General features: G+C 45.8%; 1 long non-coding RNA gene across 13 annotated transcripts; it reads left to right on the top strand.

Annotated features, from left to right (window-relative positions):
• The first annotated feature begins 23,245 nt into the window (after nt 1-23,245).
• LOC128854018 (uncharacterized) lies at nt 23,246-57,928 on the top strand. Of its 13 annotated transcripts, none has more exons than XR_008452921.1 (11): nt 23,246-23,292; nt 28,684-28,813; nt 34,631-34,738; nt 36,424-37,280; nt 38,386-38,683; nt 48,048-48,134; nt 50,423-51,718; nt 53,002-53,501; nt 53,947-54,016; nt 55,021-55,091; nt 56,761-57,927. It is a non-coding gene; the product is annotated as an uncharacterized LOC128854018 (long non-coding RNA). The 13 variants fall into 13 exon arrangements; XR_008452913.1 differs by having other exon boundaries at nt 55,758-57,925; XR_008452915.1 differs by having other exon boundaries at nt 38,386-38,527; nt 38,623-38,683; nt 53,002-55,091; nt 55,758-57,926.
• The last annotated feature ends 13,493 nt before the right edge of the window (nt 57,929-71,421 follow it).

The following is a 71,421-nucleotide window of genomic DNA, read 5'->3' as shown; positions in this document are numbered from 1 at the left end:
TGCTGGAAGTGAGGAAAGCGAAGGGTGTGCTTGGGGCCACCCTCTTGCCTCGCTTCTAAGTGTCTGCTTTCGGGTGAGTCCCTTCCGACACCTGATGGGGGATGCTGAAACTGCTGCCGTCTGAGTTTATGCTGCTTAAATTTGGGCACTTTTTTATTCACTTGGTCTCTCTGTTGTGGGATGCGGTTGTGTTTCTCCATCAGTTCAGAGAACGATTCAACCGGGAGGGAGCATTGAGCATTTTCCTAGTCCCAAAGATGCTGCTCGGTGTGGGATGTTGCTTTCCCCATTCCCTATGGATGCTGAGGGTGCTCTGGCTGGGAAGCAAGGGACATGGCAGTGAGGAGCTTCCAGGCTCCTTTTCCTGTGGGAAAAGCTTCACAAAGCATTTTTAAGGTGTTTGGTTTTGATGGCCATGGCTGGAGGACGCTGCTGGGGCCTCAGGGCTGGTGGGATGCTCCTAGCAGACCAGCATCCCTAGGATGTTCATGGTGGCTTCACCCATTTCCTCCTTTTTATTGCCCCGTGCTGATATTTAAGAGGATTTCTCAGGGCAGTTAACCAAAAGGTGCTGAAATTAAAGCCTGGTTTGAAATACCTACCCTGGGGCTGGACTGAGGTCCAGGTCTCTGTACAGACCTGTCCTGACCTGGAACATCCAACAGGCAGGACAGCCCGGCAGCTGCTCCAGCGCTGAGCAGCCGCGGGAGAAATACTGTTTTAATTTCTCTCTAAATCACTATTTACTCCATCAACAAACCTGCTCTTTCTTTCTTTCTTTCTTTCTTTCTTTCTTTCTTTCTTTCTTTCTTTCTTTCTTTCTTTCTTTCTTTCTTTCTTTCTTTCCTTCCTTCCTTCCTTCCTTCCTTCCTTCCTTCCTTTCTTTCTTTCTTTCTTTCTTTCTTTCTTTCTTTCTTTCCTTCCTTCCTTCCTTCCTTCCTTCCTTCCTTCCTTCCTTCCTTCCTTCCTTCCTTCCTTCCTTTCTTTCTTCCTTTCTTTCTTCCTTTCTTTCTTTCTTTCTTTCTTTCTTTCTTTCTTTCTTTCTTTCTTTCTTTCTTTCTTTCTTTCCTTCCTTCCTTCCTTCCTTTCTTTCTTTCTTTCTTTCTTTCTTTCTCTTTCTTTCTTTCTTTCTTTCTTTCTTTCTTTCTTTCTTTCTTTCTTTCTTTCTTTCTTTCTTTCTCTCTTTCTTCTTTCCAATGAAACTCTGCAGAGGCGTATAATCTATTCTATTTTCCTTCTGGGTTTTTTTTTTTGGTGTGTGCTTTATTTCTGTACCAAACAAGAAGGAATGGCTGTCGCAGGAACAGCGTGCTTAGGGTCGAAAGAAAAAAATAGCATAACATTTATCGCCTTAAAATTAATACAGCAAAGCAGAGTGTGACAGAAGAACAGAAATCAGGAGGGCAGAGAGTACGGGTTTTTCTGTGTCTGTCTCTTTACCTGCTTCTTCTATCTGTGACAGATTAGAGATGTGCACTGGCCATTTAGCTTGGCAAAAATCATACTTTTTTTGTACAAAGATGAGAAATCCTCCCGCTGTTAAGTGGGAAAAGCTTATTCTGAGAATAACACCATCTAGCTCCCAGTTTTTTTTACCTAGAAATGTTTGCTATGTCTTAATAATAACACAAAGTCTCAGACTTCATGGCAGAATATAGTTATATTTTCTGGTTTTAGGAAAAAAATCTATTATAAATATGTCTCTGAATGGTGTGTATATACCTTGGCTTGCAGTTTAATTTGCTGTCAGTCTGAAACCACTCTTTATCATAATCCTGGGTTCCTACTCATAACACACAAAGTGATTTTTGACTTTGAAGAAAAGGATCAAAACAGGTGCTGCCTTCAGAACAGACAGACAAACCACCGCTTTCTCATAGCCCAAGTGAAGGAGCGATAGCCCGCAGCTTTGTGGGAAACCCCAGTGAAGAAAGACATCCTTTATTATTTTATTTTATTTTATTTTATTTTATTTTATTTTATTTTAATTTTTTCACGTTTCATTCTGAAACCTGCACTTGAGAATTTAGGGCTACAAATTCGACTTGCCACACTTATCCAAAATAAACTCTGGCTGAAGAATAATATTTTAGTGCAGTAAGTGAAACGGCCGCAAAAGAAGCATCATGAAAACGTACCTTCGTGTGGAGCATGCTTGTCGACTTAGTCCCGACTGGCTAAGCTCTGTCTTATACGGACGCTTACTCTGGAGAGACTTTACTGGGAATTCAGGGGGATCCGGGGAGGGAGAAGACTTTTAATGTGGTGTTTTTAAACATAGCCCAGGTGCTCCCAACCGACTGTTGTGATCCCCCACCCAGTCTGTCCTCAGGTAGTTAACATTCACCAAAATATTGATGGCAGTTACCTTTCCTGCCAGCTCTTATCTGAGTGGGCTTGAGTAGGACTTTGGCAGAGCCTGAAAGGAAGTATTGTTACCTTACTGAAAAAAAAAAAAAAAGAAGGAAAAAAGAAAAGAAAAAGGAGGGGAATAAAAAAAAAGGCAAAGAAAACTCAAAGAGCCAAGTTGAGAAACAAAGGAGGATTTTAGATCAGCTCTGCCTGGGACGGCGCTGCTCTGCCAGTCCTGGGATGGGACCATCGTTGCGCCGCTGGCCCAACGTTTGACCATTGGGAATGTTTGTCCTTTATAAAACAGTTGAGTTATTACTTTTCGCCGCCCCATTCTCCTACTGTTGAGGCTTCTCAGCATCCCTGTTGTGTGCCTGAACTGACAGCGCAGTACATGTATATATGTGTGTCTCGCTCTGCCTTGTCGGTGCCCTGTGTCCTTTTGAAGTCTTGCTCTAATTTCAGCCAAATCCAACAAAGATTACGTTGAAGAGATCAATGGTTTTGGTAATTTGTGACGATACAGTAAAATTGTGCTGAGGAAAAGACCAGCCACGTGAGCTTCCCCTATACGAGACCTCAGAGAATCCAGTGATCCTGAAGACAGTCCTTAGGAAGGCAGCATCCTGCCTTCTGCTGTCCAAACAACTCCTCATGGCTTTCTATTCAGTTATTTGCTTGTTCATCACCCTATAGTTTGTCCTAAGTTGGCTCTAGTGGGACATGTCCCTGCCCGTGGCACGGGGGTTGGAACTGGATGACCTTTAAGGTCCCTTCCAACCCAAACTATTCTATGATTCAAAGATTAAATTTCAGATCTGGAATCAGATCCCAAATCTTTTGGGACCATTGTCCAGATTTGGTGTCCAAACTGAATAATTTCCAAGAGATCTCTGAGACAGTCCATAGGTGGTGACAAATCTGAGGTTTCCAAAATTACCCGAAAATACACAGAAAACACACACAATTTTTTTTTTTTGTGTTACGGGGGTAGGAGGGATATATTTTGGGACAGGAAAAGAAAAAAATGCTCTGAAGAAAATCAAATCCAGTCTTACTGGTCTAGCAGCGTTTGTGAAAGAAAAAGCCAGGAGTGCACCTGAGCGATGGTAGAGCATGTCCATGTGTGAGTGGAGATCTGCCTGGGTAAGGCTCTTAAGGCAAATATCAGAAATTATTGGGTGTTTTAGGGGAATCTGGTGGACTGGGCTAATGAAACCAGTGCTCTGATCCATTAACTCCCTGTGTGGTGCTGCCACCCTCAAACGGAGCCCTCCCAGGGGAATCGGTTTTTCCGTCTCGTGCAGGCTGAGTCCTGGTAAATCAGCAGGATTAACCTGCCACAGCAATCAGCACTTGGAGTTTGACCTTGCAGGATTTGTGAGTGCTTTCAGCGGACTCTGGTGAGATTGTGACTGCTTGGTGCTTTGTAGGAGCTTTCTTCTGTAGTGGCTCATGATGGCCCCAAGGAAGGCTTTTAGGGGGTCTTCGCTTCAGCTGAGAAAATCAAGCTGTTTGCTCCCAAATGCTGATTAATTTTCAACGTCTTCTGCCTGACTTGCCTGATCTAAGACGGTTGACTCAGAGAACAGGAAAGGTCAGTTTGACTAACATCTAACCCAAGGCACTAGGCACACGCATCCAAAACAAACAGTCGTCGTGTGGGATTCAGGCTTTCTGAAGATGATTCCCAGGTCTGTGTGTTTTCTCACCATTCTGACACCGCAGGGCTGTCCTCCCCTCTGACAACGGGAGGGGGAAGGTGTGGAAATCCAGAAACATTTTTGCAGAGGGTTTGTTTCAATGAATTGAAAAGAAGAGGGAGAACAATGATCTGCTGAAACCTGGGAGAAGGAAAGCATCGTTGTTTGTAGTGTGAGATCCTAGTTTCTAATCTCCTTTGCACAAGGTGGGACGACACCCTATGGCCACAGCTTGGCCAGTGTTTTCTGCCTGGTGATGGGCTCACAGGTCTGCAGGAGAGAGAAGGTCAGATTCTCAGCACAGGATCAGCTTTCCACCGTATTTTTCCTGGCATTCAAACAAAAGAGTTTGGCCAAGGAGGTTTACACTACTTTGCTAAGTGACTGTGCCCTTGCAGTGCCACATGGGGTGGCTTGTTTGGTGAAAGATCTTAGGGATAAGGAAGACTGGAGTGACAGAGGGGTGTGGTGGTAGGTTTCGGTGGTGGAGTAAGTAATTCTTGAGAGCTACCTGCTCTGCCAAGGTCTCAGCTGGGGTGACCTCAAGGGTCTGAGTTTTAATAAGCCATTGATAATTCTCTGAGGCCAAATCAGCCAGATGGTTCTTTGCAATCTCCAGCTCATCAAAACAGGACCCCAAATGTTAATGCACAAGATAGTGCGCTTAGAAAATACCCTGTGCATGAAGCATGGTGTTTGCATAGAATTTTACAGAAACTGTTTTGTTGTGGGACCTCTGGACATAAAGTAGCCACAGTAATCCATCACTTTAATGGCTTTACAAAATCCACAGAGCCAATAGTTTATGGTGAAGGAATCTCCAAACCATCTTCTTCTCTTTACTTGAGCTTAGAGCTGTGTCAGTTGAATAGCCTCAGCCTGTCTGTGTTCACGCAGGCAGGACGGGTCTGGGTCATAGCAGTGAAGGAACAGGAAATGATATGCGTGTTTTATGATTTAAGGGTGGCAGATACCAAGATTTTTTTCCCTATCCAACTGCTAATCCAGTACACTGGAGAAGATTGCACTAATGCAGAGCCATGTTTAACCCTCATGCAATAAAGGGCCGGAGGAAAACCCGTATCTGTGTTTGTTAGCTTGGGAACTTGGCCTTGGCCTGATGAATAAGGAGGTAACTCAGTCACTGCTGTAATTGTGCAGTGTTTAAATGTGGAAAGGGGTATTGCGTTTCCACAGTAATTCCAGTTAGTGCTCCCTTGTCCCTCCCACCACCTCCAGATTATATTTCTAAATGATCTAGGATATTAGAGTAAAATCAGTAGCTGATTAGCCAGCTTCCTTGGCTACAATACCTTTCAATATCAATTACCCACTCCTTGAATCTGATGATGTTGAGCATCTGCAGCGAGGGCTGCTTGGTGTTTTATATCCTTGGCCAAAGACAAGAATTTAAAGGGACAAAGTGCCTGTGCTTGCCCAGCCAGAGGGAAATGAGTGTTCATTTGCAAACATGATTGAGGAACATGATCAGCAATTCCAGTCTTAGCCTGAAGGCAGCCAGTCGGATAACACCGACCTGGCTGTGCTTGTCAAAAAGCATGGGGAAGGAGAAGACAAAGACAAAGAAAGACAAAGGAGAAGTGAAACTGTCCACTGAAGAGCTGGGCCGGGTTCTGAGTTGGTGGGAGCTGGTGGAGCAGTTGGCATCTGCAAAAATGCTGCTTGTCTTGGTGTTTTTCTAGGGCACACAGAAGGTTTTGCTGGCTTGGTTTGGCTCAGTGTCAAGATGTTCAGCAGCTCAGGCTGAGCTCTTGGAAATTGTTGGAATTCTGGTTGGAAAGGGATGCACCCATGAGTCCTCTCCAGGCTCCAGACCTCCCTTCTTTTTAATAGGCTGAAGCAATATCTTTATTTTACAATTTCAGATCTTCTTGTACTAAACAAACTCCAAAAAAAAGGCAGTACAAGAAGAAGAAGAAGAATTAGATGACCATATTCAGATTTTGTTTTCCCCAAAGCCCAATGAGATTGTCCTATGGAGAAGTATAGTATGGGTTGCATCAAACTGGTTTGGTGTCTGTCCTTGCCCTGCTTCTGGCTGGTGAAATTTCTTCCCTGGAGAAGACTTAGCTAGCCCTGAGCTTGTGGCCACCACAGCCAGACAAGCTTGGCTGGTGGTGCTCATGATGAAGATGCAGGAGGCTGAGCTACTGCTTTTGTGCATCTGGGAGGGGGGGATTCGAAGTGAATGCCTGCAGCCTCAGGCCAGGGGGCTGGCATGGAGCTCAGGTGGTGCCAAGACCCGCACGTGGTGTGTTCCCGTCATGAAGTTCAGGCAGAGTTCGACCCTAGCGCTGGGAACCGCTGGAGACAATGCAAATCCCACCTGCTCCTGCCAGCTGCGCATTTCGCCCCTGGTCTAACCACTTGTCTGCATATCACAATGAACCTCAAAGCTCCTGCATAAAATAACACTTTATTATTATTAATAATAATAAGTCGAGGTAATTTGTGATTCTTGAAACTGGCCCAAGCCACCAAATTCAGATTGAGATCTGACTTCAACCTTCTGAACGTGGGGGTTTGGGCTAGTCCCTATGCATGCATGGGACCAGTTGTGAAATTTGGATCCCAAGTCCCTTCCTCTTGCCCGGAGCTTTCGGAGCTGCGGTCTGGCTCCAGGCCAATGTTTAACCATTATGAAAAACTTTCTATTTAAGGGTGTGCCATGTGTCTTTCTTTCTTTTTTTTTTTTTTTAATTATGATCTTCAGGAAGGTGAATTGCATGTATGGGATCTGCAGGTAACTGCGATGTGATCAGTAGGGTTTACTTGCAGCGACGGGGTTTGCGATGGTGGAGAAAACCGGAGGGGCTGATGAGTCTGTGTGAACAGCACGGTGTGACCTCACAGGTCTTTATGGCCATTTTTGCATTCTTTGCCTGCTGCAGAGTCTCAGACTGCAGTGACATCAGCACAAACTGCAGGAACGTGGTAAACGGCAAGCGTAAGAGGTTATCGCTGAGCTTTTTGGAGAGCTGAGTGCCGGATGCGGCACAAGACCATGCTTTGGTGCTGGTGTGCAGCTATTGCACGCCTGGCTCAAAGGTGTTAAAACTAAATCGCTGCCACCCTATAAATCTTGCTGCAAAGGTGGAGTGGAGGTAGGACAAACTCCTACTCTGTTAGCAGGGCAAATGAGTGAAGGCTTTTCCTATTACTGGGGCATTCACAAAAGCTTTCTCTGAGAAAATTCTTTTCTATCCAATACATCTATGTGGTGTTTGTCCGCAGGGCAGTCCTTTCTCAGTCACGACATCCATAAGTTTCTCTTTCTCTCCTTGACCATCTTCTACCACGGAGCTCCATCCTTTAGAAGCTCTGTCCTTTCCTGAAGAGGCTTGAAACTGGCCAAGGGGGTGGTTTATCTAAATAACTTTTGAAGTTATCAGACTGATAGATCCACAGACACAGAGAGGGAAACTACATAACTGTCCTTTAGAAAAAGAAGTAAAAAATAAGAGAGGCTGAGGTTGCATTTTTTTTTGTGTGTGTGTGTGGCAGCTTTCAGGTTGAGTGTCCAGCACGCTTTTTGGCTCATGTTTGTTTTTTAAGATCTAGCAAACAGGGTGAAGGTGTTACGTGTTTAAGAGTTGCTGGAGAGTGGCTGCGTTCGAGCAAGGAATGCGGCACAAAATCTGCCCTGGCCCATTTGCTGTGCTTTGTACCCCATGTGTGGATGGAGGTGTCACTTCCAGCAGTGCCCAGGAACCAGTTTAGTGGTCATAGTGAGCCATTGAGTGTGAATCTTCCCTGCCTTCGACGGCAGAAACAAGCCACGCTGGGAGAGCGCCGAAATGAGCTCTTGAGTTCATGCAGCAGGTCTGTCCCGGAGAGAACCCAGCGGGTTCTTTGACCTCCATCCTCACCCAAAACCCAAGCAGACCACAGAGCGGTCCTTTGTGGAAAGCAAACTCTACCATTTGCAAAACTGACCCATGGTAGATGATTTTTTTTGCAGAACAGGAGGGTTTGTGTCACTCAAAACCAAATTTCTTTTTTTTTTTTTTTTTTTAAAAAAAAACCAGATCTGACCAACCAATTGGCATTTTTATTAATAATTTTTCAAAGCTGCAAGCGTACAGCGTCTCCCTTGTTCCAACAAGCGTGGGTGGGAGAGGGTTTGTAGCCCAGCCTCCACGCCTGGGCGCAGAGGTGGGGAAGCTATTGCAGGCTGGCTCTGGCCAAATGTTGGCTGCGGTGCAGCTCTGCTTCCAGGGCTAAGGAGAAGCCAAGCCAGTGGGAACATTCTCCAGCATCGTTTTCTACCGTTCACAGTAATTTTTATTTATGTGTTTGCTTTTTGACATGCAGATGGCCAGCATCGATGGCTCAGAGCTGTGGTTTGCTTCTCAGTGCCAAGCAAGTCGTCTTGTCCTGGCTCAGCCTTCAAGCAAGCTGGCTTGCCCATGTCTACCTGGGCTGTTGCTGTCTCTGCAAAGTGGGTAGTTCGTTCCACAAGCTTCCAGCAGTAGGTTGCTGGCTGTTTGCATCATAAACTAGTGTTTAAAGTGTGGTTATGGTCAGAAAACAGCCAGAGAGCAACTGTAATATTGACATCCTTGGGTTTTTGGTTTTTTTTTTTCCCCAATATTTATCCCTTGTCAATGGTTGTGCCTATTGAATTTGCTCCATTTAAGAGTGTCAGTGAGATTTCTTCTTCCCAAATTCAGCATGGCAGCTGGAAGCTGCTTTCACTCTTTGTTTTGCATGGCAAAAAGAAAACACTGGAAAGCACTGTGGAAGCAAAGGGACTTGCAGCCACCGTGGCTTTGGATCGTGCAGGCTTCCAGGGCACGTGTCGGACTCAGTTTAGACCTATACATGCTCAACCGTGCCTGGTATCAATTTATGTGGACTAAGTGACTGGGAGGACACTGTGTGTGGACTCCCTCTTCCAAAGATCGTGGGTTTGGGCAGCCCTTGAGAGGGCTACAAGCTAGGGGGTAGATGCCCCAAAAGAAGACTTAAACTTACATTGAGCTGGCAGCATAGATCTACCCATCATGTTTCCAGAGAGAAGTGTCTTTTCCCCAGGAGGAATCCAGCCTGGAGGCTGGTGAGCATCCCACAGCAGAAATGGCTCAGACCAAGAGAGCTCTGCTGTGGGAGCTCTGGCTCGGAGCAACGGAGACTTGGACTCCGCTCCGCCATCAATGGATTTTATTGTCCTGCAGGGTTTTGCTCCAACACTTAATTCAGCAGCTCCATTCATTTTGATCGGTACGTACATATATACCTTGGCACTTGGCTGCCAGGACAGGCCAAATGGTATTATGCAGCCTCGGCCAAAAAGCACAGGGCGAGGTAGGGAGGTTGCAGAAAAATTCCTCCCTTGCTCGGAAGTTCCTAGAATCTGCAGGGAGGTACGGGGCGAGGGTTGGCACTGGTGTGGTGGCCCCGCTGGCTTGGACAAGGGCTTGAGAAACTTCTCAGCTTGACTTCGAACCGCTCCGTAAAAAATTCAGGACAAACGTTGGAGGTAAACTGCTAAATCATGTCTTAAATCCCTTCCTCCGGAGTCAGATTCCACTCCCGGCTGCTTACCCGGCACATCTGGAGAGGGGATGTGAAAGTCTGAAATTCATTCTAAACACCCCTCCTTTCCCTTCCCACCTCCTCCCCGCTGACCTGAGACCTCCTTGAGTGTGGGCACAGATGGGGGAGGGACACACAGCACTAATTACTGTCCAAAACGTGGGTGAGTTACGGCTGCTGAGCACACAGGGCTGGTTTTGTGTGCCAAGATGGGTGTGGGCATTCCTCTTTCCTCATGAAGGTGAGACCTCCAAGTTTTGAAGTCGGAAAAAGCCCTGGTCCAGCTCCTGAGATCCTTTCTTAGCTTTCCGCCCCTGAGATTTGTATTTTATTAGTTGGAAGGACTTGTACAGAGAAAAGCCCCAGGTGGGCTTTGGGAGGTGATGGGACACAGGCTGAATTTGGTGTTGGCTTGGGTGGGTCCAAAAAAGCTGTTGTAAAGAAATGAGTTTGGCATTTGGTGATGATCAAAGCAAAAAACAATGGTAGAGACAATGAATCTGAGGAAACCTTGTCCATGGTGCACGGTTGGATAGTGTTGGTGGGGTTTATTTATGTAATAGTTCTGGATGTTTGGAAGTGAGGGAGATCCAAATGTCTTGTTTTCAGTTTGCTTTTTGCTGGTACCTAATCTTTTTTTTCCGTCTCTTTAGAAACTAGAATCTTTCGGCACCATTGCCCATAGTGCATCACACATAACGATGTAATGAAATTCCCGAGAGGATGCCTTCCTGCCTCTAGACAGAGAAAAAGAATTACAGATACTGCATTGCTCTGTGGCCAGGGAGCAGATGGGCAAAGCATTTTCTGCAGGTTTCTGTCTGTGGCCGTGAAGAGAAAGTGGTTCGTTATTGTAGGTCTGCAAAAAATTAAATCAGTCATATTTCCTAAGGTTCCAAATCACAAATTAATTTTTTCTTTGGCATAGGGCGAATTGTTGGCCTCCTGGGGCTCCCTTTGGACAGGCTGCTGATGGGGACAGTAACCAAATATGACAGGGGTGCAGGTTGCATTTCCATTTTCTTTACAGAGCTCCACTTCTTTAAAATTGGGTAGGAGTTATGATTTCTTCTTTGATACATCAACCAATAAGGATGTTTTTTCATTGCTTGGGCAATGAAACTATTTTTTTTAGTAGAGCAATTCCCCTTTATATAGCACGTCTGTCTCAAACAGTGCTCTGAGGCTGGAATGACCCATCTCCGGGTCCTAGAGAGTGAAGAAAAGGGTTTTCTTGAAGCCTTCTGTCATGATGATCCTACTCTTCCCCTTTTGGTGGATTATTTTTGCACCAAATGTGGACACCTCATTGTTGAATAGATAGCAACAAGGCACACTCCTGATGAACTGAAACACTGGTTTCCAAAGGGTGCCCGGGCTGTGTTGTGTTGGTGACTTTGCATTTTGGGTTGTTGGTCCTATTGCAAAGCAACATCTTTCTTGAGCAACCTCAGGCTCCGATGGCTTTATTGCAGAGTCCCAGTTTGAAAACGGCTTCTCAAGTCTGAATTTTATACAAATTGTAAGCAATATTTACATCAATTGTTTTTAATTAAATAAACAGAGATAATCTGATGTTTCCCATCAGTTTGGCCTCAGGTTGTTCAACACTGGAAGAGGATGGGCCAAAATACTCAGCGAAAGATGATTCTCACAGCACCAGTTTTCCGGCCTGAGGGTAGGGAGGAAGTGATGGAAATCTCCTGGGAAATCCTGCTCTCTTCTCACAGGATTCCTGGCCCAACTTTCCACTTAGTCCAAAGTTCTGTGGGAAAAATACATATAATATAATATATATATATATACACACATACGCACACTTGCACGTTGCCTTTACTGTGTTCATGGAACTGGCCAGTTTTCAAGAGCTATAGGCAAGACCTCAGTTCACTACTTATTGCCTTTTGCTCCAGTAGCATTTAAGAAAGACGCTGGAAATATTTTCCACTGTTTCTTATCTTATTTTTTTTTATTCTTTTGTTTTCTATATGTCTTAATTTAGGAAAAAAAAAAGTCTTTCTTTCTCTCCTGCCTGTGTCCCAGGATCTTTTTAACTGGCAGGGATAAAGGGTAGGCTGGTGGGAGTAAGTGCATGAACACAGTGAATATCGTGCGTATATATGTCTGTCTGTGCCTTTTGGTGAAGAGTGGGGGACTGGCAGTGAGGAAGGGCAGCGATGGCCATGTGGCTCTCCAGGGAAATAACCCTCTGTTCTTCCAAGAAGTGCTCTCCCCTTAAACCCTCACCATCCTCCTTCCTCTGCCAGGTGTCTAGTTTTGACTCTTGGAATGATAAAATGTCTTTTCCTCTAAAACCTGCCACCGAAAGCTGGAAATCCTGCTCGAGGAGAGCAGGGAGAGGGAGCACAGCCATGGGAAGAGTATGCAGAGGAGGATGAGGATGATGGGGTGCAATGAAGGGCTGTTTGCTGGAGCTGGTGGCTCAGGGAGGTCTGTGCTGCTTCCAGGATATTGTGTTAAACACTCGTAGCAATCCTGGCCTCTCCAAAAGCTTTGCCCTAAAGCAGATGCCAGTGCAGGTATTTGGGCACTTTGCAGACACTCCTCCCTGGGGCTGTACCACTGTGTCCTCAGCTCCTGAAAGTCCAACCGGGTTTTATTGGCTGTTTTCCCTTCTATTACTGCTGCTCACTCCCTCGCTTTTGTGAGGACCTTTTTCTCTGCCCTGGAGCTGTTTTGCAGGATTTGGTGCCAGTATAGATGATAACGAGGGGCTGCTCTCTCTGTGTCTCATTTGTAGTATTTTGCTCCCAAAGATAGCACTGAGGTGTTTCCATGTGTTGGGTCCCAGAACTGCCCCCGATTTGGCTGCTGTATCCAGGAGGGATGCACTGTAGGGAGGCAAAATCTCTCCAGGGTCACCCCATGAGGCCAGACACCTTTGGCACCGTTAGAAAGTCCTTGTCACAATACTGATAAAAAAGGATCACGAAAAGCATGGGAAAGTCATCGGGGTTGGCTGAGCCTGCTCATACTCCCCTGGCCACCACCGCTTTTTGCCCACACCACCCGGCAGCTTCGCTCCCGTGTTTGGTTTGAGCGGTGAAAGTCCACGTGAAGAATGAGAGGAATCCTGCCAGCTCAGACCAGCTGGGGCTGAGAAGCTGGAGGTCCTTCCACACTGCCCAGGGCAGGAGCTTGCAGGAGCACCCAGTGCCGGTGGGGCAGATGGATGTTTTGGGGTCATCTCTTCAAAGGTCTAGTTGTCCCTACCCCATTGAAGGACTAAAGGGTTTGTCACTTGAAAATGGAAGCACTCTCTGTCATGTGCTGCTGAAAAATATCTTTATATATAAGCCTCTGGTGTGTTCTTGGTCCAGAACGGTTTGTCCATCTCATCAGTTTTAGAAGTGTTAGGCAGGAGTCTCAAACGAGTGGCAAAAAGCTGTGAAATCCAGGTGCAAAGCATCTCATTTGGGAGCTACGTGTTTTTAAATCAAAGTTCTTTCAATATCCATATCTGCCTGTAGTTAATGGGTTACAGATGCAAATTGGCACTTTCAGCTCCTGACCCAAAGTGCCCCGGCCAGGTCTCATGACTGAATTCAATGGGGCCAAGAAATATTGACAGGCTGGAAAGGCACTGGGCTCTCCACTCCAAGGATATTTTCCTTAAAGCTCTACCTTCCAGAACCACGTGAATACTGGCTTTTCCTACCTGAAAGCTGAATTTCAGTGGAGAAGAGCCACTTCCTTGAGTGAACATGAACGATGTGAAAGCCAGATGCCCCTTTCATTTCTTTATTTCTTTGTTGCCATTTAATGAGGAACTTAATTATATTTTACAGAGGCTGTTTGATAAATTCTGGGACGCTTCTTGCAGTAGCACCTGGTTTGCGTGGCCTCCAGACCTGCAGCATCAGCCTAAGCCCCAATCCCCAGGGGCTGTTTGTGCATCCACACGCTGCAATGGGGCTTGAGGGGATGCTGACTGTGTTGATTCACGCAGAGCTGAGTCTCCCTGGAGGGTACAAGGCAAAGTTCCTTCCCAAAACACGTGCAGTGGAGCTCATGCATTTTGAAGGTATTATCCCCAGCAGACAGACACTGTCGGGGCAGGGGTCGGGCTTTGTTGGTGTAGAACCGGTTCACGAGTACCAAAACATGCTGGTGGATGGTGGGGAGCGCTCGGCTACACGAGTTAATTTTCGTCATACCCTGCAAGACTCGGCTGTTTTCTCAGGCTCCTCTGGGAGTGGTGGATTAAGGGCCAGGGTGTGTTTGGTTTGGAGGGTGTAACTGTTTATGGACGTGTATTAGAATGGGATATTTGGAAATGCCAAAGTGAGCGCAAGTCCTCTAAAAATCAGCTGGGGGGCTGTGCTCCTAAGTCACTTCATCCCTGGAAGAATCCTGTATTTAATGTGGATATGGCTGCTTGGGAATCAGGTTGCTCTTGGGAGGTCATTTGCTGTATTTTTTTTTCTGTCAGAGATGTTGCTTTGAATATATATGAATATACCTTCCCCTCCCCAGCCCTCCACCATCGTGTTCTCTGGTTTGGTGAATGTGTCTGCAGCACAGCTGGGCGCCGCTAATAAATCTAAAATAAATGAATTACATTATTAAGAAAAAGCACTTTATGGTAGACAGCTCCTGATGTGCTTTTGGGCATTTCCCTTTGGCTCGGGCTTTGCTGCCATTCTCAGAATGAGGCTCAAAGTGGCTGCTGTTTAATGGCAGTTTTACAGCGAGGGAAGTGAAGAGGGGCAGGGGATGCTGCGCAGGGCATGGGCTGGTGTCCCGTGTCCTTGCTGCATCACCTCCGTGTAGCGTGGCTTTGCAGAGAATAGGTTATGGAGAAGCAAAAGACAATCTGTGGGGTTTAGCAGGAAGCAATGTGAAAAGACAATTCTTTTTCCTCCTAATTTTACTAAAAATTGGAGTCTGTTAGCTTTACAGCAGACCAAAGCAAGCCTGCACCACTGCGCACACTTACTCTTGTTTAAATGCAGTGGCCCAGGCTGCCAGAGCAGTGGTGGCTGCCCCATCCCTGGGAGGTTTTCAAGGCCAGGTTGGATGGGGCTTGGAGCAACCTGATCCAGTGGGAGGTGTCCCTGCCCATAGCAGGGAGGTGGAACTGGATGGGCTTTGAGGTCCCTTCCAACCCAACCCATTCTATGATTCTATGAATTAGGGTGTCTAAATGGGCATAAACTCCTGAACCACTTGCTCTTTATAGGCAGGTTATATCAGTTTAGCTTAAGCCTGTTCCTAACCACTTGAGGACAAGAGCATCTCTGGAGCCAGTGACATCAGGGAATGTGGCATGGATCAGTGTCACAGATGGATTTAGAGAGCTTTAATACTTTTTTGTGCAGCCCGGCTGTGAACCATTGGGTTGTGGGCATTGCTTCGGGGACCATGTCTAGCTGGAGTGCTTGGTACCTGGCTGGCAGTGGCAGGGATCCCCCCACCTGCCCTTGGCCTGGGTCCTCCTTTGAGGAGTATTTGGGTTCTTTGCTGGTTCCTCTTGTAACTGCACTCACAAGGAAATCTTCAAAGGCTCAGTCCTATCAATTTTCCCCACCATATGTTCTCATTAAAAACTTTATTGTGCACTTTATCTTAGGATTATTTGCCATCAATTAATAAAACATGTTGCAAGCTTCAAATGAACATTCTCCCCTCCCCACTTCCCTTTAACGAGGGAAAGGACCGAGAAATATGAAAAAGAATTACCATGACAGATGGTGTTTTTTAACCTTTCTTTTGCCCAATCTCGAAAAAAAAGTTCTTAGAATATTGACATGGGTTTTTAATTATGAGTTACCTCACTTGACGGCCTAATCCAAAGCTTAGTGAGCTCAGTGAACAGACTGCCAACACAAAATATGTTCACGTGTTAAGGTATATGGATGCTAACACACGGACATGTGCCAGAGCAGGGATGGGGGCTGTGGGGTCGTGGTGTGGATGGCTGCAGGAGTGGGTCTCCTCTCTCCTCCTGGCACCAGAATGGGCAGGGAAAGCTGCAAAATCCACTCTTGGAAGCAAATGGTTGGTGACTGGTGTGGCCAACAGCTCCCAAAAGCATGTGTTGTTGGCAACCAAAATGTCACGTCGTCCTTGGCAGTGGATGTCTCGTCTTATAGGTAACACTGGGCTGTGATGGAGGTTTAAGAAAGTGCTATTTTGGTATTTTTTAAAGAGTTCTCGGAAGGAGAGCACCTCCCTGCCGTGACTTTTCACATGAGGAATACAATTCCTGAAGTAGGGGTAGGATGGTGATGTGGAGGAAGCCCGAGAACCCCCAAACTAATGTGTGACCCTCCGTTTCTTTTCCCACTTGATGAGATCAGGAGCATGTTTTTTTTCCCTCCCTTTATTAGCAATTTTGGGTTGGCCAACAGAGGCCGATTCCCAGGGCCAGTGGGATCAGTGGTGGGAAGATACAGTGAGAGGATGAGCAACAACATCTACTGGCAGTGCCTGTGGATGCTGCAGGGCTGGTACACCATGTACCCTGCAGAGCATTTGCTTTGTGTCTGTGCCTACCGAGGGAAAATAAATACAGAAATAATGCATACATACGGGTTTCTTATATAAATAAATGCCTGGGGAGAGACCTGGCTGCGGGTAACCTTCTGGGAAAGTCCTGGTCAGATGGGAATTGTAGAGTTAAACACTCCAGTCTCACTTGGATGTGTCTCAGCTTTGATTTATACTTCTGATTGGATGTTTGCCTGGCTTGATCAGAGAGTTTGGGCAGCGGCTCATGTTGACACTTGGTGTTTAGCTCTGGGTAAAGTTTAAACAGGACTTATCATGGCTCTGACACCTCGCGAAGGCTTCCCTGGTTTAATAGCATGCTTCATGCCATCCCTTGCATAGTTTTTTTTACTGCATTGCTGTCCTAGATATTGAGAAAGGTAAACTTGCAAAATGTATTCATGGAATAGCTTATTTGAAGCTTCTTCTAATTTTAAAATAACCTCGTTGCCCTCAAACCGTGTGGCTGTTTCTCTACTCCCTTATGCTGGTAGACTATAAAGCCAGGAGAAGTGATCTGAGGTCAATGAGGCTGATCCAGCCTTTCAGAAACTATTAACTGCATTGCCCCTATTGCTCGTGTTTGCCCCAGTGTTGGGCTCTGCTGGGACTAAAGCAGCCTCGCACGAGGGGAAAGTCTTGGGTTTGGGGTCCAGCATTGAAATGAGACTTCCCCTTGAGCGAGTCAAAATGATAACTCTAATTTGCCACCATCATATATTTTTGCCCCAAATTGCAACAGCTTTGTCCTCTTCTGCTTTTGATAGAAATTGCTCATATTAACAGCTGACAGGTTTGTTCCGCCGTGATTCTCCCATCCGGTGAAGGGTGTAGGAACCTTCTCTGCCTGTACAGGCAGGAGAAGGGGATGGGTCACAAGATTTATCCCACTTAACTGATGTTCACCTAATTTCAAATCAAGGATCAGCAGAGAAGTGCATTGGAAGCGGAGTTTAACAGAGCCATTCCCTGCCTGACGCAGGCTCCGGCTTTGGCCAAAGCTTGTGCTAAATAACATTGAACTAATATCATTTTATGCTTTACTTTTTATGAGTAACAATTAAGAAAACAATCAGTGGAACGTAATTACAGCACCTTGAAGTGTAGTGTTACCGGGCCAAAGACTGAAATGAGGTTACGATGTGACAGCCTTTTATCTCGGATCTGATAGGGGTATTATTCTTTGTATTAAAAGTTTGCCAAGAGAGGCTTCACTGAAAATTAACCCGTGTTATCACAGTGAGTAATATCCTGGTTTTATCATGTGGAATAAATAAATAACACAGGCTTTATGCTTTTGCTTAATGAAATTAAACTGAGTGCAGAGCGAGGAAACAGTGTTAACTCAGATGCAAGAAAACGGTGATTAAGACAAGATGAAACTGGAACAGAAAATGCCCCCAGTTTTCTTGCATAATGGCAGAGCTTGTATTACTATTAATTATATTATGTAACGGGAATAGGATGGAATTTGGCTCTATTGATGACAGACTGGGGTGAAAAACTCTTTGCAAACATCTCTGTGATTTCTCGGGAAAATTCCACTTCCGTCATGCTCCCAACACCGTTTTCTTGCCTTGACCGGGTGGTTGTGGTTGCTTAGCTTCAAGCTATGCTGCCAAAACAAGCCATTTGGCCCAGCTCGAGGAGCCTTTTCCACTTGATGTCACTGGTGCTTTTCTCACCTGGTTCCCCAACCTGCTGCTCTGCTCCACGAAGCCAACAGATCCAGATGATTTGTTGAATCAGGGATTCTACTGATGGGGAAGAACCCCTAATTAGAGTCTTGGAATACTTTAAGCTGGAAAGGACCCATAAGGATCATTGAGTTCAACTCCCAGCTTGTGAGGGAGGAAGTCTGCTTGGCTTCTCATGGACCAGAAATGCTGGACAAGCACTTTCCCCAAGGAACTGACAATATTTCTTTAGGTAAATAGCTACACTTTACAGCAGTTCTGTGATACCGATGGAAGTGGAGTTGGCAAAGCATCTGAAGCCAAGGGAAGGAGAGGGCTGCCATCTGCTTGGGCACCATGACATGGTGCTTGGGGACATCCCACCCTATGGCATGTGCTGATGAGGATGAAGGGGATGCTTGCTCGTGCTGCAAGTCTGGGTTTGGGAATCAATTCACCTGATTAAGAGAGAGTTGTTATGGGCAGAGAAATGAATGGCCTGATTCTGGACTTCATTAACCGAGAGCCTGAAATTGTTTCACGTGAACAAAAGAATCGTCCAGGACGTTAATCCCTTGCACCTGTTTAGCTTTGTTCAACCTCCCTCTGCCCCAGCTGGGGTTGCATCAGCAGGCACGATGCTGCAGGCAAGAAGAAACCAGCCGCAGCAGAGGAATTAACTGTGCCTTTCACTCAACACACTCGCGGGACAGAGACCTGAGCTGTGCCTTATGGGTCTGAACTCCTGAGCTGCCACAGGGGAGCCTCAACACCTCCCGAGCACACCCAGCCTGTAGGTCAGAGCCAGCTGGAAGAAGGGTACAGGGCAGCTGTGCCCCCAGAGATGCCCGTCCTGTCTCCAAGGCTCTGTGTACAGAAAGCCCAGGCTCAGCACCACCCCTGACTTCAGCTGTACCCACTTTTCCATTCCAAAAAGGAACTTTTTCCTGCAAAGTAATTACACCGAAGAGCTTAAAACCCCCAAACAACCCTCTTGTCCCTTTGTGCCAGTGGATGTTAATAATACCAGGAATACTATTATCCTCTGGGCTATCATCATCTATAATACCTCCAGAAATTGCTTGGGTAGTTTTAATTATGTTTGTGCCTTTTCTTTCAGCCCTTGTTATCTCTCAGGTTCCTCTGGGCTGGGGGAAGGGTCATAGCACCGAAGACGCTTTTCTAAAGCGCCTTTGTTTTCCCTGCGCAGGTATTAAGTTGATGGCACAACAATCCCCAGGTACATTAGATTCGCTTTCCTACCCTTCCCTGCCTGAATGCAGACCTTGTGCATTCCCCGTCCATGGAGCAAACCCGGTGCGGGCAGCCTGAGGACTGGGCCCGCAGGAATGCGGGTGAACAGAGCCAAATTGTTTGAACCGCGAGAAGAAGGGAAGAGAGAGGGAGAGAAAGGGATAACATAGAGGGGAGAGAAGGAAGAGGTGGGAGGGAGGATAAAATAATCCTTGTCTGTGCGTGGTGGAATTTCTTTGCAGATATTTGCAGGATAATGCGGTTAAAAAAAAAAAGAAATCTTAGAAAAATAATGGAGTCTTCCCTCCCACGTGTGCCCATAAGGGGAGGTTTTTTGTCAGCACAGCGGCCTCCATGGGAAGGTGACGTTGGGGAGAACAATTGCTGGGCTGTTGTACCATGCCTGTTGCTATGAATGAAGCTTAAGAAAAGGTGTCCTTGGACTCTTGCTAAAACCCGTCATCTTCTCCATTCCCTGCGTGTGCCCGCTCGCTGCTGCTGCCTCCCGAAACGGGCTGACAGCTTATAAACAAAGCAGTATAAAAGATGAGATTGGAGTACGCTCCAGCCTCATTTCCTTGCTGGTGGTGGCAGCGGGCTCGCTGCTCATCCCTGCTGCAGCGTGGGGGGATGCTGGGGCTGGCGCTCAGTGGTCCCTGTTCTCCAGGAAGCTCTGACATTGCAGAAAGCAAACTCGAGGAGAGAAGCTGGACCTGAAGGGGGGCTTTGGGTCAAATTGTCTTTGGAGTTGGACCCTGTGGTCCCTGTGAGAGACATGGGCGCTTGTTCACTGCAAAGCATGTGAGTATTGGCTGTGCACCTGCCGGGGGTGTTTGCCCGGCTCGCTGCAATGGGCTCTGGGCTGCAAGTTCACTCATGAGCTCTGGGGTTTTGGTAGCACCATAAGGATGTGGTCCATGTAACGTGTTGCTCTGGCGAGGCTGGATGTCCATGGTCTGCAGACAAGCCGTGAGATCTCCACCACAGACAAAGAGGATAAAAAATGAGAAGCATGACTTTGAACATAAATCCTTGGATGTGTAGGTATGTGTATGCCTATATGTGTATGGATGTATATGAGTACAGTGTTTGTGCTTTCCCTCTGCTCCTGGCCTGGCTGTGCTGCCTTCAGCGCATGCAAAGACTCTTAACACCTTCTTTCCCCAACCTGCCATGGGAATTAAATCAAGTTTTTTGCTGCGGAAGGTTTAACTTGTTCAAGGAGTATATAGCTGTAGAAGTGGTAGGATCCTCTCTCTGACTGTGTCTTCTCCTGGAGCGCGGCTGAGGAACAGAGCTGCAAAGGTCCAGGGGGAGGAACAGCGGTGGCCGAATGTCACCTGGCACCTTCCCACCCTCACTGAGCTTTCCTCTCTGGCATGCCCTGTTTTATTAAAGGCTTTGTCTCTTGAAGTTCAGCAGGCATTCACGAAAGATATGAGTAAAATAGTAACTGTATTAATAACATGAATAGAAAGCTGTGTTGATCCTGTACAGCTACACAGCAGAGAGTACGATGCACTGTCCAAGTACAGAGCTTTTATGTAGCATCAAGAACAAAAATGACAGTGATTGTAGTTTTGGACTGTAGTTTTTTGGCTGTTTTCAGCTAAGAAAATTCTAAGTTGCAATGACCATTTAGGTCACCAGTAATTTTTAAATATCTCCTGATAGATTTCGAATATCTTCTTTTCTTCTGATGTGTTACTTGGTGTTTGCCCAGTGATGATGTCTCTCAGTGCTGCATTTTATCTATTTCTGTAAAATGGAGTGAGGTTAAGGTCTTTAGAAAAATGTGTCCTCATTAGCAGAGTGGAGGGGTGACTATGGGCTGTCCTGGGGGTTAAACACAGGCTCAGGTTCGAAAGAAATTCCCATTTCTGCTTATGTTTTTTTGCCCGTGGCAAATCACTTCATGTGTCTCCCTGCCTCGGTTTCCCATCTATTCAACAAGAACGATGCTACTGATGAACACTCCCAGTTATGGTGAGATAGAGGAGGAGAGCAGAGTCTGTGTGGTGACAGCTTTCCTATTCACTTCGGTGGCAGCAGTGAAGCTGCAGTTACTCAGGTGTCCCAGGGAGTCAAACTGGATCTGAGCACTGAAGTGAACAGAAATTAGTGGTGAATGAATTGGAGTTGGAGGAGAAAAAAAACCAATTTCACTTGGGTTTGTCATTGGTAGATGGTAGGGGAAGTTCTCCTGTTGGTTTTATTAAAAAAAATAAAAGAGTTAGAAGCAGATGCAAAGGACATCTTTGGCACCGTATCTGATAAAATATCACGTGCAGCACTAAGCTGAGAAATCGTCTGTTATCACATTCCCATACTGAAAATCTACTCAGGCCATAAGCTCTTCAGAGCGGGAATATGTTATCTGTTTGGTGCTACGTCCCGAGTGCAATGCATCACAACTGCCTAGCGCATCACACCTAGGAGAAATAGCAAAGCAATCTCAATCGGTGGATAACACAGCTTCCACTTGTGCTCAAGGGGAGCGGTTGCAGGGGGGTGATAACACCTTCCCTCTGGGCAGCAGACATTGGCAGGGGTTTATTTTTCCCTGGATGTAACAGTGGCTGTCCCTCCCTTACCTGATACTTTGCAAGTGCGTTTAATTCTCACAATGCTTGGTAAAGTTAAAACCTTTTTCTGTTTTACAGGAAAGAAACTGAGTCAGGGGAGCAGCTGTGGGACTTGTGCAAAGCCCTGTGGGAGAAAACCCACCAGACGAAACTCCAGTCCCTGTTTTTCCCTTTAGTAGCCCAAGGGATGAAGAATGGGCACAAACACCGTGGATGACGAGCCAAGAGCTCCGCTGTCCTTCTCATCAGCCTCGTTGCACCCCTGGCAGCTCTGCTGGCTGAAACTGGTTGCATCACGTCTGGCGTGTGTGGTGAACGCAGTGTGGACCTGAGGACTCGTGCTGGCTCATTGCCATTTTCTCTTGGCCAATAACTCCGACATTGTTCTTCTGCAGTGTATGTATATATTTATTTATTTATTTTCCATTGGAGAAGAGGCAGCACTGTGAGAGATTTGAGGGAGTTGCAATAGAGTGGGTTGGGTGGCGAGGGGAACCTGGCTGGTAGCAGCTCAAGGCTATCATAAAAGAAACTGGAATGGGAGTGTTAATGCTTTAGCTGAGTTATGGAGAAATGGTTTTACTGTTTAAAAAGAAAATGAGAGAGTATTATGCCTGGAAGAGTCTGGCAGCACTCTGTGCTCGTTCAGAGGCTTGGGAGCAAGGGCAGGCTGGAAGGACACTTAGGAGCCGTGCCCCGTGTGCAGAGAAATGGAGAACTGCAGAATAATTTCTACTGGAAAGGATCTCTGCAGATCTCCAGCCCAACCACCCACATTGGGTTGCTTGGTGCATGTCCTGTCAATGTCTGAATATCTCCAAGAAAGCAAATCCCACAACCTCCCTGGGTCCCTGTTGCAGTGTCTGACTACCCTGATGATGAAAACAATTTGTCCTAACGCTCTGTGTCCATGCTTGTGACCACTGTCCCTCGTCCTCTGCCTCTGCCAGAGTGGCCTGGCTTTCTTCTCTCTGAACCCTCAAGTTAGGCAGTTGAAGACAGCAGTAAGATTTTCTCCCTTCCTTTCTAAGGCTGATCAAACCCAGTTCTTTCAGCTTGTTCTCAGCTTCCCACCATCCAGCTGTTCTCTGCTGGACTCAAGCCAGTATGTCCTTATCTGTCTTGTACAAGGGACCAAGGCTTGACATGGTACCGTAGATGTGGTCTTGCAGGTGGTAAACCAGCTTGGGTGGGCATCACAGGGCTCTGACCTCCTCTCTGTTTCATAGCTCTGGTTCTTTCAGAGGTTAAATGACATGCTGGCAATGGCAGCCCTTGTGTGTACTTGCATCATAGATGCAAGTATCCTTGACAGGATTTAATCCCGTCAAATGGAGAAGGAAAAAAATGTCCTCTAGTTTAGGTTTCTTAATCCAGATGACTGTTCAGCTGGTGCCCACCTGTAAAATATAGACTTGGGCTGTTTGGTTTTGATGTTCTGGTCTTGTCCTGTCTCCGATGTCTTTAGGAGACATCTTCAGCCAGCTTGGTCCTCTGCAGGCACAAGTTAAATTAACTCCACTTAAGTCAAGAGCTCCTAGAACAACGATCTGCTGGGAATTATGAATAAATGCAAATAGTGTTTGTTTGATTTACTTTTCAGGTCTGGCCAGGAAACCTTCGAGTAGCAGCACTTTCCCTTTTAAGCAGGTAAGTGCTTTTTAAAAACATAGACGGGAGTGTCTGTGCTTCTCTGTTTATCGCTATAAATCTTTCAGTGCCTGAGCTTTTAAATAGCGATTCACATGGTAACTTCATGCTCGTGAAATTAATGAATGTGAGGAGCTGATGGACTGAGAGGCCACAGCGCATGGTGGGACACCAACTTCAAACTGGAGAGGGGAGAGAAACCACGGGCGTTTGGGGAATGGGGTGATGGAGAGAAGAGGAGAATGGGGCTGGAGAAGACCTGGACAAGCAGTAGATGATGGTTGAGTCTCTGGTCCAGGGTTGAAGGGCCTGGCAGGATGGCTGGTAGGATGGCGATTCCTGTGCTGGCACACAGGACCTGGAGATAATGGTCCACAAGAGATTTATTTCATTTGGGGAATCTGATCTGTTGAGGTGAGCGGTAACATACAGAAATTTTGTGAGAAGAGATGGTAAATGATCAAATCAGCTGAGATTTTTTTTTTGGATAACATATATTTTTTAAATTCTATAATAAAAATACGTTTTGTTTTAATTTTAGTATTCATTTTTTCAACATTTTTCCCTGAAAGGCAGAAACCTTTTCAAGGGAGGGGGAAGTGTAACCTAACCTCCAATTTTCTGTCCCAAACTAGTTTTGACCAGACATACCAACAATGTAATCATCAGAGGATTTTTTTTTCCCCTTCTTCTTAGCAAACAGCAGGTCAAGTATCATTTAAAAAAAAAAAAAAGTAAAATCACCAATTATAAAAAAAAAAAAATAGCAGCCTTTTGCCATACATGGCTGGTGTATTTTTCCTTTGGAAGTTGGCCACCCCAAGCACACACAGGGCTCTGTGTGAACCCGGCTCACCCTCCAAGAAAGAGCAGAAGAGAAAAACTCCCTGTGACTTGGATGGGTTCTTTATGGGGGGGGGAGGTGGGCTGGCGGGGAGGGGGGAAGAGCGCAAGGCAGCGTTTTGAACTATGTTCCTTTTTCTATTTTATTTAGATTAGGTTCTGCTCAGCGGGGTGATTTCTTAATTAGAGCAGCCCAGTCTTGCAGGCCTGTCGCTCCAGACCCCTGCTCTGCCTTCTTAAGTTTCACGAGGGAAGTTGTCGTGCCTTATTTCCTGAGCTCTAATATTCAAGCAGTGTGCGGTGATTTCAATGGGAGGAAAAGACATGTAATTTAATCATCTTTATTAGATTTTGGGCGAAGGAGGGGGCAAAGCAGTAGGAACCGTGTCCTCTGCTTGTCTCTTGACTTTCTCTTCTGCTTCTAGTGGCCAGAGATGAGATTTTATGGGAGAAGAAGCAGAAAAGCAGTGATCCTAAAAGGCCAGGTAGTGATGGACTTCTTATCCTGAGGTTATGAAGTTTTCCTGAGCAGTAGCTGTTATCTCAGTCTCAGGCAGATCCATGACTCTAGATGGGCTTTGTGGGCTTAATCATGACTTTTTTGATCCTCTTGATTATACAGAGGACAGGACAAGGGAGAATGGCCTGAAGTTCCACCAGGGGAAGTTCAGGCTGGATATCAGAAAGAAATTCTTCACGGAAAGAGTCACGGGGCACTGGAACAGCTGCCCAGGGAGGTGGTCGAGTCGCCTTCCCTGGAGGTGTTTAAGGAACGGGTGGATGAAGTGCTTAGGGACATGGTTTAGGGAGTGTTAGGAATGGTTGGACTCGATGATCCAGTGGGTCCTTTCCAACCTGGTGATTCTGTGATTCTATGTGAAAGAGAATCCCATCCCTCCGAAGGGTGTTGCTGGAGTGCGGTGACTGGCTGGTGGAGCCGGTTCAAGCAGAGTAAACGGGGAAGGAAAATGTGGGATTTTTCAGATTTCAGGTGTTTTTCTGGGAATCCAAGGAGGACAGGCAGTGAGCTTCCAGCAGACAGCCGGCAGTGTGGCATCGCTGCCGTGTCACGGGCAAAGCTCTGCTCAGCTCCCACCTACAGAGGGCACGTGAGAACTTCCCAGAGCCCCTCTGGGCTAAGGGGGAAAAGTTATAAGAATAAAAATTTTGGATTTTTTTTTTTTTTAAATTAGATATAGTGAGGGAAAAAAAAGCTTTGTTTCTTGTAGCGGCTCAAAAGTTTGATTTTCCCATTACTCTCACTGCACAGAGCCAATGCTAAAGAGCGTTGGGGATGCAATCCACGTGCATCCAAGACCTCTGCGTTTTGGTGGGTGGTGGAGGAGGAAATCTGCCTGTGCCAAGACCTGTTCGTGCTGACTCTCTGCTGCACATATGCACCATATGCCCAGTCTTCACTTAATGTAAATCGATGCTAATCCATTGATGCCAACGAAGCTGGGCTGTTTCAGCCGCGAAAAGCCTGGCCTTCTGTGTCGTATGCACTCAGCTGTGACTTTGTAGCTCAAAAAATATTAAGCAACACCCAGTAGGAAGCAAGGGAGCACATTCACATTTAATTCAAATTAAATCAAGTTCTGGATTTTTTTTTAGAAATCCATTTTATGGCTGGAACAATAGAGAAAGAAGCAAATATTTGTTACCTGGAGACACCATATTCTCTCCCTCTCACCACATGGGTTTGAGTTATTACTTTTCTTGCTGGCCCTATGAAAGGCTCCTGTGGAGGACGGGAGAGGTTTATAACTCAGTAATAGGCTTCTTGCCCTCAAAGTGGTTCCAGTTGCTCTCAGCTGGGTTTGAATGGAATGGTTTCGATTATATGCCGTCAGCGGGCGAGAGCCAGTCGTAATTACATGCAGTACCCTTGCACGGGGGAGCAAATGGGTGTGGGACACTGTAGGGGCAAACAGGGTGATGTGAGCCATGGAGGAGCTGAAGCACAGGTGGCTGCTCACACCCTCCTGGTACAGGTGATGTTTGGGGAGAAAACATTCTCCTGTGTCTCCCGAGTTTGGCAGTTACTTTAAAAAATGTTCTTTATTTTCCCTGAGGGGATCACTTTGCACTTGAAGAAGGAACTTCATCACTGCATCTATGATTGTATCAGGATGATACATCTAAAGCGTTGCGTTTAGTGGGTTGCGTGGTCTCAATCATGGGTTTTGCAGCTATTTTGCTGCATTTGCTCTACCTCCCCCCATGCAGCTGCTCCATGGGCTAGGGTGGAGGTGGCTCCCTCATTTATCCTGCTGGTGACTGGAGTGAAAATTAGCCGGAACGCTTCCTCTTTGGGGAGAGCGATGTGAGTCAGTAAACCATTATAGTGTCACCTGTGGCATGGTGGGACCGCAGCTCTGGGGAACGGCATATTGCAGGCAGTGGAGGAAAGGAAGGTTGTGATGATGATACACTGGGAAAGGCACTTGCCAGATTTGGGGAGTATTGCAAGGACTGTGGAGAAGACCTTATGTAAATGCTGAGTGGCAGTCGCTTGTCCCAGGACGCATCTGTGGCCCTTCCCCGTTGCGGAGGAGCCAGCACAAAGCTGCCCTGTGGAGCAGGGATGCTTTTGTAGAAAGTGTTACTTGAAAAGCCCACGATACGCTGTCCCCAGGTGGATGGGCTGTGAAAGTGGCTGCAGGTGCCAGGGAAAACTTCTTCTAGTACATCCTACCTGCGTATTTGCATCATAGAGGGACTGAAAAACCTGCTGCTGCTGGCTAAGTAAGTTGCTTCAGTCGTAAGCTGTGTTTTGGGGGGAAGCTGCAGCCGCTTGGAGCTTTGTTTCTGGAAAGCGGCTTGCCTCATGAGAGATGGAGAAAGAAATTACAAATTAAAACCAGAAAGCCCCCTTTCCCTCCATCTCTTGATGGCTTGATTCAAGGTATGCATAATTATAATAATCATTTTTAAGGGCAGCCTCCCTCCACCTCCCAGGGTGTATGTTATCTCTAGAACCACCCCCGGACTTTTGATTGAAAAAATGACACTGGAGAGAAACACTATCTGCTGGGAGTGAGGCAGCTTCAACCCCTCCTCCTCCTTCCTGAGACCATCTGAGCTGCAGGGGTAGGAAAGGAAGAGGAGGGATTGATGAAGGTCACCTTCCGCTGCCCCAGGAAGGTAAGGAACCCCACGCAAAGGTCCAGGTTGAGCTCTCCAGAGTCATTATCGCAACAGGCTGTGAAAGGTTAGGGAGGAAAGAGCTTTTCGGAAGCCTTTGGCCGCTAATTGATTGTGAAGAGAGGAAGGAAGGATGTATCGAAAAAAGAAAAAGCCCTGCACCGTTTGTAACCCCCCTCCTCTCCTTCCCGAATCGTGCGTGGCCAGAAGGCAGCAGGTTGTAGTTTTAACTGTAACACAGCAGAAGGGAAATCAGATTCAACAGGAGCGGGGTCTCCTTTCAATCTAATGGCAGATGTTTAAAATGTTTTCCAGCATCATTAGAAAGGATGAAAAGCACTAAAGGCTGGGTTGTGCCCTGTTCCTGCCTGGCGAGGAGTGCAGGAGGGATGTCTGCAATGGCTCACTCTTGCCCTGTCTGCTGTATGCAGCTCTTGGCACGTAGCCTGGCATGCCTCCTGCTCGCCTTGCCTTGACTGCTGGCATCCGTGCCAGCCTGCTCTGGCCCCTCTGAGCCATGCTTGGTGGTCCTTTAGGGTAAAAGTTGCCCCACCGCGAGCAGATACTGCACGCTATGTAACGCACAGACGAGGGGGCTGCTCTGCTAAACCCCATTTGAGAAGGAAAGAGCTGTTTTGTGCATGAGTGGGTGGGAGTCATGCCCCAGTATTTGCATCCAGGTTTGCAGCTAACCTGAAACACTAAAATACCCGTTTGACTCACTCTTAGCTCGTGCCAGAGCTCAGCACACAGCCAGAATGAACTGCAGCCGCTACACAGGGGTTGAGCCCAAATCACCTTTGGCCGTTAATGATACTCATCTATGGGCTGAAATACGAGGGGATTGGTATTTTTTTTCGGTACTTTTCGGCTCATTCTCTTTCCCTACACTGCATCAGGCCATAAGTTTCTGTAGCCTTGAGAACAGACCATGGAAAAGGTCCCAACATGTTTCCCTCGGGGAAACCAAACTCCCAGGTGCTCCCCGGGGTTCCCAGGGGTGGGCTGCATTGCATGGACTGAACAAAAGCTGGAGAGATTTCTCCTTTCAGCCTTAGAGAAGCTGCTCAGCTCTGCACAGTGGAGGGAACAGTTTGAGAAGGAAGTCCTTGCAGTGCTTGTGGCTTTCTGGCCCCAGGTGCCCAGAAATGAAAGGCAGCTACAGAATTTGCCTCCTCCCAAGCCTGGATGAAACCAGAGCACTTTAAGATGACACAATGCAAAGAATTAATCCTCTCAAGTGTCACCGAAGGATTGTCTGAGTATGGTGTGCATCTCCTGGAACAAAATTGTGTCTATCTCCACCAGGCTGTCTAATTTCATGTTTTCTAATTGAGTCTTTGAAAATAGAACAAACAACTCATGCCATCCTCTAACCACTACCTCTCCTTGACTTTTCAGTCTGGCCTCCAGACTCAGGAGAAAATGCAGTGGAAGAGATGAGCTACTCTTCTGGGAAGTGACTTCTTGTCAATGCTGATGGCTGAATCCTGGTGCAACCTCAGGACAGTAATTATCATCACTTATATTGGTAAGGAAGAGAAAAAAAAAAGAGGGGGGGGGGTTAGAGCTGACAGAATTTTCCCAAGTCACCTGGATAAAATTGGGAACACTCCCTGACCGATCAGGAACAGACTGAGACTGGAAACCAGTTGCCTTGATGCCTTGCTCTAACCACTAGACGACCCACCCTGTATGAGCAAACGGAATAAAATTTGAAAGAAAACAAAAATCTGACTTGAAAAATGTGTTCCGCATAGAACCAGAATGTTCAGCGGAGAAAAAAGGATGCAGTCCAAACTTTTACTTCCAGGCAAACATTTCAAAATGGACTTATAATGTACCCTTTCATTTAGATTTTATATGAAGGTTTTACTTTAACTTGTAATGAAGATGGAAAAATCCAAGGTTACCATGGCTACTGGCACGTTGCCTACTACACTCAAATCTTTTTCCCCTAATAAAATAGATTTCAGACCCCCCCTATAAAAGGGGAAGAGTTAAAGACCCTATAAACAACTGCAGGACGAAGAATATTATTCCATGTAAAGCAGGTTCTGAACATCGTGGCAAGGTAATTACATTCATTCTTTTATTCTTCTCACCAATTAGGTCCCCAAAACCTAGAGTCCTGTTCTAGATGGTTCTGCTCATAAGTAGGAAAATGGCAGGAGTAAGAAAATCAGGCAGAGGTGAGCAAAGTGCCTGGTACTTTTTCTGGGATGTTCTGTTGGTTGGAGATGCATCCACCTTGTCAAGTAGGAAGAAACTTGGTTGTTATGGATGCTCTGACAGTCTGCAGCTCCATCCCAGCTGTGACGGACCCTCCTGGGCAGGTATTGCAGTCGTGCTGGGTTCTACTCAGCCAGCATTCGTGCCAGCAAAATTCAAGATAGCTGAGAGTCCCTGGTATTGTACAGTAGTGGCTGCTGGTGTGCTGAGACGATGCATATTTGAGCTAAATCAAGAACTGGACTGGAGGTGTTGTTTGCTTAGCATATATATTTTTACGATCGGTGTCTTGGCTGGGAGACGAGCTAATCTGAGCCCTGATGCACACCTCTGATATTGCAGGCAGAAAGGAGCTGGGAAAGCGTAGAAGAAGCAGCTTGTAGCCATCTCCTCCTGACTGTTTGCAGCTCCCTGTCTGAGCTGGCACACTTGGATCCAGCAGTGCTTCTTTTTCAGCTTTAGTTGCTTCTCCCTGGTATCCCTGCAAGGATGTGTTCTTTGTTCATGTGTGCAGAGAAGGCTCTGGCAGTTCCCTGGTTCTTTGCAGGGTGGTTCTTTCGTTTACCTGATGAATTTGTGTGAGATGGGGCTTTTGTAGCTTTTGTCCTTACAATTTCCCCTGGAGATCTTGGTAGGAGCTGATTTTGGGCCATGCAGGAAAGAGGTTGGGCTTTGAGGTCTTCTCAGAGGAGACTGAGCATGCTGAAGTTTTGGGAATGGATGGACAGAGTGTGTACACACAGATATCACAAGGGCTGGTTGAAGAAGCGTTGTGACATTTGTGTGGGTAGGAGACAGCACAGACCATGGAGATGCATGGTAAAACCCTGGGGAATTGCCCTGGCCCTTTCTCTGTGGTGGGGTGGAGGGAACTGCTGATGTTCTTGTTCTCTTCAGGTTTTCGGGGCATCCTTTTAATGCAATGGCTTTTTGGCTTTTAAAAGTGGTGGCTGTCCGCCAGCCTGATTTACTTGAAACATGTGTTTCTGATTTGAAAATGTCCAGATCTCAAAATCTTTAATCTTCTCACACCTAGGGATTTTTTGTTTTGTTTTGTTTTTGTAAAAGGCTGAACCACGTGCACAGGATAACGGTTAAAAAGCAACACGGACTGTTTGAAATAAGAAAAGAAGAAAGCGAAACAGTAAAAAAATAAAAAAATCAAAAAATCCAGCTGGCACTCTTCTATTATCAAAGCAAGATGCAGCACGGAGATTCATGGATGCCAACAAATAAGGCTTTTGTTTGTCTCACCACTGTAATCACTGATGAAAGTCCCTGAAGTTAGTGCTGAAAAAAATCCTAAGAGATCCCTCCCAGATGGAAAAAACCCGGGGTATTTGTAAGGTTGAAGCAGGTTCTCTTCCCAGAGGTTTAAATCTAAACCAGTTCTGGTGTAAAACTGGAAGAATTGGGTCCCCTTGCTCCTGAAGACTCAGCAGGGCAGGAAGACTTTCCTCCTTGACCTGGGATTTGGGAAGGTCACTTGATCTTCCCTGTCTGCCATGGAAGCAGAGAGGAGAGGAGGTCAGGTCAGCCTGGGGAACCTCTCCTGGGGAGGGGACGGGAAGGACTCGGAAATGAATCACCAGGAGGACTTCAAAAGAGGTTCCTCCCCTCCTAGTGCAGGAGGAACAGCTCGGGATGAGCCCTGCTCCACACGGAGAGAGTCCCCAGGACGTTTTGCATTAGTAGCGTGTGATGGAAATCTAAAGTGACAGATTTAAAATGTGCAAGAGGAAAAAACTTTTTTTTATAGCAACCTACAATTAACATGTGGATCGGAGGGGCTATATATACCAATGTCTAACCGAAGACACTTGCTCCAGAAAGATGGTTTTTTTTCAGATGTGTGTGGCTTATTTAAGATCTAAACAAGCGATTAAACTTCTAGCTCTGCAGAAATGCTCATCACTGCTCTGGGACTGTTACTGACAGCGTTAGATGGACCACTGTTAGCAACTGCAAAATGAATTGGATGAGTGCCTTTGTAGGCTCCCTCCTCTTGCATTTTTATGCTGCTGTAGCCACTGATGCAGAGGTCTGGGCAGACTAGAGATTAATTCGAAGCAGGTCTGAATAGATGGTGTCAACAGCCGCTTTGTGTTCACTGCTCCTCCATCCAGAAAGATCCTTGCTACCCCCGAGACACATCGCACTGTCCTGTCGCTGCCGATGGTTGACGGTCAGTGTAGAGAGATGCTGAGAGAGGATAAACCTTTGGTGGTACAGCCGTACAGCCCATGTTAACCCAGCAGCCAGCATCTTTCCATGCATCTCCCAATCTTCCCATACTTCTGCCAGCAGGAATAGGGTCGGGAGGAGAGACCCATGTCCCCATTCCCACCAGGGATACCTACATGGGTTGGGGCTGCTATCTCGTCCTCCTTTGCATTCCGCTGTGGCTCTCCTCAGAGCAGAAGGGCTTTTCAGTGTCTCCCTGTGCGCTAAGAGTTAAGAGGACTGCGCAGCTCTGAAGATAAGAAACAGATGATAAAGGTTAGAGGAGGGATCCTGTTTCCATTATGCAGCCTGTAAATGCAAACTAATTAGAATGCAGCCTTCTTTCTGGGAAAATGCAAAGAAAAAAACAAGGCAAAAAAGAAAAATCTCCCTTTCTTCACCAGGAAAGAAGTTGAGTGAGTGATAAAGGCTTGAGAATACGGAATAACTCAGCTTTGCTACTTAAATATGCTTAGAGCTGGACAATTCAGATCGGCCAAGGTGTGTGTGCACGTGCACAGTTGCTCCTTAGCGCTCTCCTGGGCGTGCTGGGAGGTGGTGAGGAGGTGCTAGGCTGTCCTGGCCCTCTCTGGGGGAAAAGTTTGGTACTTACTCTATTCCAACTGCCTTTTGGGACTGGGGATAGCTGATTCCTGCCTTAGTCAGACCTAAGTCAATGCATTGATTCTTCAGTGCATTAGTCTAGTGCTTAGCTACAGAAGGACAGAAATTAAAGGAAACCCAGTGGTTTTTGGTACGTTATGAGATGTTAGAGCCCCAAATGAAGGAGCCTCGCACAACTTCGACAGTTATAAGAAGAAAGCACTTACGTGCATGCTAAAGTTAGGCATGTTTGTTGCTATTTACACTGACTCAGGTACCTGCTGGGCTTTCATCTTACTAAGGCAGAAGGGAAGCATGCCCCTAAAATTTTTACTGACCCAGTGCCTAGGGTTTTTTGGCAAAAGAGGTCTCAATGCTGCTTATTTCTGGGACTGTAACGCCACCTATCCTTAACCATTCCCCACGAAAGAAGAGTGGGTCTTCATCTAGTGACTTAGAGCCGCACTGCGGTTTCCCTCTCCGGATCAGCTGGATGCAGATGTATGACCAAGATTGAGTTTCATTTTTTTTCTTTTGTTTTCATTTTCTCTTAAACTTTATTTTTCTTTTCCCTGCAGTTCATTAGCATCTTCCCTTTCCTTGCTTGCTTTTTCCCCCTTTGCTTTCTTCTGGAACTGAGAAGTATTTCACTGTGGCTTGCCAAATGATTTCTATCTCAGTGAAAGAGAACTTGCTATTTCCTGAAAATCTACCACTGTTTTCTCTCTCTCTCTCTCTCTAATACCTTCTGAGTATTGAAACAAATCCAGGTAACTTGATAAGAAGTTAATGAAAACAAATGAATTCTGTTTTGCAAAGGTGCATTGAGGAGAAGGGCAGCAGTGTTTGGAAGGGAATTGTCTCTGCTGAAAAGAGATTTCAAGGGACATCTGGCTTCAAAATCCCACCATGCCAAGTTTTGCAGGGGCAGAAGAGGCTCTGTAGTTTTCCATTTGTGTGTTTCTTTGTTGATTTAGGTGTTGTTTGTGAGAAAACGCTGAGATGACATGGTTTGGTCAATACAATTTGATGTGGATTCACTGCCGGCCGTGTCGCACAGGGGCTGTGAGAGAGGCTGTGCTTTCCGCTGGGTGAGCCCCGGCCTTTCGATGAGCCCTGGCTCCTGACAGCCACCCCAGATGCCCATCTTACCCACCTGCCCACCCTTCCCACAGCCCAGGGCGTCCCAGCAACCCATAAGACCCCGAGGAGAAATGTGGTCATTGCCGCTAATTCCAATTCAAATCCCAGTTTAGCCTTTATCGCGTCAGCGGTTAAAGAGCTGAGTTGAGGGAGGCTCTGGGGAACGCGACGCCCAGCCGTGCTCTGGCTCTTGCTCTCCGGTCAAAGCATTGCGTGTGCGATGGAGATGTCACCATTCCAAAGGGCGTTTTGGTAAGCTTTTGTATTTTGTTTTCCATGGAGCTATTTTATGAACCCCACTGGACGACGCTGGGCACCAAAAAAACCTCCGACTTCTTCATTTAATGAGCCAATTCTTTTATTAGGCTGATTTTCAACCGCATTTTACCTCTCAGCACACGGGAAGTTTGGCTTTTAAGAAGTTTATTTCTTTATCGTGCATTCATTTCCGAAGGCTTCGCTGTACTTTAGGGTAGATTTCTGTTTGGTTTGGGACTTGGAGAACTGCGCCTTTGATCTGATCAGTTGTGGGATAAGGTATGCTGTTTGTTAGATGGGTTTTTCTGTTGCATAACTCACAAGTATCATCCAGCATTTAAAAAAAAAAAGGATGATCTTTATTTATTTCTTCACCTCCTCCCCCTTTTTACCCCTCTCCATCTTCTCTGTGATTTTTTATGGTCTATGATTGGAAGCAAAAGGTCTAAAAGAGAGAGGAAATCAAGCCCGTCAATAAATGCTAAAAATATTTAGTGTGGCAGCCTCTGTATTTTCTTTTTTGTGAAACACTGATTAATATTCAGTGGTTGAAGGTTAATACCCCATTCATTTTATTCCCTTTACATCCTCTGCACAGCAGTTGCTGCTCCAATTTCGACTTCTAATTCATGCAAATCTGGTTCCAATCAGGATATTAGTAACTCACTGCATAAGTAGGAGGGGAGCTAAAAAAAAAGAGAAGAAATCACACAATTGTTAAACTTATCCTTAAGTGCAAGCCTATAAACACATGTGGACACCTCAAATCCACAAGGTTGTTATAATGAAAGGATGTTTATTGTGTATTTTTTTCCTTTATAATACAGAGAGAACATCCACAGAGAAGTTTTTTGGCAGGCTTAACCAGAAATTATTAGTTTTCATACAGCAGCGAAAGCCTCTGGCCTGGGTTACAAAGGAGATGGATGATAATAATAGCTTATGCTAAGCTTAAAATCCAAGATTCAATTCAGACCCAGGAGTGATCCATTCTCAGGTGAGGTTATCAACCCCAGCTTAGTGCGTAAATAATAGAGAAAAAAGAAAAAGAAGTTTCCTCTCCCCACTTTTTTATCTTTTTAATGTGAGTGTAAAGCAACTTCCATCAGAGAAGTGGTTGTTTCCAGCCCTTTGGTGTTGGCTGTGGCTGCCTGTGCCCATCTTTTCCATCCTCTTTGGAGAATGATGGGGTTCTGCCCTGCTGTGGCACTGTGCTATCAGGAGAACGGGCTCCGCTGGGGCTGCAGGGGTTGGATGTGGGGACCTCAGGTCTTGTGAGGCAAAGCTCAGCTTTGCCCTGGTGCTGGCAATGCTACGAGGTCCTGCGCAGGCTGACTCTCCGTTATCTCCCCGCAGGGAGGGTGTTGGTGTGGCCTTGGAACCTGGGAAGGACCACACTTCCCAGGCTGATGCGCTGGTTGCTTGCGGTGGGCTGATATGCAGTGCTGTGGCACTTCCAAGGTCTGATCAGAGTGGACGGGCCACAGCGAAAGGCCTCCATAGAGTAAACTGCCTAAAGCCCAACATATTTATCTTGGAAAAAAATGCAGCGTTCATCTTTCCCTACCAGGAATCCCAGGCGAGGCCGGGATCCAGGGTGGGTATGTCAAAACCTGCTGCCTGTGGCTCTAGAGGTGAGGATCCGGGTTGCTTGGATCCTGCATGCCCAGGGATGGGGATAGCTTTGCCACTGAGTGATTTTACCCAACCCCAGGGTGCTGGGAGAGCTGCAGCATGTGGCTGTGCATCCCCATCCCACCATGCATGTGCTCTGGTCCCTGCAGCGTGCAGCTGAGCTGCAGGTTTCCACAGTGGAGAAGGAACCCTCTTGTCTACTCCAAAGTGGTAGTGGAGAGAGGAGCATGGGTATGATTTGATTTACATGGAATATAAGGAAGAAATCCTTTACAAAGTGGGGTGCTGAGGCACTGGAACAGGTTGTCCAGGCAAGTTGTGGGTGCCCCATCAATGGAAGTAGTCAAGGTCCTGTTGGACAGGACTTTGAGCAACCTGGTCTAGTGGAAGATGGCCCTGCCCAGGGTGGGTTGAACTAGATGACCTTTGAGGGTTCCTTCAAACCCACACCATTCTGTGTTCTATGGAACGCCTTAGCCAGTGAGCAGAAAGAGGTGGCAGACCAAGGTCTGGTCTTCACCCATGCATTGTTGGACCAGGAGACATGCATGCGTGCGATGGTCCCTCCAGACCCCCTAAGGAGAGACTCAGCTCCCTTCCTCCGCAAGATGCTGCTCCTATGGCATCTTCCTCAAAGGAATAAGCGTTTTCTCCCTCCATGGATCACTTGTGACTTCAACTTTTGAAAATAAGCAAAGGCTCCAGCACAGCCCTGCACGCGATGTCTAGCCAAAATGCAAAACTTTACCACAGTGCACAAGTGGGCTGTGTTTTTCCAACCGGGGAACAACGTTAGGGCCCTTTCATCACCTTTCTGTTGCACTTCTTTTAAAAATGATTTAAATTGGAGGCAATAGTATCGAGCCTCTGACACTCAGACAAGACTCTCTGAATCACACACTTCAACTGCATCCATTTTTTACAACCACTTTGCTTGCAGCACTTGTGGTTTGTTTTATTTTTTCTCCTAAGCATTTGTTCTTTCTACTCTGTTTGCTATTTGTGCCATCTCTGTGAGATTTCATTTAATTTTTTGCCTCGCTACAGGAGAAAAACGATAGTGGCTGCCGGGGGTTCATTTCCCAAACCTACTGCTGATGCACTCCAAAAACCGAGGCTTCGTTCCAGCTCTTCTTGAGCAGCAGCATTAAAAACATTATGCTGAGCCCTCAGTCCTCACGTCTACCACCGAGGAAAACACGCAGTAGAGGAAAGTCAAATTCCAGATTGCTCAGCAGAAAGGAAAAACCAGCTTGGAAGCCCCTCTGGAAAGGGGCCAAGCAATAATCTCATACCGTGTGGGTGAGAATGGAAGCATCTCCCTTGAACTTAGATGGAGCAAGAGCTGCTCGCACCCACTCAGCATCCAGCCTGCTACATTTACAGCCCTGATTTTGAACCAGCTGAATGAAAATACTTGTGGGCAGCAAAAATAGCCGGTGCTGAAAACCTGTGTCTACTGAGCCTGGAAATCGCTGGGAGTTCCTCCATGGCTGCAGCTAAGCATTATAACTCGTGTCATAAATAAGACGTGGTTACACGGCATGCCGCGGCACAGCTGTGGCGGCACGATGCCCGTGCACCCCGGCCACAGACCCAGCGTTCTCGTGGCCCCTCGGCCACAGCACCGCAGCCCAGCGACTCTGAGGATGCTGGTGAATGGTTCAGAGAGAAATAGGCCTTTTTTTTGGTGGGGGGGTGTGGGGGGGAATGCATCATGTTTTTTTTCCTGTTGCATCAGCACATTATGCAGTGTTTGTCACCCCAAATGTTAATGTAATTTCTACTCCCTCTCTGGAGCACAGCCCTTCATCTTGTGATGCCAAGGCAGGAGTTGGATTATGAGGAGCCACTGAGGTTAATGCATCTCAGGCACCTTCACAAAGCAGAATTTAGCCTCGTGGGTATGTAAACATGCCATGCAAATTCATGCAAAATCAATTTTTATATCAGCTGGTAAGATAAAGTTACACAATGTAATCTGGAACCCTGAAGGAAAACAGTAACGCTGTGCAAACCTGCTGCCCTTGCAACGGGAAGGTCTCCTGGAGACTCTTCCAGTGGGAAGAACAAGATGGCTTGTCCCTTGGGTTTGGCAGGACACCCTTCAGAAAGCAGGCAGGAAAAGTTGCTGGGAAGGATGCAGAGGATGCTTTTGCGTTTGAAGAGCTCAGGCTGATGAGTGAGATTGGGAGCAATGGAGCAGAGCCATCCCTGGGCTTCATTCCCATTCCTTCAGCATTGGGAAAATGGCTTTGCTTCTGGCTCAGCTGTTGCAGGGGTCCCGGGAGCAAGGGGTGCACCGCAGCCACAGCCCAGCAGCCGGTAGAGGGAGAGTCAGAGCATGAAGTGTCTCTGTTCCCAGGTTTTATTTCCCAGGAGCACAGGTTTTTGAGAGCTATAGATTGCTGTTGGGTTTTAGCAACCCTAAGGAAGCCTCTCAGAATAGCGGATGCTGTCTCGTGCAAGGTGATGCCATAGCCAGTTTTTTTTGTCAGTAGAGCCCAGTGTCGGTTAACTGGGTGATGTAGGATATGTCCCAGTCTCATCTCCTCCCTGCACTGGGAGGGAGGAGGGATGGGGGCTCATGTCCTGTGCACGCAGCAGCAGCTGGGGTTGCTGCCATCACAGCTTTGCCTTAGCAATACAAAGGAGCAAGATGAGCCTGGCTTTAGCCTGAAGATCTCTGGGGTCCTTTGATGGACGGTACCATGGATGCTTTGATGGACGGTGCAGCGTGGCAGTTGTCTCTGGTTGCAGAGGGTGCCTGGGCTCACTCCTGCCTGGGCTTGCTTTGCAGCACAGCAAGAGCACTGGTCATCAGCTGTACTGATGCACTCATTTATTTTTGTGGTGGCTCTCAAAGCCCATGTGGAAATGCTTGAGCAGCCGTTCTAACCTTTGGGCTGCAATAATTAGCCTCACATGGCATCTGATCTGCAACATGTGGCCCGGGCCATTACTTTGCTTTAGCTGCTTGTTAGACCCTAATCTCTGTTTGATTTCAAGGTGAAACCGATTTGAGTTTCCTGAGGTTTCTCAAACGAGCTGCAGGGGTGCTGCCCCCTTCAATCCCACTAGTCTCCCACCGCAAGCCCGTGTCTGGAAAGAGGAAGGAGTCAGAAATCACCTGCTGCACCCGCTCCTCCAGGTACCATCCCCATCACTGTGATGCTACGGCGAAGAGAGGTGGCATTTGATTCTACTTGATCCTTACTGAGCTGAAGTATCTGCGGATTCATTTAGGAGCAGATGAGTCCCTGGTCGGCTGAAGAAGAAGGTTTGCATCCTGCTTGCATGCTCCTAGGTGGGTACATTGTAAATTAGCCACTTGTTGTTACAGATGTTTGAAGCTTTCCATGTCAGCTTTGCATTTGGTTTTCCTTCTGCCCTAATTGAGACCAGAAATCCAATTAGACAATAATCCCGTCTTTTTTGAAGTCCCTGACTGCAGTGTCACATAATCTGAGATGGTAGATGTTGTGCCGGTGATGGGACCAACTGGCCATGGTGAAATCCTTCCCAGTTACAGATGATGAAATGCATTTTTAGGATCCATCCATCATCATCCACGTCAGGAATTGGCGTATGCTGTACTTCGCTGTTCCTATTAGGGACAGCAGATGTTTAAACAAGGGGCTGCGGCATGCACAGCCTTCTCACTGTTACTGATTAGGCGTCAGCCTGTGCCTCATATGGAAGAGATGGCTGCTGCTTGAAGGGGCTTGTATTTATTTGTACAGATGCGCAGGGTGAAAGGAGGTGGGGCAGATATTTGAGCAAGGCCCCTTTAGGCAATCTCCCCAAAAGAAGCTTGTTTATAAGTGGCGTTTCCTTGATTTGGACATCTCGGGGGGCAGCTATGAGCAGCCCCTGCTTAATACCAGCTGGAGAACTGTTGCCGGGTCTGGCATGAGCCTGGAATGCCTGAGTGAGGAGCTGAGCACAGCTCTGTGACTCGGTACAGTGTTCCTTAAAATACAGCAGTGCCCTGGAAATTGCTGTCCTTACAATGCATTCAGCATACGTGTATGTTATATATTCTTAATGTGAGCGTAAATGTAGGTAGTGTATATATATCTATGCTGTGTGTACGCACATTTATATGGATATACTCTGTTTAGTGTGTGTTTTACAGAGACTTTGAGGAATTAGTTAAGACATGTCATCATGGTACTTGGAGAATAATGATGAAGTTAATGTTCATGTATCAGGCTGAAGCATTGTAGAGTCAGTCATCTCTCAACCTGAGGGATGTCAGAGATGACCATTCAGAGCTGGAAGGGGCTCCTGCAAGCTCTGAAGTAGTTAATCAGCTGTGGTCCGTGCTGCAAAACCAAATCGCTGCCAAGCAATCAAATCAACCCCCATTCCTTGACTTCCAGTTGTGAGACCCACCTGGTAGTTTGTGTATCTGTTGCCTCGCAGTAGACAAACTACTTCAGGCTTGGTATTAACCAGAGCCTTGAGCTTGGGCTCTGAGCACACTGCACTGAGCTTTTGCGCCCAGGAACACAAGAGCTACAAGCTCTAGCAGCTCAGATTAGCTGCATCTCCCTTCTCTCCTGCTATCTGCTATAGAAAAACAGGAAACTGCACCAAATCAGCTCAGCAGCTGAGCCTCCTGAAAGCCACAACATGGCAATTGTAGGCAGCACTCAAGTGCTTTTTTTCCTACCCTGCAGCAGCCTGTGCGTTAGGCCAGCAATTTGATTTGGTCTCAGCCTGCTTTTGTCAAAGAAAGCAAGAAGGGGAAAAAAAATTAACGGGAGAGATTTTAAGCTCAGGGCCTCTCGTTGCATTGTTTTTATCCTTTTCCCATCCTGGAAAAGGAGTGAACGATAGCTCAAAACCTATTTTTCCTCATGATTAAATTAGGCTGAAGAGATGACAGAAACAGCACTGTCCGGCTCTTGGTGTTTTTTTTCCTCGTTGGGCAAGACAGAGTTGTGTCAACTTTGTGAATTTAAGTGTTCTGATGGAGCCGGGCTTCGGCCACAGCTCTGGAAGGACAAGTTTTCTGCCAGCAGGCTTTGATGGCAAGAGCAGCTGGGGCCATATCATACCTCCTGTGGCTTGGCGTGTCCTGTGTAGTGACCTGAGTGTTTCAGCGTCACTGAAGTACTTTTGGATGGTCATTGTGTGGCTTTGCTTTTGTCTGATTCAAAAAAACCCAAACAAACCTCAAACCCTAACACAGCATAATTTAATACATTAAGCTGAGATTGTTTCTACCATTAGTTACAAGTTTGTTTTCTTGTGATGGGCATCAACAGCATCAGACGTAGAAAAGACATTCCTGTGCCTGGGAGGTCAATGTTTGCTGGAATGATTCCGTGATGCATTTGGGTTAAAGCCCAAATGGCTGAAGTGTGAAATTGGGAGGTTGGGAAGCAGGAAGATCCAAAATTTCTGGGAATCTGGAAACCTGTGCAAAAGGAAAAGACAAAAAAAACGGGCAACTAATTCCGTGAAAGTTCATAAAAGGCAATTAAATACAACATCTAGAAACATAAGCCACTCTATTCTGGTTTAGAAGGGAAAAATTTGCCCTAGAGGGGCACCAGGCATTTAAAGGGAAAAGAAATGACACCTCTTCTAGCTGCACACACCTGCGTTGCTCGTGCTTCTCCAGCTTGTGCTGTCTTCAGCATAAAGATATACCTGTTAAAAGTGCAAGTTTTACCCGTTCTTTAAGTGTCCTTTAAGTGTCCTTGGTGTAATTTAAGGTCATTTTGACAAGGCTGGTAGGCCGGACAAGGGCAACATAGTGGGATTCAGCTGTTATTTTACCAAAAACTTGGGTTTTTTTCTCTCTTGCACTTCCGTTGTTTGCCAGCTTGCCAGTTCCTTCAGCCTTGCATTAAAGCCCCGATTCTCAGCTGGCAAAATTCCTCTTGTGGCTGTGATTTGCCCCATTATTTGCTTTGTTTACTTATGGCTGTTCTCCAAATATGCCTCGCTCCCAGATGCCTTGATTTGTGGACGCTTTAGATTGAACGCTAACTATGCGTGTTGATGACTCAACTATAACCTCAACATTTGTTTTTCGGGAAAACAAAACTTTCAGGCAGTGATAGGTTAGGAGATGTGTTTATGCAGGGGATCGACCTAGGTGCGCTGCTGGTTTTGGCTAGTCGAGGCTCATCCAGCTTTACCCTCCGATGGGGACCGCCGCAGCCACCAGCCCCACCGAAAAGGGATCCTGAGCCAGAGCGAGCGCCCGCAGATCTGGATGGGCAGCGCTGTCACCCAGGGCTGCCAACTTCTTAAGAAGCTTTGGGCAAAGCGACTAACACAAAGCGGAAACCCTCAGGAGGACCAAATTCTTCCTCAGCCTTTCAATTAGCTTCTAATCCCTTCGCTCCCGTAAAATCTCAGCTGCAGGCTGCCCCTGTTTGTGTGTTTCCACTGGCCACGAAAGCCACCTCCCTGAGCATCTGTCTATGCGGTTTAGGCTGAAACCTCTCTCCGTGCCAATGGCCACACCTCTCCACAAAGAACATGTAATTGCAATCTTCCCCCCCCACACTTTCCTCCCATTTAGCGTAAAACAAGCAGACACCCGTCACCATCTTCTACTTTGGCTCTGATGCAAACTTTTTCCACCTGGCCAAGTTAGGCGTTCAAAAATTATAAATAAATATGAAAAGAAAAGGGAAAAAAAAAGCAAAAAAAAAAAAAGCCGTCAGTAGAGATATTTTTAAACACATGACACAGAGGAGTGTGACACACTTGGTGTTCTCAGTGGGTGGGTGCAGTGTTATTTCATGTTATTCTTGTCGCCGGGCCCAGCATTACAAGTGTTCACGTTATTAGTGGTGTCTGATAATAGCGTGTGGCACGACTGCCTGGTCCCAGCCCGTGGTGAGGGGCTGGTGGGCTGCGGTGGCGGGTGGTGGGGATGGTTTGGTGGGATGCTGGTGCTGATGCTGCAGTTGTTTATGCCATTGAGTGTTATTAGAATGGGGAGGCTCCAAATAAAGGGCATTTAATTGCCTCCCTTGTACCCTGTTTTGCCTGAGCACGTCCATCTGAGCTGGCATTGTTGTGAGTCCATCTTTCCATGTCCTCTTGTCCATATGAGGGGTATCAGCCCTCGGATGGTGGTTTTGGAGCTGGAGGGAGCGGGGACCATGTGTGTGTGGGAGCCAGGGAGGTGGTGGTGAAGGTGGCAGAGACCGATGCCGGCCAACATCTGACAGATTCGTACATGAACCTGTGGTTTTATAGCCCTATAAAAGGCAGCTGGCAGAAGACGTTCTGATTTCGAAGGCTCCAGCTGAGTTGGGAGGAGCCGGCTTCGTCTCCCGGCGCCGGAGCTGTGTCTGCTGGTGCTGAGCCTCAGCCGTGACACTGGGGAGGGAGAGCCAGGCTGGGATTCCCGGCGTGCCAGAGAGCAGGAGCTGGGCGCTCACCCCAGCCATCGCCGTGGCCCTGCCAGCAGCGCCGAGCTGCTGCTTTCCTGGCTCACCTTTTGGAGACTGTGTGCAATGCTTGGAAGGGACTTTCTAGCACCTTACTCCGCAGGGCGGTCACATCATCTCATCCACTTCCCTGGGAGTGCTGTTGGCGGTTGCGTTGCAGGTACAGGAGTTTGCAGGAAAGGATGAGGCCAGCTGAGGTCCTGGGTCTCTGTTTGCCTCCAGCGCACGTACACCAGCACGATGGGCAGAGCTGGTGTGAAGCAGTACAGCTCCATGCTCTGGCCCACAGCTGCCTTCCCTAATGTGGCCTCTTTTACTCGCGAGTTTGCTTTCTCTTCCCTGCCCGCTTCTCGCCACATCCACTCATGCGTTTCATTTCTGTTAGGTACCTAAATACCTCTCTGGAGCCAGGCCAGGTGACTTGGCCCAGGGCCCTTCTCACGCTCGCTGCTTTCTCGTGGATTGCTGCCACCGTCTCTGGGGCTGAGCCCTTGGCGGGACCAACAAAGGAGCAGGATGGGCACAATGTAGGATTACGGAAGATCCCCTTGCTTGAAACCTTGGAGGTTTCAAATCAGGGCTGGGATGCAGCTTCTATTCCTGGTTGTACTTGGCACCATCACAGAATGTTTATTGTCCTCGCAACGTTGTGCTGGTGTAAGAGTTTAATGCTAGACTCGGGGACGCCCCATCTTAACCTGGCTTTAGCCCCGAGTTACCAGCTCAGAAAACAGGGAAATGTCCTCTTCATCCACAGCAAAGCAAAAACAGGGAGGAGAAGCTATGGCCTCGGATAAAGGAGAATTAACCTTTAAAGCTGAACTTCTGTTAAATCTTATAAGACGTAGATAAAGGAAGAAACGAACCCCGTGGGCATGTTTAACTCAGATCGGTCTGTTCTGTAAGGCTGGAAACAGGAGGAAATTTGTCTTTTGACCCATTTCTGTATGAAAGATTCAGAAACTCGCTGTTGAGTTCAGCATATAGGACGCGCTGATTCATTGCCTGTTATCTGTGTGGAGATACAGGCCCAGGTTGGAGGCTCCTGCGCCTCATCTGGATGCTACGTCACTGGAAACAAGGGAAAGAAAATGAAAAGCAAGACCCTGAGCTTTCCCTTTCTCCCACTCTGTCTGCCCAGAAACCTCTGTGGTGCTCCTATGCCTTGATCCCCCACCATGACCAATGGATCCTGGCTCTTTTTTTATGGAGACTTCCCACTGAGGTAGACGCTAGTTAAAAGGTTACTACCCAGCTGTGAAATATGTAGACAGGGTAACAGCTAAATGGCGGAGTGACCTCATATCTCATATTTATTGACTAAATGTGGCTTGAACTAGTCACCACTAGTAAAATAAACCACAGCCCCACGTACTGCAGGAATATTCCATGGCAGACAGACTCCTGGTTCCTTGTCACACTCTTTCTTTCACTTGAAAAATAAAGAAGGGTGAAAACTTTGTTACTAACCTGATTTCATTTATAAGGTTGGTCCTTCAGAAGCCCTTTCAGTGCGAGCTTACATATTCCTATGAGAAAAGCTAGGAATCTCTCTGGTTTTGCACTGAAATGAGAGGGAGTGAATGAGCCTATGGATTATGTTTTTGGCAGCATCCACCTCAAGAAAAAGCTTGATCAGACTAGGACGGGCATGTTAGGCTTTAACAGAGAGAGCTGTGGTCAGGGTACTTTTTTGGGACATTTATGCCCGTGTCACACTTGCTGTTTCAGGGATGAAAAATAGCTATGAAAAATCCGGAAACTATCTCAGGTTTTGTCTGCTTGAAGAAGTTGATGTGGTATAAGGGTGAAGTGGTTGCTTCTTAATCCTGTAGTGAATTAAATGCATTCAACGTTAGAGATGTTTTCATGAGTGTCTCCGGCTAGTCTAGTCCACTCTGAGGGCAGGAGTGGCTGTGTCATGAGTATTAGGAGATGGATAAATACGCCGGAGGCAACAGAGTGCAGCGGGGTGCAGAACAGACAAGGTATGCTGATAATGCTCCCAGAAACAGGGAAACACTGCTTCCACAGCGCTGCTATTCACCTCCAGCTTCCTTTGCACAGCAGAGATGGGGGAGAATGGGGAAAATCTGCAACTGAAATGCTTGGAAGTAGCGATGAGAGAGAGTTGGTGATTCTGAGTGCTGTTCAGCCAGGAAGAAGACATTCAGTTTGTCCCATTCACTGGCACACTCTTGGCATCTCGGTCTTGACATACCACGTGGCCTTTCCACCAGCCTCCTGCCCCTGTCACGCTGGGTCTGGTCCAGGCACTGCACGGGGCTGTTGCACGTAGAGCATCACCTTCCCTGATCCTCTGAAGTCACTGGCTGGGTGACCCATTTCTCATCGCCTTGTGACCCAAAAACCTGCAGGGTGTTGTAAACCGTCTGCGTTGCAGCTTATTAACTCACGGCCGCTTGTGGGTCCCAGGGGGGTGGTGGCAGCCCCGTGCCACAATAATGGTAGTCTAGGCTGGAAAAGCCACAGCACGTTGCAGGTGTTGTTATAACGTACTGCCCGGGATTACCTTTTCGGTCAAAACCCATGATGCAGTGTTTCCCTTTGGAGATTTACATGCACATAGGGGATGCTGAGTATTGGAAAAAAGACGAACTTGGCACTGGGATGGGATACAGATGTTACAGCCGTGAGCCCACGTCAACACAGGCTGTATACTGCAGGCTCGGAGCAGAGCAGCACTATGTGGCTGCCTTTCAACACAGAAATGATGCAGAAATGCCATCCCTCACCCATCCTTCTCCTCCCTAATCACCCATTTCTCAGCTAAGCTAAGAGAGAGACTCGAAATTCAAGGGCTGAGTGAGAACGATTATTTGGAGGTTGCTACTGATATGCAGTATTGATACCTAGACAGGTCAAAAGTCCTTCTGGTCATGTCACCTGGGCTCTAATGCTAATTTTTATTGTGGTTAGTTTTTCCTAGGTAATATATAGGTAGATAATGAGGGTCAGAGAAGGGAGAGGAAATTGCCTCGTTAATGCTCTGTAGAGATAATCATTCTTGCTTCTATCTGTGGGGGAGCTTTGCCAGTAGAGAACACCACAAGCATCTTTCCTGACTAATGTGACATCTGTTCCTCCCAGAAAATTGCGCCTGAAGCCCTCTCTCTTTCCTCTTTTTTTTTAGGTAGGAAAATATAACTGTGTCTCCTACTGTCTATGATAATATTTTGAGAGGGGAAAAATATTAAAAAGCTATTAAAAATGTCCTGAAATACCATAGCACTATTGCAGAATTCTGCATTTAGGGAAGCGCTGCTCACAGACAGTGAATTGCTGTTTTTCAATCATAAACTTTATTGCTTGCTTGTCCTTACTATTATTTGATTTGTTTAATTTCCTGTCTGCGACTTGCACAGGACACTGGTTTGACTTGTGTATCAGCTGTGTTTACCGAACACATGATGAGCAGAGCTTGAAGGCTTTGTTGGGACGTATTTGTACTGTTTAATTTCATCCGCGCTTCTCACTCTCCCAGTTCTTCAGCACCGAACACAGCTGACGATCCTCTGATTTGGGGCTGAAGCCATCATGTTTCATGGTTTCCACCTGAGGTCATAAATCACGCTGGAGTTGGATTAAAGCTTAGGTTAGATTCACTGGCAGTTTTGCTATTTTCACTGAACCTTGCAGTGATTTGGACGTGAGCTGAAGATTTATGCGTATTTGCAGAGCCTACGGTTCCAGGTCAGAGCTTGGGCTGAGGCATTACCAGGGAATCATTGCTTCCCTGAACAACTTTGGTGGCCTCATCTAAAGCAAGAGACATTGCTGGCAAAACGCATCCAATGCTCGTCTTCCTGTTGAGTCGTCTTCTCAGAAGAAAGAGACTCAATAAAGCAAGCCTAAAAATGCCGATATAAACTTCGCTCAGGAAAAAATGTGATCTGCCCTTGTGTTTGTGACAAAGGCAATATCAGAGTCTGCATGTAATAATGCTGGTCATGAGCAGAAAATTAAAAGTGGAGTGGAATACAGGGTTTATTTTCCTTTTCTAATTTCAATTCATTCAAACAGGAGTCATAGATGGGATTTCTCAGGGAAATCCCAGCTCTGTGTCCCTGACGTCAAGACAAATGGGCTGATGTGATACTGGTGCTTGAACCAGGGTTCCAAAACGTTCTGTCCCAGGGCAATCCCTCTCTCAGGAAAGGTAACTTGGATGGCTTGTTTGTTTCAGCTGTCCCCTCTGGATTTGCTGAATGGTTTCCTGATGTGATGTGATCTTGTAACTGTGGCCATAATTTTCCTTTCTGTATACGTTGATGTTAGAGCTTAGACCATAGGTGAGACTGTCTCAGCCTATGGGTAGGGGGATCAGGCTTTGCATATTCTCTTGGGATGCTTTGATCCGAGACACCTTCCCACTTACCCAGCTCCCACTTGCCAACCCACATACGCATCCATATGCACACAAGCACGTTCCCTTGCCGGACGATCTCCAAATCTGTTCTGGAGGAATTGGAGCCATAACAATGTGGCAGTAAAAAATAATGAAATGCCATCATAAAAAAGATGTGGAAAAGCAATTATTTATTTATACCTAGGGAACTAGGAATAATACACCTGTTTCGTAGGGATGGCTGGCACAAAGCTGGCATTGCATAGTGGTACTTAATATTTTTTTTTTACCACGCTTTACAGGCTCTTTCCTGCAATTAATGCTAAATAAAATCAACATTTCTCCAACTTGCATTTCTGGCTCTCATTAACTCCCCTCTTGCCATTCACCACCTCTTTCTCTCTTGGTATCTTTTCTTCTTTCTTATTTTTCTAAATTGTTCTTCGCTCTTTGCTTCTTGTGAGCTCGTGTGCGGCAGCTTCAAAGAGCAGGACCCGCTCTATACCTGAATTAACTGAGATTTTCCAGGTTGGTGTGGGATTCTTCTAAACTATAAGGCTTAGCAAGGGCTGCTTCTCCAGGTGGAGCAAAGGCACCCATCCCTGGCATGGGGCTGGGTGGCAGCAGCTCCATGTGAGCCCACAACTAGGAGGGCAGCAAAGCAGCTTGAACCATGGAAAACCTATGGAGAACCTGATCTACAGCTGAAGAGTGGCAGTGTGAGAGGAGGGATGGAAATTTAGACCATTGCCCTCTCGAGTGAATTGGTAGATAAATGAATGGGTGAAGCAAAATGCTATTGATGGTGCTGGGAGGTGATTTCAAAAGTGGTTTTGAGCTCTGCCCTAAATGAATCATCTTTATTTTTTAACAAGGAGATACTTCAAGAACGCAGCACTGAGAGCCGCCTGGAAGTGCTGGAAGCACTTGGTCATGAAATGTTTATCCAGGTCTCAGATCATGTAAGTCCTCTTGTTCTCTTGCTTTTGCCCTCCTGCCCACATTTCCAAATAATTTTAAATCACGGGATTTCAATATTTTCCATTGTATTGAACCTGGAGAACAATACTCCCTGCTAGCACTCTGAAGAAACAGAAATCTTCTAAAGTGTCCATTTCAGACTGTTTACATTTTCATGTTACAAATATCAGGCAGAAATTTCTGATGGTGAAAATGTCCCCAGCTTGGTTGATATTTTCTCTGTGACTTCACTTGATCACACATTTTTTCTTTCTGCTGCATCCCACTGCTGTGCCCCAAATAATTTCTATTAATCCTTACCCCAAAAAGAAAAGAGGGAAGATTTTTGCTTCATTACTCTCTCTCCTCTGGTTTTAAAGTTGCAGATTTCCTAGCTTTATTTTATATAGTCATAAACAAAAAGCATGATTTTTTTCATGCAGAAAAATGTTTTGGATGAAACTCTTCCCTTCTCAAAATCTCCTTCGTCGAGATGCATGGATTTATTCCTAATGCCACTGAAATTATTTAATACTTGTTTCAGTAGGTAAAGTGAGCTGGGAGAGTAATTAAAAGGCGTAGTTTACCCTGTGGTGGAAAAACTGTCCCTGAAGGTAGGAGAGAATCAGCTCTAAGAATATGCACCGTGAAGCCTGAAACTGAAGTCACCCAGAGCGCTTTGCAGTGGCGTGGGGAGCCCTGCCGAGCCTTGCGTTTGTTAAATGGAGAAGGTTTATTCTTTTTTAATCAAGAGCAGTTGCAAACATGCCTCAGATCGCAAGACAGCTTTATCTGCCATCTAGTTCAGATGTGGGGAGGGTGGGGGGAAATAGGACCCACATGTTATCAGCTGATATATGAAATAGAGAGAGGATTATTAAGGAGGATAAAGGCCACGAAGAAAGAGGAGCGGTGCCTGCTTTCAAGACCCATCTCTCGTTCCAAGCCTGCGCACCCTCCTCTCCCTCTTCCCCACAAACTCCAGTTCGATGATGAAAAGGTTGGTGTCTGGGCTTTGAGATTTATGTGGATAATGGCACAGCGAGGCCTGGCATTACAGAATTAGATCCATGTGTTGCTCCTGCAGGATAATGAATAGGCAGCTTTCTGGGGATCAGCAGAGAAGTGGAGTACGATGGCAGCTCTCAGGCTGGCTGTAATCCCACCTTGCTCCCAAGTCTCCTACCTGCTGGTGGCTCCTCCCAACCGTCTGCTATTACCCAGCCTACATGCCTGGCATCACCTCAATTACTTTTCTGTGGCTTGTGAGTGCTCCTGCTGGGTGGTCTGTCCGTGAATAAGTGGCTCAGGAGCACCATTCCGGGCCAGGCATCCTGGGATGCTGCAGCTCAGGGCAGGCTAGACCCAAGAGATGAATTGGGAGTCTATGCAGAGCCCTGCAGTAAGACCAAGCTGAGCTTTGCAGAGCCTGTGGATTTTCATCCAGCAGCTCTGAGAATGGCTGGATGTATTCGTACAATATTTCTGGCAGCACGTTGGCGGCTGTGGCTGGGCACAACCACAGCTCCTTGTTTGCAGAAGCCCATCCAACCAAGTGCATTGGGAAGGGGGCAGGTTTGATGTCAGCATCTCTGGTGATGCAGGTCTCCCCACCATCCTTTCCTCTTGAAGGAGAAAAGAAGGGCAGACAAACTTGAGTTGTACTGTCCGTGCAAGAGGGTGGATAGGTAGTCCAGCTCATGACTGCTGGTGGGACTGCACGAGCTTGTTCAGCTCCCTGCACAAGGAGCCATCATGCAACTGCTGCTCTTCCCTGGTGGGCTGAATTCAGTCCTGTGGTGCACGGCAGCACCTCCTGCCCCAGGACCTGTTTCTCTGCAGGCAGTGCACCTCCTCTTGTGATTCTGCTATTAAATGCGTGCCTCCACATATCCATGTCTGAGGAGGCAGCAGACAGTCATTATATGTCTTTGGAATCTGATTAATCTCAACCTAGACATAATATTAATAATTTAATATTCCCTTGCATATAACATTTTCTCTTGCCTCCCACATAGGCCGAGTAAAAGGTTGGAGATTTGCCTTAAATAAATGCTATCTCCATGATTTTATACTGTGGGCTGTAACCGTTCTAGTTTTTCCCATTAGAGCACTTGCAGGGAGAAAAGAAGCAAGTTCTTGTAAAAAATAGGAGCCTCTAAACTAGTGACCTTCAGCCCTTTACTGGAGTGGGTTCTCCTTGTGCTGGATTTGGGCTATAAGTGGTTGCACTGGCCCCTTTTTGAATTCTATCATTACAGAAAGTCATCTTCCTCCTTCTCTTATTTAGGCTAAAGCACCTGCGTGGGTCAGAGCATCCTTGCCACTGCCCCTCATCTGTCTGTCCTGTGCCGCTCCTCCAAGGCGATGAGTGCTGAGACCTGGGTCAGCATCCCAGGACTGATGGCAGGAAAGTGCATCTCTTAAGGACTTTTTAGGCCATAATCTATTTATACCTCCTGCTCCAGTGGTTGCTTTCTTGTGAGGGCTAATGACTGCTGTCTCCTGCTTGTTGTACCGTGAGCTGTGCCAGGCTTGTCTAGCGATCAGCGGTCATTCCCCGTGCTGGCCATTCCCCTGAATTAAATCCAGAAATGAATTTCTGAATGAAATGCTTTGAGTTTGTCTGTGTTGGATTGTCTTCGAGAGTTTTTTCAGGCTCTAGCTCCAATTTTTTCAAGACCAAGCAATTGGCGTTGCTACTTAGGAATTGTCTCGCTCAGACTCTGCTTGAGTTTCTCCATCTTCAACATTGGGCTGACACTAATTGCCCATTTGCAATGCATTTCCAGACACGTGGCTATAAGGAGCTTTATGGAAAAAGCAGCCATTGTTATTATGAAACCTTCAGGAAAAAAATTAATAGATTCATATAACTCCATGGTCATTAAAACAAACCTTATGTGGATGGAAGAGACCAGAACTGAATAAACCTTGAGCAAACACAGCCTTTCACAATGAAACGCAAACTGGTTTTAATCAGCAGAGCCAAATAAGTTTTATTTTTCCGAGGTTTCTTTTCCCTCCATCTCCTTCTTTCAATATAAGCAATTGCAGAAGAGCACGTTGTCTTGATGAAAAGAGAACTTTGCCCAATTCCTGGTCTTATGAATTCAATTTTTTAAAAAACAACAACAAAATACTCTGCTTGGGCTGGCCAGTTCTCAAGTTGCTTTGAGCTACGATAGGTTCGTGGCCAGTCTTCCTGAAAGTATTATTCTGTGGTTAAAGAACCACTATTTGTCCAAAGATTTTGGATGAAATTGGGTTTAAGCCCCATCAGATGGTAAGAGAGGGCTGATGATCACCTCCTAGCACTTGCTTCCTTCAGGGAGGCCACACAGCTGTTTCTTTTTTGCCTCACCAAAGCTTCTCCTGTGTTTGTTTAGAAGACAGAAATAACTTTCTGCTACGAGGATGATGAGGTTACACATCTCGAGCTGTCACGGTGAGTCAAAAGCCTGGAGCTGATGGGGCTGCCTGCAAGGCAAGAAGTGGGAAACGCCTTCAGAGGGGAGCCCTGTGCTGTCCACCTCATCTCTGCCTGCACTGAGGACCTCTCTCCATCAGGATACCTTCCACAGAGGTATGTTATCATTGCTTTCTTAAGTACCCTGGCTCCTCTATGATAGCTTGACACTGAGAAGGTCACCATCCCTACCTGTCACCCAGTCCCATACCCTTCCCACTGACTCTCTTCAAGGAGGTCCATCCAATGCCCTTCAATGGCTGTGGACGATAGTCTCACCTGTAGATGTTTCTCCATATGAACTTATGAACGTGAAGCGATAGCAGTATGTTGCCCAAGACAATTCCTTGAGGCAGCTGATCACACCAGCCACTCTCCACACTGCGTTTGTCACAAGTCATGTTATTTCATGCTGCATCCAACGTGACTCCGGTGTTACTCACCATATTTACTTTCCATCCAACTCACTGCTTCTACAGCACAAAACCAGTTGTGCAAGCTAACAAACGCCATCTCAATTGTGTGGAACGGACTTCTTATGTGCTAGATATGTTAGGTCATGTAAATCCTTCTCAAGGGATATAATTAGAGATCACCCCGCCCGCCTTATACATGTTCAGCTTGACGAGGCTTGTTGGCCTACGAACCCCCCCCAGTAGCATGAGTAAACAGCTTGCCATGAAGTCTACCCGGAGGGCTGGCTGTTCCATTGCTGCGGCGCGGTGCCCAGTGCCAAATTCATGGTTTGGAGACTCCTGTCTGTGGGTTTGCACTTTACACTTGTGGCAGCCAGCTGGGCGATTCTCTCCGCTCGCAAACTCACCCATTCCCACTCGCTCGCTGCTTACATATCGCAACCAACACGGGCTTGGAGGGGCCTCGTAGTGTTCTGCTATGAAATATTACCAAGAGGAAAATACCCTTCTCTTTGCACAATTAGTTTGGCCCTGAATATCTTCTCTTAAAAAAATCAATCTCTCCAAACTGAAGATATTTTGCTTTTTTCCATCACTGCGGCTTCCTCTCATTTTCCAGTAGCATAAATAGGAACAGAATATATTTTTTTTTTGTTAACTTCAGGTTTTTATTTTGTGAAAAGACAAAAAAAAAAATACAGAGGTAAATGCATTTGGTGAAACCTTCACTTATTAAAAAAGTCATCCAATTTGGAAGGACATTTCCATGAGAATATGCAAGATCAGCTCTATTTGACAAGGAATTGCCATCTCTAATTGACAGAGGAAACCATTCTTATTTAAACACAGCCCAAACCTGTAGCTTATAAACTTCCTGTTGATCTCGGGCTTGTGGTCCCTGATTCTTTGTACTTTTCATCTTCAGATTTGGGGTTTTTTTCCTCCTCTAATTGTCATGCCTGGCTCCTTTTCTCTCCCATACAGAAGGCTACCTTTGCAAAACTGATTATGCAGCGAGCACCAGGGTCTTCACATCAAAATATGCCGCATCATTAAGGTATCTCAGCACATAGAAGCTGCTGTTTGCCTTTCTCTGAAGTATCTGCTCGTGGCCGCACAGGTCCTTAGGCTGCTGTGAGCTGGGATGACTGACATTGCTGGGTCAGAACTCTGATCGTCCAGACAGAAACCCGCCAACCTTCAAAAGGAGAGGAGGATGCCTCCAGTTAAGCTCTCAAGTGAATCCTATTTGCCTTTTAGTTGATTTTTTTTTTTAAACTCAGCCCTTCCAAAAACTTAAAAAAAAAAACCCAAAGCACATGAAGATATGAAACGGAGCAGGATGTTAAATACCCAACCTATGTCAGCAAGCAGCTTGCTTTTAATCAACCATCCACCTGAAATACCTGGGGGCGAGGAAGGAGCCTGTGGGAACGTGTTGCAACAGACTGAAGCCATCTCAGAGGAGAACTGCCACACAAACGGTGAGCCGGAAGGGTGGCTTCAGAAGCCACTTGTTAAACATCTCCTGTTTGATCCCCACGTAGCAGCATGCCAGAAGCAGGAAGAAAATGTTCATTCCAAGAAAGTCCTCATGGTCACTCCAGCAGGTTTATTATCCTAATTGACTTACGGTGCTTGGTTCTAAATTAGCCTGCTTGGAAATGTGATCGGCATGGGTAATTTTTCACTTTATGACATACCTTATAATAAATAATCAAAAAACCCGTAAAGAGCGGTAATGTTAGATCACTGGTGCTTATGAATAACCATAGCTTAAAGTATAGTGTAGAAAAGAGGTTTTTTTTGATGATGCATCCTTAAGACTGTGTCTGTGTTACTCTTTTGTCGTAATTAAATTATTGCTTATAAGAACTCCTGCTTGGTCAAAAAGAGAAAAAACCTCCAATTATTATAATTTCATTTCAGTGTTTTCCATAAGCTCCTAGCCAAGTTGGCCAATAACTAAGGCAAAGAACAGGAGGGGGGAAAAAAAAAGGTATGTATTGTATACTCACTTAAAACTTGGCTAGAAATGACCTTTTATTTCCTAATTTTTTTTTTCCATGCCCAACTTGGCTACTTGAGGCAAACTCATTGCCAAGTTTCTATAGTGTGTTATTTTCCTATGTGTTCAAAAACATTTTATAAAGCTGTCCTCCAAGTGTTGTACAAAGGTTTTGTGTGGACAAGGGTAGAGGAGCCTGGGTTTGATAGAGTTACTGGTGAAGATGCTGGTGTTGAAAAGCTTAGATGTGTTTTGCTTGCTTGGGATATTTTTTGTGTGCCATTCCCTCCCCCTTCTTGTTCCCCGTGCAGCCCAACATGGCAAGATCTCCAAATGGGCTGTGCTAACAAATGCAGCTGAAGACAGCCATATGATGTTAATATAAACGTCCTCTGTCAGCTTGGAGAGGCACCAGGAAATCACCCCAGGAATGCTTTTTGCAGCGCCTGTCTCTGCTCGGTGCCACGCAGTGGCATTTGTCAGGCGCACTCAGCCGTGGCTCTCCAGAGGACACAGGACCTTTTCCCTCAGTCTGGGTCACTCTAACATGTGTCGTGTTGTGTCTAAGCATATGGATGACTTTTTAGTTAAAAAAAAACCAATAAAAGGAAGCAATTCTGGGTTACAAAACCCAACCCCAAAACCAGTTGCTGTCACTCTGGCTCCTCCATAAGAGTCCAGCCATTGTGTAAGTGATACTTGAGTCGTGATAAAATAAGAAATGCAGCTCTCTTTACAATTCAAGGACAATTTCTCTTTGAGTCCTTCATTAAAAACACCATGCTGGAATAAATAGAAAGACCAGGGCTCAGGCATATTCTTATTCGGGATCATTTCATTTTAGAAACAAAGAAAAGTGATTTTAAAATTCGATGCAATTCTTTTTGTGTTGTGCAGTTGAAGTTTGCAGTTTGCTGCATTTTCCTCAGAGACATGCTTAATTTCTTTTTTATTATATTTTATTTCACTTTATTTCATTTTTTTTTTGTGGTGAGCTGCCGTGGTGTCACCAACGCATCTGAAATATTACGGGGAGAAAGACAGCCACTTGAAAGCAATAATGAGGGTGAGTCTGTCCTAGCTTTTATTTCCTGTATGCATATATAAAGTTATACAAAGGGTAAAGCTTTCTGACATCCCACTCCTACAAGTTCCTATAAACATATTTAATTTTATTATCCAGCAGGACAAACTGCTAGATGTAGAAACATCTATAATACAAAGGCATAAGGTCTAGCTCTGCACGTAAGTTAAAAATCCAGCAACAGCAAAGGAAATAAAAGCACAAATTTCAAATTTTGTATGTTTTCTTGCTGCATCTTGTGATACGAGACAACTTTCAAAGCCCTACCCCAAATGATCTAGGAGTGTAAGTCTTACTAACTGAGATAGGAACCTAAATCAAATGGACCCTGAGGGTTCTTGTCCATTTCATGATCATCCTATTTCCACATGCTTATTTTTCACTCTGGTGTAGGTGGACCCACTCTTTGATAGTATGTTGGTAACTGAATGCGTATTTAACTCTGCCGTGCGCACTGTTGGCATTTGTTGGGTTACTGAAATGTAGGTCAAATCAGAAAGGACTTGGAAGAAAAGTGATGGAGACAAAATTGAAAGAGGAAAGATCGCGTGCAGCTTGGTGCACACAGATGGCTTATTATCGCTAGGACCATGTGGCGGAATCCAAACTCATCTGACAGTCTGTTTTCATGATACAAAACTCTTTCAGGGACTGCTGAACCTCTGAAAATATCTGGGTGCATTCTGCATGATGTTCACACTTCACTGACCTTGTGGAAGCCTTGGAGTAGTTGCAGTTTCAAATTAGTTTTGCAAACTAAAAGGTTTAGTGCGATGCTTGTGGTGGGATCGATATCCAACCAAACCTTGTGATGTTTGCCAGGTCTCTCAACACAGACTCACCAGGTTTTTATAGGTTTCCAGAGAGCAGATGGACATTTTGTAGGTCCCACCTTGCCTGGCGTCTCTGCAGGAGTGAAAGAAACTGAACAGAAACTCTTCTCTGTGCATCAGTCCGTACCTTTCTCCTGCTCAAAGACTACACAGAAAGCAAGAATCAAGTAACTGAAAGATTTATGTTGGAACTACAGCCACATGGATCAGAACACAAATAACACCTCCATCCCCTTCCAAATCTTCCAGGCCTGACCTTTCACAATCTCAATTTCCTGACCAATGACTCCAAAGAAAATAGAGCTGCTAGTTGGTATTTAATGGAAATCTGTGCAAAACTTGTCAAAATACACCACCATGCCTATCAGCTGCCTGGGACAAGACCTCTACAGTAGTTTCCAGAAACTCAGTGCAATTACTTACATTTTAAATTATCTTTAATTGTCGCATGTGAGCTACAGAAACATTTTTCCCCACTCTGAAGCAAGACCTCGCTATTAAGAGTCACCCCATAATTGCAGCTTTAATAGGGGGACCGTAGCAGGTCAGCTGTGAAGGTTAGCGCAGGGCGCAGCAAGGCGAGAGCGGCTGCTGAACACCAGTAAGTGGAAGTGACACATCACAATAGTCCCATCAATTATGTAGGGGCAGTTTGGAGTGTAAACTTTTTAGTGAATCTAATTACCTTGCCAGATGTTTTAATCCAATCTCCTTGCCCTTCCTTTGCCATCAAATACTACATTGTTTTTTTGAGTTCCTGATAGGAAAATGTCACCATAACTATGGAATCGAAATAAACTTGTTGAGTTTCTTTGCAGGAACTGAGCATCCTTTTGCTCTCCAAGAGATTAATCGGGTTCCTGTGTGACTCAGTACTTGTGGGATCACACTGAACAAGGATGAATGTACTCATGAATTGATAAGGGTGTCACGACGGGTGCAAGACTGATGAAAAATAGATGAGGTGGTGTAAACGAGCTCAAGAGCTGAATGACAACTTGTTAGCCTGGCAATGCCGAATTGAAGCGCATCCTGTCAATAGTATTGGAGATGCTGCACCAGATTTTCTGAGGCTGTTTGCATATTGACCTAATGTTCCTCTTGACACAAAACCTTGAAAGTGCAGCTAAAAGCAGCATTGCTGAACTCTTCTGATTTGCTCACAGATTGGGGTCAGATGTGAGCATGAAAGAAAATCCATGCCTATGCAGGAGAGGGGAAAATAGTGAATTAACTGTGTACACAGATGCATGATTATTTCCTTCTAGAAGTGCAGAGCAGGGAAGTAACCTACCAGTATCGGGAGGGCTTTCCTTGTCATTCGGTGACCTGGTTTTGGGTTGGTGCGAAATCCGGGGATGTGCGTGCAACATGTTGACCAGTCTTCAGCCTGGACTGCCGTGTCTTGACAACCCTAACATGAAAAAAACCCAGCCTATATCAGAGGAGTCTCAGACTCTTCAAACTTCAATTGAACAGTTTGATGGTCTTTATTTTCACCAGCTTATCACATTAATAGTTGCTTATCGTCCCTTCATCCTCCCACTGAGAGACCATTCAAACTTGTTCCATGCACAACTTTAGTTGCACGCTCGTTGGATAGAAACATGCAGAGCAAACAATGAAACAAGACTGTTTATAAACCGCTCAACACTTTGGGGCAGTGGAGAAGAGCCCAAGTTTCCACATAAAGGTCTGAATGGACAAGAGTGATGTGAAACACATGGAAAATGTGGAATAAGTAATAAAATCATAAATAAAACAAATACTATAAATTGGAAATGCAGTTTTACTCGTAATGATTTGTGTTCCTAGTAATCCAAGACTCCCTTACCTTTGGAAAATTGTATGTTTTTTCAACGGAGGAACTGACTGCAGGTGACAGGCCTGACGAGTTGGGCGGTGGGTTGGATCATTGAATGGCTCAAGCATTCAGCAGGTCGGGGCTCCGGCAACCTTGCATAAGCCCTTTCTCTGACAATGGTTTGCATCATGACCTCAGGAAAAAAAAATAAATAAAATCACTTAATTAAGTGCTGGTTAGTGTTAGTGCAGAAATTTTGGCCAGAAGGGAATCTTGGCTTATTCTGGATAGAGAAATTTGCCTGGCAGAGTTACCTAGATGCATTGCACCGAGTTTGCTTTTTAGCTCTGGGTTTTCTTAGTTATTAACAACAGCACTTCATGTGCTTCTCTTTGTGAGTGTGTTCTACCAGTGATCCCCTGTGGGTGCACTGGTGGGATGGGGACTCCAGTTTCTCATTGCTGCGGAAGACTGCAGGTATTTCTGGATCTCATACTTGAGGGCTGCAGGCAAAGTCTCTGCCATTGTAAAACACTCATACAGAAGCTCTCTTTAACAATTTCAGTATCTTTTCAGCTTCAGAAAGGAATGCCCAAAAACTGACTCTGGAAAAAAAAATAGAAATAAAGTGCTTGTCTGCTTTAACCACTGCTGATGTTCTGCTGTCAGGCTAACAATAGGTAGTGTTAAAGAACAAATATATCAAATATATGAATATGACTTGTATTTGTAGTCAGAGTTCTGTTGGAACTCAGGGCCCAGTGTGGTTGAGGGCACCTGCAGCAAAAGCTAATGGGATAGAAAGAGCGATGAAGCTGGACTCAGCTGCCTCTGACCCTTTGTCCCACTTAATTAGGTACCAAATTAGCTGTATTCTACGGGAAATGGCTTTAGAACAAGCCAAGAATAAGGCTTAAATAAATGACTTTTAGCTGGAAGAATTTATATCCAAAAGAAGCATCTAAAAGGGCAGCAGAAGCCTGAAGGAGTGAAGAAACTTGCCCAAAGTCACTATCAGAACAGAAGCGTGCACAGAAAGGAAGCTGGGGTGCTGCTTTTGCAAGACACAGCGCCATGGTCTGAGATGAGTAAATGCTACATTATATGAGACTGTCCCTTTGCTGTACATTTAGAGCTTAGAAAAGTTTCTTTCGATACCACTGTGATGATTATTCTGCTAGCAATAAAGGAGAAAAAAGGGGGAAGAGGAGGAGTATGAGCTGCGTATGAATTGCAGCTATTCTTCAGGGTAAAAGACCTGAATTTCCATTTTCCGACACCATTATAGAGCTGATACGGGTCTGACTGGCCACTACATGGTGAAAAAGTCCCTCCGTGTGCCAGTATTGAAAACTGTTTGTGCATTAGTTTGGAGTCTTTGCCAGTGAAATAATATCGTCCTCTTTGTTTATTATATTGAAACACGATAAAAGAAAGAGGCAGAGGGGGGGAAAAAAATAAGATTGTGGTGTGAAATGAATGTTCTCGTCTGGGCTCCAGGATGCAGCCGTGAATAACGTCTGTGGCATCGCTGGGCGTCCTACTGTAAAAACAAGTTATTGTGCTGCAGCTGTAGTCTGGGCTTTGCTAGGAGAGGGACAGTCCCTGCTTTTTCAAGGGGTTCCCCCCGAGTTTTCTGGGGCATTGCCTCCCCGGGTGATGACGATAACGTAGACTCTAAGTAACTCAAGTCCGGATCTGGATGCTCCATGTTGTTACTCCCCAACAAGGCAGGTCCATGCAAGATTGTTTTGAATCCCAGCATTATCTCAGTGCCCCAGCATTCTGAACAGATTCCTTTTCCTCCCCCCCAATTCTTTGGCTGAAATATGACCACACTTTTGAGCCATTTCTGGATCCAAAGCTGGCTTTGTTGCATTGAAAATTATCAGCAATGACCCCAACTAAATGAAGTATCCTTTTCAGATAAGAAAGGCAGACTCTGTGTGCTCACAAAGTGCTTGCAAGTGGATGGGACCCCTTTACAATATTATGAAATTATGAAATATTATTTCATTATGAAATGAAAGCAAAATCAAACGAAATCCAAACCAAAAAAACCCCGTGCCCACAAAGTCCCTGTGCAAAAAAAACCAAAAGGATTTAAAAATCATGCCTGGCTGAAATACTGCAAGAGTTCCAAAGTATTAACCAACATCAATTTGTAAGGGGGCGGAAGTATTACTCACATTGTAGATGCTTTGGGCCAGTCCTCACAATTTTATTTCACATCTGTGAGTGCTAGCACTGAGAGCTCTTACCCTGTGACAGGAGACCTACGTGTTAACGCAATAGGAACTGTGAGAATAACAGCAACAATATCACCAATAGAAATAATGGCATTCATCTCACCCAACTCAGCACACACCCCACTGGGCTATGAGTCTATATTGATTTTTTTACCTGGGCGCCCATAAGGAGTGAATGCCTGGATGTCTACAATAAAGGAGAATGATAGTGGTAGCAGAATATGGAATGGCTGTATTTCACTTTCTGGAGCCTGAGCTGACCCCGAGAGGGAACAGCCTGTCCCTAAGAATGCTCTTGTATTTCTTTGGGTCCAGGACTAGTCCAGCACCTTCCATATTCCAGGAGAGTCTTTCAAAGAATTGTTTTTCCAGAAGACAAACACTGGCTAAATGAATGAAAATAAGAACAAAGGTTTACTTGAAAACGAGTATCCTTTATGTTTGGCTTTTAGTTTTTAAAACTTTAAGGGGGTATTTCAGATCATAGTTTCTCATATCTGTGTAATGAGCATTAGAAGCAGCTTGGGTTTGTGTAAAAGTTGACATTCACAATCCCAAAAGCTGAAGCTTTACAAAACAAGAAAAATGGACATCTCCCTCTCCCAGTTATATCATGGCAGTTTGTAATGTAGAAATAATCTTGCTTTCCTTATATGTAACAACTGGTCAACCAGTCCCTTTCTCTCCTATTTTGCTCTTTATGATTTTCTTCTTGAGATGAAAGCTGTGATAAAAGGATATCCCATCAATTTAAGACAAAATATAAAGAATACTAAACAGAAAGAGCCCTTTTTGGCATCATATAGCTGCAGCTTTTTAAAGCTTGAAAGCCAGACTTCCTAAGGGTTAAAGGAAAAAAAAATTTCCCCTTTTAAGTGTATGAGTGCACACACAAAAGTCCAACCTCGCCTTTTGCCTTCTCTAGCGAGCAACACATACGCATGCACGCACATGTACACAAACATACACTCTCTCGGCACGATCCAGGTCACTCTGATTTCAGGAGACTTACTGGCTTTACAGTGTTAATGGAAAGCAGTTTCCAGTGTAGGGTGGAGCGAGGAGGTGAAGGAGGAGGCCAGGAGGGGGAATTTGCTCTCCGAGGTGTTGAGTACTAAAAGTGGCAGCAACTCCTGACAGTTCCCCAAAACAGCCTTCTTGCGGCTCACTTGGTTTCTGGGCAGAGATGCCTGTGAGCAGAGCTAGGAAGCAGCCCCTAATGCTGCTCGAGGACTTTCCCACTCACGACAGACGTCCTGGAGGGCAATATCGGAAAGATTAGCTCTTTCACATGCTTTCACCCAGCCTTTGAAATGGATTTGCAGGGGTCTTCTTCTAATATATGGTCCCTGAATGTGCAGCCCAAAATGCTGCTTGGCGTGTTGGGGGACCAATGGCTGCAAAGAGAGCCCAGAGAGGACAAATTAAGAGCTCTTTTGCTCACGTTGCCTCCTAACCCAGGAGCAAACCTTGTGATTTTCCATGTTGGCATGTGTGACCTGGGATTGCTCCCCACCCTTTGCACCTGCAGCTGCTGCCAAGTCCCTCCGGGCAAACCTGTATCCCTGCTGTCTGCTTCCCTTTGCGGCTTTGGGCGCTGTGGCAGAGCTGCCCGAGCACGGTGGAACCAAGGGACACATACCATGCATTAACTGATCACCTTCTATGACAAAATCACTCAACTACTGGATGAGGGAAAGGCTGTGGATGTGGTCTTCTTGGACTTCAGAAAAGCCTTTGACACAGTTTCTCACAGCATTCTGCTTCAGAAACTGTCAGCCTCTGGCCTGGACAGGTGCACACTCTCCTGGGTTGAAAACTGGTTGGATGGCCGGGCCCAGAGAGTGGTGGTCAATGGAGTTAACTCCAGCTGGAGGCCGGTCACAAGTGGAGTTCCTCAGGGCTCAGTACTGGTCCTGCTCTGTTCAATGTCTTTATCAATGACCTGGATGAAGGCATTGAGTGCACCCTCAGCAAGTTTGCAGATGACACTAAGCTGGGAGGAAGTGTCGACCTGCTGGAGGGTAGGGAGGCTCTGCAAAGGGATCTGAACAGGCTGGACTGCTGGGCCGAGACCAATGGGATGAGGTTTAACAAGACCAAATGCCGGGTCCTGCACTTGGGGCACAACAACCCTATGCAGCGCTACAGACTGGGGGAAGAATGGCTGGAGAGCTGCACAGAAGAGAAGGACCTGGGGGTGCTGGTTGACAGCCGACTGAACATGAGCCAGCAGTGTGCCCAGGTGGCCAAGAAGGCCAATGGCATCTTGGCTTGTATCAGAAATGGGGTCACCAGCAGGTCCAGGGAGGTTATTCTCCCTCTGTACTCGGCACTGGTGAGACCGCACCTCGAATACTGTGTTCAGTTCTGGGCCCCTCACCACAAGAAGGATGTTGAGGCTCTGGAGCGTGTCCAGAGAAGAGCAACAAAGCTGGTGAGGGGGCTGGAGAACAAGTCTTATGAGGAGCGGCTGAGAGAGCTGGGGTTGTTTAGCCTTGAGAAGAGGAGGCTGAGGGGAGACCTTATTACTCTCTACAACTACCTGAAAGGAGGTTGTGGAGAGGAGGGAGCTGGCCTCTTCTCCCAGGTGACAGGGGACAGGACTAGAGGGAATGGCCTGAAGCTCCGTCAGGGGAGGTTCAGGTTGGATAGACTATTATGGGGTAACTCAGTGCAGCAAAATGCTCATCTGCTATGGGGTGAGGTCTTGGTGCATTTAAACCTTTGCTCTTTGCTCTGACAGTCTTGCAATTAATAAAACCTCTGAGATGTTGCCAGTGCTATGTGTTGGTCAGTCCTTAAACACCACTAAAAGCTGAACCTCCACCCATCACAAGTAGCCTTATAGGATTTATATATATGAGAAGATGGGGGTATGGCATGATAAACAGAATAAGAGGCATCGTCCCTGCTCACAAATATCCATCACACACAAACAGCCGTGTATCGCAAGGCTGCCGCTCCAGAAGTGAGTTCTGCAGACCTTTCTCTCCAGAAACACCTTCTCCCTCCTGCTGCCACATTTCCCTCCCTTGCAGCATCCCAGGAAGGATGGCTCCAACTTCTGGTAGATCTCCAGCAGGGAATCAGCAGCCAGGGAATTGCTCTGTGCAGCAGCCATGTGGGAGTTTGTGTAATGTTCGAGCACTATCAGTCACATAGCTCATATTTACTTCTTTTGGCCCCATTCTCTGCCGGCTGAATAAATTTGCAGCTGCAGAGGCTCAGCTCTCATAGAAAGCTGAAGGATTTACTTCCAGCTATTGAAAGGTTTATAGCTGAGAAATGTGTAGTTGCACAGATTCTGCTGCTGGAGATGAGTACTCCTCCTCTTCCTCCCCCAGATGTTGCTGGGTTAACGCGGGAATAATGCCTCATGGGCCACATTCAGCTGCTCCTCTCATCTGCAGAGACAAATTCACCCTAAGCATAGTGAGAACTTGCTGCTGGCGCTGGGAGCAGAGTAGTTCATTGCTGTGTGCACAGCAGAAACAACTCATGGGCACTCTTTGAAGATGAGTTGGGATGAAATATTCCTCCGTGTGTCATTCCCAGCCGTCCCTGTCATCCCTGCTCCATTAACTCTGGGACTGGCTCAAATATCTGCACTATGAACGCGTGTGGCTGGGGAAAGGTGCATAAGCACCCGCCTCAGAGAGGAACTCTGCAGTGCTTTTATTTGACTACAAAGGGTCATTCTGTACAACTTTCAAGTTTACAAAAGGTAAATTATGAATGTGTTTGTCTGTGTTTGATTTATTATCGATAGGGAGAGATTGTGCTTTTGTGGGAAGCAGAATCAAGCAAGATCAGGCTCTCGGATGGACTCTGCCTTCCCTGTGCCGAGTCCTTAGCACTAGGTACTTGTATTACTGCAACTGCCACAGCCCCTGGTTCATCAAATTGCCTCGTTTGGCTTGATGTTACTCTAGAAAAACCCCACCGACCACAAAAACCAGAGCAAAACAGTAGCACAGACGGCATATAAACAATAGAGAAAGCAGAGAGCTGGGGAGAGAAAAGGCATCCAAAGAGCAAAGCAGTTTGCCAAAAGAAAGGAAGAAGATGAGGCTGCGCAGAACAGAAAAGTTGGTATCTTCACCTAAGTCAGCCTCAGCATCATCAGCTCTGAAGAAATGCCCCACAGTTTTGTCTGTCTGGGAGATGTTAGGTGGGATGATAGGGAGGTTTCTTACTCCTTACTCTGTGTACCCTCAGATCTGTAGCGTTCCTAGTGTTGCTTTTTGCCTGGGAATCCACAAGACAACTTCTGGCTTTAACCCACAGGGTTTGATGACACATGGCAGAGATTCACACTAAGAGAAATCAAATCCCCAAGACTGCTTGTCCCCAAATGCCTTCTTCAATGTCCTCTCTCCGGTCCCTTCTTGGCTATAGGACCTGGGGGTCTGGAGACACTGGTGGCAGCTGCTCCCTGGGTTTCCCTTAAACCACACTCAAGCTCGATGCCGTTGGACATCCCTCCAGGACACCCACCCTTCAGGACGCCAGCCCTCACTCAAGCTGTCTTTATTTAAGCAGTTGGTGCTTCATAGATTACTTCCAGGCCCCTCGAGGGTAGGAAGTCTTTTACCTCCTCTGGTCCTGAGACTATTCCAACAGCTGTAACTATTTCATTTTTAATTTACTTGATACAACTTGTCTCTGCTTAATCCATCAGGACAACTTGGAGGGTTCCTGGCTCATAAATCCAGAGTGGTGAGGGTGGTGGGGCTGGGAGGGGGAGAGGGACGAGAGAAAGGGAATAAAGGAAAAGAAAAAAAATGCAAAGGATTTTGAAAAATTGCATTTAAACTGTAGCCAAATGTATTTTCCCAGTTTACTGCAAAGTGCAAGATTAGACTCAGAAAAAGAGCCAGGTCTTACCTTGGGGGTGAGACAAGAGCTTTGTTTTTATCATGACAACATACTCCTCTATATTTGACTTCTTCAACAGGTTAAACTTCCTAAATTTGTCCATAACGGACATTAACTGTTTTTTTTTTCCCTGCTAATCAGTTCCCTTTATTAAACACAAGGAAAAAAAAACAGAGGAAAAACTGCTTTGCATCTTATTTTTTTGATGAATACATAAATAGAGGTTTTTCATGAACTTTTAAAGGCAAAACATCCTTCAGGTGCCACTTTCCTCCGTTGCCACCCATCAAAGGTGTCGTGCTCTCTTTTGGGTGGGCAGTAGGACTGCTCTAAATCAATCAGCTGACATTAGGCTAATGTCTAATTAGCTATGGGTGGGCATATGTTTTGATTACAGGAAGAACCTCAGGCAATGATTCGTGTTTTTAAGGCCCGCTTCTACACATATCAATCATCGTTTGACAGGCAGAGCATGAGGGAAGAAAAATAAGCTGCAATAAAGAAAAGAGAATTCTAAAGAAAGAATTCTGGAGCATTAATGTGTAGATGGGGGCATATAACCATATGGCTACACTGCAGCTATGCCTGAAATGAAGAACACACTCTTGCACATTGGCATTAATAATGAGAGTTTCTCTGGCTTAGAAAGAAGTCCAAGAAATAAATTTTTCCTTTAACATCCTTTTTAAAGAGAGAAAGGTGATAAGCCTCATCCCAGTGAGAAATGATACTACGAAAGCTATTTTAAGCAAGATAGACATCTCCTATCTGGGCGACCCCTTCTTTGGGAGATAGAAAGTCAGGCTGCATTACTTATGTCTGCTGCCGCGGTGCCTCGTGGCCATGAGCCTCCCTTTCTCCTGCTTTTTCCCAACAGCCTGGCTCTTATGAGACTGTGTTTCCCCTTAAGCTGCTGGGCATTTCCCCCCACTCCCAATTCTAGTTTTATTTTTTAAGGGCCATTTCTCTGCATTTTTCATTGCCCATGACAATTTAGCAAGGCTTTGTCGTGTGTGTGTGCACTCCATGTGCTCCCTGCTCTCCATAACTAACTCCATCCCCATTTCTTTGTAGTTACCCTCTGCCTCCAGAGGCTGCCCAAGTGTGGACAGCAAGGCTGCAAAGGCAAAATTGATGCTAAGTGAGAACATTTCAAGTTGGAGAATTTTTCTGCCTCAAAAAAAAAAGAAGAAGAAAAAAACCCCCAATCTCTTCAAAACCCAAAGCCTCCATTTCTCACTTTAATTGTTTGACTTCAGTCTAGGTAACAATGCTTCAGTTTATCAGGAAAGACAAGAGGGATTTTTTTTTTTAGAATTACTTGTAGATATAGAAACTGCATAGGAAAGGTTCTAATTATAACTCTTAAACTGGGGGAATAAAGGGATACAGTATTCCTAGCTCACTTGGTGGTTAGGAGTTATGCAATGCTTTCTGTGCTTTAAAAAGTGTGGCAAATGATGTGATTTTTTTTTTTAAAGGAAGAATACTTTTTATTTTATTAAACTTGCCCTCAACGTTGTTCTGCTTTGGGAGGTTGACATTGCCTCTTTCCTCAAACTTTCTACGCAGAGCAGAAGAGGGTTTTGTGAGATAGCCAGAAGTGCCCTTTAAATAATAATAGCACTGCTAGTAATGCTAATAATAAAGGGAGTTTTCTGAAGTACAAGCTCTGATTGTTTTATTCCCGGATCCTCCTGTAATTCCCTGAGACCACATTTTAAAATTGTCGGGTGAGGATTATCCAGGGATTAGGGATTACCATGGTGGTTTGACTGCCTGTTAAAGCCTTAAAATGCTACACAGATTAAAATAATTCAATTTTCTCATCAATAGCGAAGCAGATGATTTTAAAGCCCATGTAACCTCTAATGGAAAAATCCCTGTACTGGGTAATGAGAAGGGACAGATTTTCTGACCGAGCTCATGATCTCTCTCTCTCTCTCAATCTTCGGTCTGATTTCTGCAGAGAGATTTAGTGATATCTACAGCACTCAATTAAGCGTCAGAAGCTCATTAGGATGGCAATCTCATTTAGTATACACATATATTGCAACTTTAGAGAAAGCATTAATAACTAAATATAATAGAGCTGATCACTCAAAGCAAGGAGCTTGCTCCCCTTCCAAAAATACCCAAACCAACCATGGTTGAAACAGAATGATTAAACAAACAAAGGAAACAAATCAAAGATTTCCATTGAAACTTACTCATCAAAAGTGGAACTCCTCCCCTTCTTGTGGCAACCGAAAGCAGCCAGAGACTTGGGCTGGAGGAACAGGGTTGGCCGGGGAAGGCAGCGCTCAGCTCTCTTCTGAGGAAAAAACACATTATCACCAAGGGAAAAAAGATATATTAAGCCCCAGGGCCCTAAGTGCTCTTAGCATTAACAAAAAGAAGGGAATAAAAAGGAAAAAATGCTGAAAATACACACAAACAGGTACCCGAGTCATGCACAGGACACTGGGACATCACTCTATTAAATGCTGTAATTTAATTCAATAAAGCAGTACAAGTGAGCAGTGCTCAACCTTTACTCCTGCTTTCCAAGTTATCCCTGGGGGCTTTTGCTGTCTTGGATTCTAGAAAATCCCCACTGATCTCGAGCAATGGTGTATGGAAATCCTTGAAAGCCTAAGCCTCTGAATGTGGGACAAGCCGGGCTCCACGTGAGCCCGATCCACCAGGATTCAGCTGGTGCATCTGACAGCGCTGAGGTGACCACACTGCCCTGTCCCAACAGTGGTGTTGGGAAGGTGTCGAACATCTCTTTAAGATGTAGGCTGGCTCAGAAGACCCCCTTGGTTTCTTGAGGCACACATTGAAGGCAGAGAGAATTAAAAAAAAAAAGCAAGAAAAAAAGCACTATATTTTCAGGGAATCTGTGATGCAGGGAAAGTGTTCAAAGTCTATGTTAATATCCTTCAGTTTAACAGTAATATTGCAGAGCATCACTAACATTTATATTGTATCTATATTATCATAGAATAGTTTGGGTTGGAAGAGACATTAAAGATTATCCAGGTCCAACCCCCTGCCATGGGCAGGGACACCTCCCACTGCATCAGGTTGCTCAAAGCTCCATCCAACCTGGCCTTGGGATGAGGCATCTAGGACTTCTCTGGGCAACCTGGGCCAGGGCCTCCCCACCCTCACAGGAAAACATTTCTTCCTAATATCTCATCTAAATCTTCCTTCTTTCAGCTTAAAACTATCCCTCCTCATCCTGTCCCTGCACTCCCTGAATAAGAACCCCTTCCCAGCTTTCCTGGAGCCCCTTTCAGTACTGGAAGCTGCTCTAAGTTCTTCCTGGAGCCTTCTCTTCTCCAAGCTGAACAACCACAACTGTCTTAGCATGCCCTTGTATGAGAAATACTCCAGATTATTTATAACTTATATTTATATTATTAATAATTACAATTTTATTATATGATATTTTATCATGCAATATTTTATATCCTATTATATATATAAGAATGCCAATATAGTCACAACACTGAAGATGACTCTGGTCAGGAATGTCAGGAACAGAAGACTAGTTTTTCTTTTGATATGTTGCAATGTAAGATATTTTTATTTAAAAAAAAAATACCATCACTTAACTTAAAGCTGTCACTTTGTCTTGCAGCTTGTCTGCAGAGAGAGCTGCTGCCCAGTTGTTGGTGGCTGGAAATGCGAGTGAAGACACCTGGATTATGTTAATGGTACTGCCACTGACTTACGGCTGACAGCTCTCCTAAGTGCTTGTTGTCAGAGGCTGAGGTACTATTAATGAGGTTTTCCAACAAGGATTTAAAACAAACAGAATGGAGAGGCTTTATCAGGTGACAATAAAGTCCAGAGGGAAGAGCCAGTGGTAGAGTCCAGCTCGCACATGTCATGCATGTTCTCACCTATAGAGGACATCAAGGAAGAGGTTGAGGTGATGACCACCCTGTGATAATGACTACCCTACGGGCACCTGGGAGAGGGTGAAGGGTATTTTGTGGAGGCAGAACAGAGAAACCAGGGACACCCACGAGTCCTCAAGGCTGTACAAGTCACCCTGGATCAGTTTGCGTGTTGATTCATAGCTTGGAAGAAGGACCCAAACCACAAATCCTGCAATGAACCACCGTACCAAGCTTATTGACTCAGCCTTCATGCAGAGAGTTGGGCTTTTTGTTCATTATTCTATTTACTAATAGACATGAAAATAATAACTCCTTCAGCTGAGGTTACACAACCACAATCAGTCAATTCAGTCCACAGTGCAGACATTCCCCTGGACTCCTTTCCGACTTCAAACTTTCACTGAACAGTTTCTGAGAACAACTTTTCCTGTCTTTGCTCAGCTAGGAAACTCCATCCCATCCTGGCAGACAATGATCTGGATGCAATTTCTCTGTGACATTAAGGTAATTAATACACCCGTGGGGATGAGGCTGTTAGCACGTGCAGAGTTCCAGTTGGTGCAACACGTGCGTTTTTTTCAGCAGTTCAAGTGCTGAGAGGCACCACGTGGCTTCTGTGACTTGCTCATGAGTTGCGAAGCCTCTTTGAGAACATTGGTCCCCATCTGTAACACATCTCAGTGCCTGAAACACCAGCGAGATGAAGTGACCCCGCAGAGCTCAATGCTGAAATCTCCACTGCACGACACACATCCCCTTAGCAAGGGGAGAGGAGAACCAGCAACAAGATGGATATTTGTCACAAAACAGAACCCTGGGAGACCACCAGGCTCCATAGGTGACTAAATGTAAAGAAAGACATAGTCCTTAGCGAGGGAATAACTCTCCACGCATCTGAGTCTTAGATACCTTTCTGATGCGTGGCAATAAGATCAGACTAACCTGGTTTGCCGGCTACTTATCTGCTGGAAGGGGCTTTACTGAAGCCTGCTTGTCTCCGAAAGTATGCTGCCCTGCCAATAGTTAATCTCCCAGGTACAAAGTTGGTATTCAAAAAACATTGGAGGCTCATTTCATTGCAAAAAATCTCAAAAAAAAAAAAATTGGTTGAGGAGATTTGGTTCAGGAGTGACTGAGTATTTCAGAAGTTACCACAGAGGCAGATTGTGGTATGGCTCTACACGGTGGCCTTGAGCTTCCAGATGCCGTTTAACACATCCCCATCACCAAGAAAACCACTAATGAAGGCCCATGTTTCACTGCTGCATATATTTCCTCTCAAGTCGCTAATTACGAATCCTACAGAATCGAGCAAAATGCCTTTATGGCTTTAAATGTGTCACAACTTTGAATTGCGCTACAGAAAGTCCAGCGTACAGTTTTACTTCTCTTTCCAGGTCTCTCATTCGCTCATTAATTAGTGCAAGTTTCAGGAGATTAGATGACTTTTTAATGTTTCCCATGTAAAAAGAACATAAAGTGAGGGTTTTGTTTTTGTTTTTTTTCTCTTTGCAAATGGAAAAGGAAAAGCAAAGAGACCTTTTTCATTTACACGCAGCTATTTTTTAATTTCTTTTGAAAAATGTTGCCAGTACCCAGAAGTGTCAAATTCTAACACGCAGGGGGAATAATGTTGTTTTTTAGCTGGTAATAGTCTGTGTTTTTGTGGCTGACTATTGGGAAATTTTTAACATTTTTCTTCATCCTGTACTTTCAGGAGATGTGATGACTTTTTAATGTTCCACAGTAGAAAATGCATCAAGAAAGCGCATCTTCTCCTCAATAATCTTGAGGCTATCTTTTACTTAGAAAGCAGAAATAATTACATAATTGTGACTGTTTGCATGCAACATGTCCATTTAACAACCAGAAACCTGATAATACAAGTTTTTGCATGGATTTCAACTTCCTGCATACTTTGCCTAGGATTTCAGAGGTGTCTTGGCAATGCCTGGGACTAAACTGTGTGAGAGGGGACAGAGCAGCCCTGCGCCAGACTGGCACGGAGGCTCTTCCATGTATTGCATCTGCTATTTTCTGTGCTTTTCAGAGCATTTGCAGTGCTGGATCATTTAGGAAGACCATCGGCTTTGTTGGAGGTTGGGGGATGTTTCAACACTTCCCCGTAGAACCTTTCCAGCAAAGGAAACTCAGAGCAGATTAATCCCTGCGCCTTCATAAGGAGCCAGAAAATAACCAGTGAACTAAAGAATTTCTCCCAGCATGTCCTTGAAACAACTTCTTTTGGGGGAAAAGTAGTGGTGGAAGATCCATTTCAACTGCGGCAGGAGGTAGGCATCCAGAAGACATAGCTGCACAGTGCAGAGTAGACTGAGCATACTGTAACACTGCCCTGGCTGCTCCTCTCTGGGCATTTGGTGCCTGCCTGTGCCATGCAGCGATGCCACCTTTAGCGGTGACAGAAGGACAAAAGCTCATTAGATCTTACCCAGTGCAGCTCGGAGATTTGGAGCTAGCTGGGGTTGGAGAGGGAGGTCTGCTCCGTGCTTTGAGAACTTGACTCCCAGACCACACGGGTTTGACTTTGTGAAGCCAGGAATTCAGGCTGAATTCCTAGAGCTTGTGAGCTCCTGTGCTGGTGCTTTCCTTAACACTGCAGCATCTCATCCTCAGCTGTGATGGTGGGGGCTG

The sequence above is a fragment of the Cuculus canorus genome, chromosome 18, assembly GCF_017976375.1.
Source record: "Cuculus canorus isolate bCucCan1 chromosome 18, bCucCan1.pri, whole genome shotgun sequence".
NCBI lineage: Eukaryota > Metazoa > Chordata > Aves > Cuculiformes > Cuculidae > Cuculus > Cuculus canorus.
The sequence above is the reverse complement of the archived record's forward strand: the minus strand, read 5'-3'. Positions and strand labels throughout refer to the sequence as shown.